Source organism: Oncorhynchus keta, chromosome 8, assembly GCF_023373465.1.
Source record: "Oncorhynchus keta strain PuntledgeMale-10-30-2019 chromosome 8, Oket_V2, whole genome shotgun sequence".
In the NCBI taxonomy this organism is placed as follows: domain Eukaryota; kingdom Metazoa; phylum Chordata; class Actinopteri; order Salmoniformes; family Salmonidae; genus Oncorhynchus; species Oncorhynchus keta.
Genome location: NC_068428.1, coordinates 10,412,163 through 10,484,251, shown reverse-complemented (window position 1 = coordinate 10,484,251; position 72,089 = coordinate 10,412,163).

The window sequence follows — 72,089 nt, the reverse complement described above, 5'->3', positions numbered from 1 at the left end:
ACCTTTTTCTTCGCATTCTTTTTCATATTTTTCCGAAACCTCAACTTCAAAATACTCTCCTGCAACCCGCCTCACCCAATGTGGTGTGGATCTGGGTTTTTTTCTAAAGTATTTCTATTTACCTCCGAACTGGAATAACTTAACTTAAGCTAGCTAGCTAACAGTCAGCTAACCACTGCTAGCGGTCATCAGCTAACCTTTAGCTCGGAAAGCTCTCGCCAGCTCATTCAACGCGTTTCAAACCAGAGCATATCGGACCTATTTTTCTCTCCATATCCCCGGATTCGTACCGCAAACTCTGAACCTTTTCATCTGGATCATCACAGCTAGATAACCACAAACCCGGATTGACTACTCCTGGCTAACGTTTCCATCCTGGAGCTAGCACCAACTAGCCTGGAGATAGCCCATGCAAGACCCATCTCCCGGCTAGGGCTCCTGGGCTACTCCTGAAGCCCACTCCTCGGCTACAATATCCGAACCCTTCTACTGCAGGTACGGGGCATGGAACCCCGCCGATCCTTCACGACTGGAATACTGACATAATCTCCCCGAGGATCCCAACAGGCCCGTCTGGCACAACTTCCCCTGAAGGCCCATTCTGCTAACCGTGCCTGCTAGCTATCTAGAGCATATTGGGCTGTTAGCTGATCCATCAGCCAGTTTCTTGGACCACTATACCCATTTTGTCAAATGGACTTGGACCTCTCTATCGAGGTCACCACATGAGGAGGCAAAAACAGACTTTCTGCCATCGCGACGTCAATCTAAGGCCCTTATGCTAGCTTGCTAGCCCCGGCCTACTAACTGCTAACTAGCGAGCTATGGACCCACACTGGACCCATACGATCACTTGGCTATGCATGCCTCTCCCTAATATCAATATGCCTTGTCCATTACTGTCAAGGTTAGTGATTACGTTCTTATTTCACTGTAGAGCCTCTAGCCCTGCTCAATATGCCTTAACCAACCATGTTGTTCCACCTTCCACTGGTTCAAACGGCTCTAGAGACGACCTCTCTCATTATTACCTAGGTTACCTCCAAATGCCTAGGTTTACCTCCAATGTACTCTCTTCCTACTATGCCTTGAATCTATGCTATCGTGGCCAGAAACCTGCACCCGTTACTCTCTGTTCCGAATATGCTAGACGGCCAGATCTTATAGCCTTTAGCCGTACCCTTATCCTACTTCTCTTCTGTTCCTCTGGTGATGTAGAGGTTAATCCAGGACCTGCAGTGCCTAGCTCCACTCCTACTCCCCAGATGCTCTCATTTGTTGACTTCTGTAACCGTAAAAGCCTTGGTTTCATGCATGTTAACATTAGGAGCCTACTCCCTAAGTTCACTTTAGCACATTCTGCTAACCTGGATGTCTTAGCCGTGTCTGAATTCTGGCCGTGGAAAACCACCAAAAACCCTGAAATTTCCATCCCTAACTATAAGACTTTCCACCAAGATAGAACTGCCAGACGGGGCAGTGTTGCAATCTACTGCAGAGATAGCCTGCAGAGTTCTATCTTACTATCCAGGTCTGTACCAAAACAATTTCAGCTTCTACTAATAAAAATGCACTTTTCCAGAAACAAGTCTCTCACCATTGCCGCTTGCTATAGACCACCCTCTGCCCCCAGCTGTGCCCTCGATACCATATGTGAATTGATTGGCCCCATCTATCTTCAGAACTCATGCTGCTAGGTGACCTAAACTGGGACATGCTTAACCTCTCTAGGGTATGTGGGACGCTAGCGTCCCATCTGGCCAACATCCAGGGAGGTTGCAGAGCGCCAAATTCAATTGCAGAAATGCTCATTAAAACAAAACATATTTTACATAGGTTTAAAGATGAACTTCTTGTTAAACCAACCACAGTGTAATATTTTTTAAATGCTTTTCGGCGAAAGCATAGCTAACCCAGAACATACCTAGCCCAGAACATAGCCCAGTTGACAAATTATTACAAACAGTAACCAGCCAAGCAGAAGCGTGCTCCATTAAAACATTTTTTAACCAGGAACAGACATAGCCCTTAGTTCACTCCAGACCTGTCCGCCCTTGACCAGCACAAAAACATCCTGTGGTGTTCTGCATTAGCATCGAATAGCCCCCTTAATATGCAACTTTTCAGGGAAGTTGGGAACCAAAATACACAGACAGTTAGGAAAGCTAAAACTTTTTGAAACAGAAATTTGCATCCTGTAGTACAAATTCAAAAATGTTCCGGGACACTGTGAAGTCCATGGAGAATAAGAGCATCTCCTCCCAGCCGCCCACTGCACTGAGCCTAGGAAATATTGTCACTACCGATAAATCCACAATAATTGAGAATTTCAACAAGCATTTTTCTACGGCTGGCCATGCTTTCCACCCGGCTATCCCTACCCAGATCAACAGCCCTACGCTCCCCACAGCATCTCGCTCAAACCTCCCCACTTCTCCTTCACACAAATCCAGAGAGCTGATGTTCTGAAAGGGCTGCAAAATCTGGACCCCTACAAATGAGCCGGGCTAGACAATATGGACCCTCTCTTTCTAAAATTATTACCAGCCCCTATTACCCCCTATTACCAGCCTGTTCAACCTCTCTTTCGTATCGTTTGAGATTCCCATAGATTGGAAAGCTGACATGGTCATCCCCCTCTTCAAAGGGGGAGACACTAGACAAAAACTGCTACAGACCTATATCTATCCTACCCTGCCTTTCTATGGTCTTCGAAAGCCAAGTTAACAAACAGATTTTCCCACCATTTCGAATCTCATCGTACCTTCTGCGCTATGCAATCTGATTTCAGAGCTAGTCATGGGTGCACCTCAGCCATGCTCAAGGTCCTAAACGATATCATAACCACCATCGCTAAGAGACGTTACTGTGCAGCCGTATTAATCGACCTGGCTAACACTTTCAACTCTGTCAATCACAACATTCTTATTGGCAGACTCAATAGCTTTCGTTACTCAAATGATTGCCTCACTTGGTTCACCAACTGCTTCTCCGATAGAGTTCAGTGTGTCAAATCTGAGGGCTTGTTGTCCGGACCTCTGGCAGTCTCTATGGGGGTGCCACAGGGTTCAATTCCCGGGCCGACTCATCTCTGTATACATCAATGATGTCGCTCTCTCTGCTGGTAATTCTTTGATCCCCCTCTACGCAGGCAACAACATTCTGTATACCTCTGTCCCTTCTTTGGATACTGTGTTAACTAACCTCCAGATGAGCTTCAATGCCATATAACTCTCCTTCCGTGGCCTCCAACTGCTCTTCAATGCAAGTAAAACTAAACGCATGCTCTTCAACCGACAACACCTGCCTGCCCATCCAGTATCAGTACTCTGGAGGGTTATGACTTAGAATATGTGGACAACTACAAATACATAGGTGTCTGGTTAGACTGTAAACTCTCCTTCCAGACACACTTTAAACATCTCCAATCCAAAATTACATTTAGAATCGTCATCCTATTTCGCAACACAGCATCCTTCACTCATGCTGCCAAACATACCCTCTTAAAACTGACCATCCTAGCACCCACCTGTAGCACGCACTCCAGCAGGTATATCTCACTGGTCACCCCCAAAGCCAATTCTTCCTTTGGCCGCCTCTCCTTCCAGTTCTCTTCTGCCAATGACTGGAACGAACTGCAAAAATCTCTGAAGCTGGAGACTCTTACCTCCCTCACTCGCTTTAAACACCAGCTGTCAGAGCAGCTCACAGATCACTGTGACTTTACATAGCTCATCTGTAAATAGCCCATCCAATCTATCTTCTCAACTAGCCTACCTGGTTAAATAAAGGTTAAATAAATACAAATAAATTATCTTAGCTACCCCCTTCTAATCAGCATCTAATTTCATTGCATTCAAATATGTCATGGCACAGTGATCCTGATAAATGACTTTGAAACAGAAGTCATGAGCCTGTTTCTGAGTCAGATTTATAGAAGAGCAATGTGGTTGTAAAGATGGTGAGAGGTCTGTCCTTAATAATGAAATGCTCTGCTTTTTTGACACCACACTCCACAAAGCAAGCTAGTCATATGGTCAAGTGCTGCAAAGAAGGACATAGGTAAGCTTCAGCTTGTCCAGAACAGAGTGGCATGTTTTGCTCATTGTAATCAGAGGGCTAATATACAGTGGGGAGAACAAGTATTTGATACACTGCCGATTTTGCAGGTTTTCCTACTTACAAAGCATGTAGAGGTCTTTAATTTTTATCATAGTTACACTTCAACTGTGAGAGACACATTGTATGATTTTTAAGTAATGAATTTGCATTTTATTGCATGACATAGGTATTTGATACATCAGAAAAGCAGAACTTAATATTTGGTACAGAAACCTTTGTTTGCTATTACAGAGATCATACATTTCCTGTAGTTCTTGACCAGGTTTGCACACACTGCAGCAGGGATTTTGGCCCACTCCTCCATACAGACCTTCTCCAGATCCCTCCGGTTTCGGGGCTGTTGCTGGGCAATACGGACTTTCAGCTCCCTCCAAAGATTTTCTATTGGGTTCAGGTCTGGAGACTGGCTAGGCCACTCCAGGACCTTGAGATGCTTCTTACGGAGCCACTTAGTTGCCCTGGCTGTGTGTTTCGGGTCGTTGTCATGCTGGAAGACCCATCCACGACCCATCTTCATGCCACTCTGCTCTTACTCAGGGAAGGAGGTTGTTGGCCAAGATCTCGCAATACATGGCCCCATCCATCCTCCCCTCAATACAGTGCAGTTGTCCCCTTTGCAGAAAAGCAACCCCAAAGAATTATGTTTCCACCTTCATGCTTTACGGTTGGGATGGTTATCTTGGGGTTGTACTCATCCTTATTCTTCCTCCAAACACGGCGAGTAGAGTTTAGACCAAAAAACTATATTTTTGTCTCATCAGAACACATGACCTTCTCCCATTCCACCTCTGGATCATCCAGATGATCTTTGGCAAACTTCAGACGGGCCTGGACATGCACTGGCTTGAGCAGGGGGGCCTTGCGTGCGCTGCAGGATTTTAATCCATGACGGCGTAGTGTGTTACTAATGGTTTTCTTTGAGACTGTGGTCCCAGCTCTCTTCAGGTCATTGACCAGGTCCGGCTGTGTAGTTCTGGGCTGATCCCTCACCTTCCCCATGATCATTGATGCCCCACGAGGTGAGATCTTGCATGGAGCCCCAGACCGACGGTGATTGACCGTCATCTTGAACTTCTTATATTTTCTAATAATTGCGCCAGCAGTTGTTGCATTCTCACCAAGCTGCTTGCCTATTTTCCTGTAGCCCATCCCAGCCTTGTGCAGGTCTACAATTTTATCCCTGATGTCCTTACACAGCTCGCTAGTCTTGGCCATTGTGGAGAGGTTGGAGTCTGTTTGATTGAGTGTGTGGACAGGTGTCTTTTATACAGGTAACGAGTTCAAACAGGTGCAGTTAATACAGGTAATGAGTGGAGAACAGGAGGGCTTCTTAAAGAAAAACTTACAGGGCTGTGAGAGCTGGATTTCTTACTGGTTGGTAGGTGATCAAATACTTATGTCATGCAATAAAATGCAAATTAGTTACTTAAAAATCATACAATCAGATTTCATCTCTCACAGTTGAAGTGTACCTATGATAAAAATTATAGACCTCTACATGCTATGTAAGTAGGAAAACCTGGAAAATCGGCAGTGTTTCAAATACTTGTTCTCCCTACTGTACATACTATGCATGCCAGTCTCTCTTGGCTAAGAGTTGAGGAAAGATAGACTGCATTGTTTCTTGTTTGTATGAAACACGAATGTGTTGGAAATTACAAATAGTTTGCATTGTTGCATAAGTTGTTATGTAGAGCACTGAAACACACACACTTACCCCATCAGACTTGCCACCAGGGGTATTTCAAAGAAATGTACAATATTATACAGAGCCATGATTGCATGGAAATCCCATCTCATTTGGTGCAAGTTAACAGCAAACCTGGTTTCAAAAAACAAATAAATCAACACCTCACAGCACAACGTCTCTCCCCTACGACCTACTTTTTGTGTGTACATACTGACGTATGTGTAACTGTTAGATACAAACACACATACATGTTAATGTTTTTAAATGTTTGTTGAAAGTATTTTGTCTGTAATGTATTTTCGTTATGTGTCAGACCCCAGTAAGACATGCTGTGGTCATTGGCGTAGGCCAATGGGGATCCTAATAAAATATAAATAAAACATGAATGTGCATTTATGGACTACACTCAGTTTGTCCAGACCATGTTGCACCGATTACCAAAGTCTTACTTCTCAGTGCAGTCTTGATGCCAGTCAGAACCTGAATTACATTTTTAGCACCTGTCCTCAGCGATTACTGTATATGGTTTGAAAATGTGTATTGTGTTGATGTTTTTGCATCATTACAATGAAACAGAATATATTGTGTAGGTAAACCTGCTGTAATTCCGGTAGCATAACCCCATGTCCATCAATTACTCAAATGCATTTGGTCATATGACTGTGTTTAGAATGATGCAAAAATGTAGATTTGTTGCATTGCCTCCGCTTTGAGCAGCGGCAATACTGTAAAACCAGTCACCATGGTGCAATCTGGTCCTCAGAGCTTGAAGACATGGAGCTAATGGAGAGAGAGTGCATCTCTGTTTCAGTAGTCGTGTACACAGAGAGGGTGAAATAGAGGTTATGGAGGCTCTTTAATATTTTACAGGGGAACCCCTCCCAGGCCATAATTAGACAGATTACCTGTTAGCCATGCTTCTCTGTACTGAAATGTATTAAAACTGGTCTATCCTCGAGGCAAATGGAAAGGCAAGTCAAAAAGAATTACATGCTGTCTGGGCAACGGTGAATCTTCTATTAATGGCCACGGCAAAAATGAAACTTTCTCATGTGGAGTAGCGATAAAAAATTTATCGGTTTGAGTACAAAAGGTTTGGTTAAATATTTAGAGGCCTTGTGGCTGTCAGTGGCATTCAGATGTCCAGATGAGTTCATTCACTCAAATGTTGATTTGTTTGGGGAAGTTCTACTGTAGACACATGAAATCGACCACAAACTGTTGGTGTAAAAATATTTTCTCTTTTATGAAATAAATAAAGAATATCGGTATTAGGGTTCTAGTATCTAAAATAATTGTCATAATTTTGATGCCATTCAATTTGGCTTTAAATGTAATTTATTAATTTACTCAAACCCATCGTCACTGCAAAGTACACCTCTTTCAAAAAGCCAAATTGATTGGCAAGATAACTATTTTTAGATACTATAACAATAATAGCTACACAATATGTTGGCTAGACATGCCAACATATTTACTTTGCTGAAGAGAGCCATGCTTGGGAACTGTGGTGAAATGCTGGTGGACTGTCTGTGTCCAAAGTAATAGAGAATCTGTTTTTCTGTTCTCCACAACTGCTGATTACTGATCTGACTGATGAAAGCAATAGGGTGTGCAGGGGCATCATGCAGCCCAAAAATCTGGGGGATAAACAAGGTATGTGAGGATTGCTGCTGGGTTGTCCGGAGAGGGGCCCCCCACCGATTATTGGAGAATTTAGAATTTTTCAGACAGAAGAAAAAGCTTTTTCCTGTAAATTATTTGTATTTTTCTCAATTTCTTAACATACCTATTGAGCTGTCTGTATACTGCAAGAGTGGTGGAGAGTGGTGGCTCAGTTGACTAACTGCATTGACCCTTCTTTGCACAAACTCTATGAACACACACTGGACTCTGCCCACACTCTAACGCAGTCTTACACTGACACCCCAACACACACATACACTTTTTTGCACTAACTCTATGCCCACACACACTGGACTCTACCCTCACACTGACACTCCAACACACAAACACTTTCACCACATACATTGCTGCTACTGTCTTATCTATCCTGTTGCCTAGTCACTTTACCCCTACCTACACTGAGTGTACAAAACATTATGAACCCCTCGTTCCGTAACATAGACTGACCAGGTAAATGCTATGATCCCTTATTAATGTCACTTGTTAAATCCAAGTAAATTGGCTTGATGAAGGGGAGGAAAACAGGTTAAAATAAGGATTTTTAATCCTGAAGATACATTTTTATTTAACTAGGCAAGTCAATTAAGAAATAATTCTTAATTACAATGACGGCCTACCAGAAGGCAAAAGGCCTTCTGTGGGGACGGGTGCTGGGATATATATTTTTTTAAATGGGCACAGACTACAGCACAAAGGGCGAAAAGGTAGAGACAGAAATACATCACGTGAAGCAGACAACTGTCAGTAAGTGTTCATGATTGAGTCTTTAAATGAAGAGATGGACATAAAACTGTCCACGTTGAGTGTTTTTTGCAGCTCGTTCCAGTCGCTAGCTGCAGCGAACTGAAAAGAGGAGCAACCCAGGGATGTGTATGCTTTGGGGACCTTTAACAGAATGTGACTGGCAGAATGGGTGTTGTATATGAAGGATGAGGGCTGTAATATGTATATCTCAGATAGGGGGAGGGAGGCCTAAGAGTGTTTTATAAATAAGCATCAACCAGTGGGTCTTGCGACGTGTATACAGAGAAGTATAGAGTGTAGTGATGTGTCCTATTAGGAGCATTAGTGGCAAATCTGATGGCCAAAAGGTAAACAACATCTTTCCGCTCGAGAGCACCCTCACCTGCTGATCTATAAATTACGTCTCCATAATCTATCATGGGTAGGATGGTCATCTGAATCAGGGTTAGTTTGGCAGCTGTGGTGAAAGGGGAGCAATTACGATAGAGGGAACCATGTCTAGATTTAACCTTAGCCTGCAGCTTTGATATGTACTGAGAGAAGGACAGCTATACTCCCAAGTACTTGTATGAGTTAACTATCTCAAGATCTAATCCCTCAGAGGTAGTAATCACACCGGTGGGGAGAGGGGCATTCCTTTGTTTTGGAGGTGTTCAGAACAAAGTTAAGGGCATAGAAAGAAGGTTGGGCACTAAAAAAAGCTTTGTTGTAGAGCATTTAACACAACATCCGGGGAGGGGCCAGTTTAGTATAAGACTGTATAATCTGCATATAAATGGGTGAGAGAGCTTCTTACTGCTTGAGCTATGTTGTTGACGTAAATTGAGAAGAGCGTAGGACCCCTCCCAAAAATAGAAGATTCAGGGAATAATGGACAGGGAAATAGGCATTATTACCATATTTCCCTATGTTAAACCAGAGTGTCTTGTTTGAAACACTGTTTGCAGGGAATTACATTTTAGACATCCTTATGAATCTAAGCAAGGCACTTTCAAAGTTACCTTTCCACCCAAACGGAGCAGAAAAATTTAACATTCAACTGCTGGCTACTCATCCTTTGTATAACCCAACAACAGAAGTGCTTTCCCGAAAGCTGCCAGGTTTTAAATAAACATCTTCTCTTTTCAGAAAGAGAAAAGCTCAATTAATAGGGACAGAATAGCAAAGTACATTTTTTTATCTCCTTGAATATTATAGGCTGCAGCTCAGCTTCAGAATGTCACAGAGAGGAATCAATCTATCCCCATATGCATCAGTCACATATTTTGCGGGCATTTTAGAGCTTGTTTTTATCATAAGGCATCACAGATTTTATGTATTTATTTCAAAACATAAAGCTAACAATAGATACCCTTTTTGCGCTTTTCTTTAACTTTACCCGCACTCAATTTGAGCCCTGGTTTTAACCAAACACACCAAGCCCTTCCCAGACACGGAGGTATTTAAATCTGTGCATGCGACAATATTTGGAGTATTTGGCTATACCGAAATCTATGAATAGCATAATTTTGTCTGTCAAACAGGTAGGCTTACCACATATTTTTTGGAATAGGAATAAATAGGCTCCAATCATATGCAATTCTATGATTACGCCCATAGAAAATGTTGATGCACACATGCACATATAGTAGGAAGTCCCTTACGAGGCAGAAGGGAATTTTACTTTAATCCCTGCATTGGAGAGTTAAAATGTTGCTATCACTATGCAGCCAACTGCCTATAGTAGGAAACCAAGTTTCTTATTAATAATATGCTACCTGTTATCACACATGGCATGATCCCATCATTGTTACAATAAAAACAACACTTGTATATAAATATTTAACCTATGTTTTTATATTCCCGTAGAACGATAAAAAAGCATAAGAGAATTTGAGCTTTGGAAAGAAGTGCATTTATAACAGAATGCCGGGCCTCGTTTCGCTGAAGCAGTGTAAAATAACATTTATGTCAATGACCCAGCCTTAACAAATGTATTTTTATTTATTTGATTGTCAGTGTGCACTACGCCCGGCCCGCCACAGGAGTCGCTAGTGCGCGATGGGACAAGGACATCCCTGCCGGCCAAACCCCCAAACCCTCGATGCTGGGCCAATTGTGCGCCACCCCATGGGTCTCCCGGTCACAGCTGGCTGCGACAGAGCCTGGACTCGTACCCAGCATCTCTAGTGGCACAGCTCGCACTGCGATGCAGTGCCTTAGACCACTCGGGAGGCCAGGATGTAGTCTATTTAACCTGTTACTCCTACCCCCTACTTTTTCGAACATTCTGTTAAAAATCGCGCAACATTTCAGCGCCCTGCTGCTCATGCCAGGAATATAGTATATGCATATGATTAGTATGTGTGGATAGAAAACACTCAGACATTTATAAAACTGGTTAAATCACGGCTGTGACTATAACAGAACGTGCGTTTCATCGAAAAGCGCAGGAAAATCTGATCACTGAAAATGGAAATATATATCCATCCGCCACTTCAACCCATTGATAAAGGCGAACCACATTAAATGGGGCTGAGGTTACAATACAATGTCAACAGTCTTGTCATCTGCCTAGGCTTTGTTTCTTGGTCAAACGAAGAAGAGACAAGCCATTTGTTCAGGTCTACGACCGGATATTTTGGTTGAGATTTACCCGGACATTATTTCCAGACGTACCCCATATAGAATATACATCGCCTCGTGATCAATTTGATTGCTTATTAACGTGTACTAATACCTAAAGTTGCATTACAAAAGTATATAGAAGTGTTTTGTGAAAGTTTATCATCAACTTTTTTAATTAAAAAAATGAAGTTACGTTATAAGACGCTATTTTTTTTCGTTTATCACACAGTCTTCATAGATCGATATCTAGGCTATATATGGACCGATTTAATCGAAAAAAATACCCAATAGTGATTATGGGACATCTAGGAGTGCCAACAAAGAAGATGGTCAAAGGTAATAAATGTTTTATATTTTATTTGTGCGGTTTGTGTAGCGACGACTATGCTAATTATTTTGTTTACGTCCCCTGCGGGTCTTTTGGGGTGTTACATGCTATCAGATAATAGCTTCTCATGCTTTCGCCGAAAAGCATTTAAAAAATCTGACTTGTTGCCTGGATTCACAACGAGTGTAGCTTTAATTCAATACCCTGCATGTGTATTTTAATGAACGTTTGAGTTTTAACTAGTACTATTAGCATTTAGCGTAGCGCATTTGCATTTCCAGATGTCTAGATGGGACGCCTGCGTGTCAGGTAGGAGCAAGAGGTAAAATAAATAAAAATACTATGTAAACAGGTGATAGATAATTGAATAATCTCTCATAATTGAGTGGTTTGATCAAAGATACCCAGCATTTCCACAAACTTCAGAAAGTTCCCCTTATTTGGCTCGTTCAGCCTGTTGGTTGTCCCACTTAACGCAATGTTCTGGATGGCCATTACGCATATCAGGGCGATGAGCCGCTGCAGCACCTGCTGCCAGTGGAGAGTCTCTCGGTCAATAGATTGATAGATTCCTTGGACACCCGCCTGATCTCCAGCTCCTTCCAACTTTTTGAAACTATCTCGGTGGTCATGCAACTTCTCATGCGAGCTGAGGAGGTGGCACAGATTCTTCCAGTCCCTGGTTCCATCCGCGACCAGGGCAGATTTGCACTCCTGTGAATAACGTTTGCAGCAAAAACAGAAGGCTGCATCGTTTTGATAGGAATAGACAAGCAATGGTCTCTCCACTCTCCCTGTTCGCCATTCTCCTATTTTATGGGCCACCGAAAACTTTTGTTGCCCCTCATTTCTTAGGAAATGTCCCTTTTTATCCTGTGGCCCAGCCTGCACTAACATATCCCGTAATGATTCATTCATATATGTTGGCCGCTCACCGCTTTGTCTTTTGTCTGGGAGTCGGATATAGCAGCATTATCACCACTGTCATCGGTTTGCCCTCTTCGCTGCTAGAATCAGCGAACGGGGGCTCGTTGTTCCCTGTAAATAAATGGCCTGTTCTCGGAGGCTTCTCATTCACCGGCTAATGGACATTGCTGCATGCTGGTACATTTCAGCAGCAAATATCTTTGGTTTAGAGATTGTGCCTCTTTTCTCATTCGTTTTTTTTATATTCGCTTCCAGAAAGATGCCTGTTTCTGTCGGCGCAATGCATGAAGAAACCAGCTGGCTGCACCGACTCCAATAGAGTGTCCCGAGTGAGCCATGTTTCCATGAAGCAAAGAACTTTACAGTCTCTTATGTCTCTCTGGAATACTACCCTTGCTCGGATATCATCAACCTTGTTGTCAAGAGACTTGACCTTGGGGAGTAGTATGCTCGGGAGTGGTGCGCGATGTGTCCGTCTCCAGAGCCTGACCAGAAGACCCCTTCATCTGCCCCTTTTACGGCGTCATTGTTTTGGTTCGCCGGCTGGGATCCGATCCATATTCCTGGGTGGTAGGCTCAACAGAGGATCCGCTTCGGGAAAGTCATATTCCTGGTCGCAATGATGGTGAGTTGACGTTGCTCTTATATCCAGTAGTTCCTCCTGACTGTATGTAATGAAACCTAAGATTACCTGGGGTACCAATGTAATAAATAACACGTAAAAAAAAAAAAAATACTGCATAGTTTCCTAGGAACGTGAAGCCATCTCTGTCGGTGCCGAAAGTACATTATCTACCAAGAGAATTCTCTTCGAGTAAAATCACAGCTGCATATATTCCCCCCAAAGCAGACACGTCGATGGCCCTGAACAAACTTTATTTGACTATAGGTAAACTGGAAACCACATATCCTGAGGCTACATTCATTGTAGCTGGGGATTTTAACAAGGCTAATCTGAAAACAAGACTCCCTAAATTCTATCAGCATATCAATTGTGCTACCAGGGCTGGTAAAACGCTGGATCATTGTTACTCTAACTTCGGCGACACATATAAGGCCCTCCCCCGCCCTCCTTTCGGAAAAGCTGACAACGACTCCATTTTGTTGCTCCCTGCCTATAGACAGAGACTAAAACAGGAAGCTCCCGCGCTCAGATCTGTTCAACGTTGGTCCGAACAATCTGATTCAACACTTCAAAATTGCTTCGATCACGTGGATTGGGATATGTTCTTCATTCCGTCAAACAACAACATTGACGAATACGCTGACTCGGTGAGCGAGTTTATTATCAAGTGCATCGGCGAAGTCTTACCCACAGAAACTATTAAAACATTCCCAACCCAGAAGCCGTGGATTGATGGCGACATTCGCGAGAAACTGAAAGCGTGAATCACTGCTTTTAACCAGGGCAAGGTGACCTGAAACATGACCGAATACAAACAGTGTAGCTATTTCCTTCCGCAAGTCAATCAAACAAGCTATAAGTGTCAGTATAGAGACAAAGTTGAGTCGCATTTCAACGGCTCAGACACAAGAAGTATGTGGCAGGGCCTACAGTCAATCACGGATTACAAAAAGAAAACCAGCCCCGTTGCGGACCAGGATGTCTTGCTCCCAGACAGACTGAACAACTTCTTTGCTCGCTTTGAGGACAATACAGTGCCACTGACACTCCCCACTACCAAAACCTGCGGACTCTCCTTCACTGCAGCTGAATAAACGTGTTAACCCTCACAAGGCTGCAGGCCCAGACGGCATCCCCAGCCGCGTCCTCAGAGCATGCACAGACCAGCTGGCTGGTGTGTTTACGGACACATTCAATCAATCCTTATACCAGTCTGCTGTTCCCACATTCTCCAGAAGGTGAGGTCAGTACAGGTGCATCAAAGCAGGGACTGAGAGATTGAAAAACAGCTTCTGTCTCAAGGCCATCAGACTGTTAATAACATATACCTTCAATAAAGTTCCAACCGGACTAGTCCTTCTTGTCTTCATGAGCCATGGAACGCAAGTGACTACAATGAGGAATAAGCATCATCAGAAAATGGCTGACTGACAGACACCTGACTGATTCTGCTATCATTCTCTTCCACAACACCATAGAAGAGTCATTATAATTTCTATTGATGGTTGACATCTAGTGGAACCCCTAGGCAGTGCAACATCATTAATTTCTCAAGGGGATTTCATTGGGGACTCTGCTGAGTACATAAAAAGCTCAGATTTCTCAATTCCTGTTTTGATTTCTCCTCAGGATTTTGCTAGCCATATGAGTTCTGTTTTACTCACAGACATCATTCAAACAGTTTTAGAAACTTTAGAGTGTTGTCTTTTCAAAACTACTAATAATATACATATATTAGCAACTGAGACTGAGGAGTAGTTTACTTTGGGCAACTTATTCATCCAAGCTACTCAATACTGCCCCCGAGCCATAAGAAGTTATTAAACAATGTCACTTTTATATATGTTTACATACCCTACATTACTCATCTCATATGTATATCTGTACTCAATACCATCTACTGCATCTTGTCTATGCCATTCTGTACCATCACTCATTCATATAGTTTTATGTACATATTCTTCATCCCATCCCACTTGTGTGTATAAGGTCGCTGTTGTGAAATTTTAAGTTATATCACTTGTTTTTTATTACTGCATTATCGGAACTAGAAGCACAAGCTTTTTGATACACTCACATTAACATCTGCTATTTGCTTATTTGTGTATGTGACAAATCAAATTTGATTTGATAATTTTTGTCTTTTAGACATTGTAGCAAATGATTTCAAATCTCTAAATTACTTTTAGCTCAAATTATATCCACTAGTAGTAGCTAGCTAACGTTAACAGGCTAGGTTACGCTATTGTCCTCGTCACACAAACATAAAAAAACAGTACAATCATTTAATTGGCAGATTCATTTTTATTAATGTTTCACAATTGGATAATCCCATAAAAACACACACATCACCGTAGTTACCAAGGATAGTGGGAGTGAACTTCGGGAGAAGTGGGAATTGGCTGGGGGCGGGAACCGCAGCAACGCCTTGACCTGGTGGCTGGAGTGCCGCCAGCGGTGTAGTAGCCGATCAAGGGCGCCGGAGGGTGGTAGCCAATTGTCAAAATGCCTCCACAAATTCAAGCTCCGCCATAGGCGGCTGCCTAGTCTTGCCTAAAGGGAGGGCGGGCCCTGCTTGGGGAACTCCCTTGGTGACAGGCAGTGGTTGAGGCAGCAGATGTTCTGACTTTATACACTACACTCATTGAGGGAGGTAATTAGCAAACTAGGCCAAAGACCCCTCAGAGACAACAATACTCTTTATCCGGCTCACAAGACTGGAATGGTCTACCGTATCAAAAGCTTTGGCCAAGTTATTAAGGTAAAAAAATAAAAAAATAAAAATTAGGACCTAACCTGAGCGGAAACCAGATTGCATACCAGAGAGAATAATATAGACATCAAGAGAGCCAGTCAGTTGATTATGGCGGGGGGTATTCATGTTTTGTACATCCAGTGTATATGCATGTAGTGACCTCAATTGCTTTGCACCACTGCACATATACTCGATACTAGTACTCCCTGTAAATCGCCATGCTATTTTTACTCATTATTGTTATGTTATTCAATGTGTATTCATTTTCATTTTTTACTATTTCTAAATATACTATTGAAGTCGGAAGTTTACATACTGTGACGGTTTTCTTCTGGGGAAAGAGAGGCGGACCAAAACGCAGCGTGGTTACTTGTAAACATATTTAATAAAGATGAACAATGAAAAATCTACAGTATCCCCCCCAAAGCAGCGGACTCCCGGCCGCCACCTAAATCCAAAAGGGAGGGTCTGGGTGGGTGTCTGTCCACAGTGACGGCTCTGGCGCTGGACGTGGACCCCATTCCAACATAGGCTCTGTCCAACTCCTTCGCGTCCCTTGATTGGCGACCCTCGCCGCCGACCCAGGCCTACTAACCCCAACAAAGGGCCCACCTGGACTGAGGGGTGCCTCACGACTGAGGGGAAGCTCAGGACTGAGGGGAAGCTCAGGACTGAGGGGAAGCTCAGGCAGGTTGATGGATCTGGCAGATCGTGGCTGACTGGTGGTTCCGACAGATCCTGGCTGACTGGCGGTTCCGACAGATCCTGGCTGACTGGCGGATCCTGGCTGAATGGCGGATCCTGGCTGAATGGCGGATCCTGGCTGAATGGCGGATCCTGGCTGACTGACGGCTCTGGCAGATCCTGGCTGACTGACGGCTCTGGCAGATCCTGGCTGAATGGCGGATCCTGGCTGACTGCGCTGGGCAGACGGGTTGCTCAGGCGGCGCTGGGCAGACAGGTGGCTCAGGCGGCGCTGGGCAGACGGGTGGCTCAGGCGGCGCTGGGCAGACGGGTGCCTCAGGTGGCGCTGGGCAGACGGGTGGCTCAGGCGGCGCTGGGCAGACGGGTGTCCCAGGCGGCGCTGGGCAGACGGGTGGCTCAGGCGGCGCTGGGCAGACGGGTGTCCCAGGCGGCGCTGGGCAGACGGGTGGCTCAGGCGGCGCTGGGCAGACACGTGCCGCAGGCGGCGCTGGGCAGACGGGAAGCTCCGGCAACGCTGGAGAGGAAGGCTCCGGCGCCGCTGGACTGAGGGGCGGAAACTCCGGTAGCGCCGGACAGGTGGGAGCACCTGTGTTGATGGGACGGAGAGACAGCCTGGTGCGGGGTGCCGGCACTGGTGGTACCGGGCTGGGGACACGCACCTCAGGGCGAATGCCTTGCATACTATGCCAAACCAACAGCCTTCTCTCTATTCAGTCCAATACATCCTCAACACTCTCAGTCTCAGCACTCAGCTTTGTCGACAGCTCCAATTCCATCCATGGCTCCTTACGGTAAACAGGGGGATTTGGCTCAGGTCTGACTCCTGACTCTGCCACACTTTCCCTGTGCACCCCCCCCCCAATAAATTTTTGGGGCTGCCTCTCGGGCTTCCACCCACTCTGCCGTGCTAGCTCCTCCTGCTGTTGCTTTTGCTGCTGCTGCTGTTGCTTCTGCTGCACCTGTTGCTTCTCCTGCTGCTGCTGTTGCTGCTGCCTCTGTTTACCACGCCGCTTGGTCCTTGGTTGGTGGGTGATTCTGTAACTGTTTTCTTCTGGGGAAAGAGAGGCGGACCAAAACGCAGCGTGGTTACTTGTAAACATCTTTAATAAAGATGAACAATCTACAAAACAAGAAATGTGAAAAAAAACAAAACGGCCCTATTTGGTGCAACAAATACAGATACAGGAACAATCACCCACAAGATACCTAAAGAATATGGCTGCCTAAATATGGTTCCCAATCAGAGACAACGATAAACACCTGCCTCTGATTGAGAACCACTCTAGGCAACCATAGACTTACCTAGAGTACTACTCTAACCACAATCCCATTACTACAAACAACCCCAGACAAAACAAACCACATAAATCCCCATGTCACACCCTGGCCTCACCAAAATACTAACGAAAACACAGAATAATAAGGCCAGGGCGTGACACATACACCTTATCCCATAAACATCCCAGTTGGGTCTTTTTCCCGATTAAATCCGTCATTGTATAGCCAAAATGTCATTTTCTGAAGACCGGTCTGATGCAGGAATATTCTGTTTTCCAAGACGCAACGTCACTTTTTAAAATGACAAAAGGTGCCTATATACTTTTACAAAACACTTCAAATTACTTTTCTAACCCAACTTTAGGTATTAATAAACGTTAATTAGCTATACAATTCATGACGGGGCGATTTGTATTCGATAGGAGCGAGTCTGGAAATCACCGGCCATCTTGGTAATTTTAATAACTTCCTGTTGACAAACTGAAACCGGAAAGGCTAAAACGTAATAGAACAAAGGATTTATTCTGCTCAAAACGCCAGCACTGGCGACATCGTGTGGAAGCTGTAGGCGTTTACATTACGGCTGGATATATTTTCGTTCGTCTTTAACAATACATTGACTGGCGTAGTAATATATTTTTTGTGTTTTTGGAGAACAGTCTTTCGAGGGATTTTTACTGCTAAACACGTTGTGTTATAGCCACAGACACGATTTAACCAGTTTTGGAAACCTGTGAGTGTTTTCTATCCACAGATTAAATCCATATGCATGTACTATATTCCTGGCATGAATAGCAGGGCGCTGAAATGTTGCGCAATTTTTAACAAAAAGCTAAGAAAATTCACAACATCGTTAACAGGTTGTGCGAATGAGCGACAGTACAATCTCTGATGTGCTACAACATCTGCATGTCACATAAACAAAGAAAACTGTTTAGTGCGCAGGCATTTGTCTCTTTGCGTAACGTGTAGGGCCTGCTCTCTCTGTGAGAATATTCTAGGAAGGTCGCCTTCCTGTTGTGCTCTTGTCACTATTTTATACCCAAACCATGCCATGCCATCCCTCCCAGACTCCTGTCTCACCGAGGCAGTTGGGATCACTGTCTCAGTTGGCTCTGTTCTGGTTTATCTGCAGCGAGGCTCAGGTATCGGAGGCAGAGGCTCGAAGTTAACATCAGAATCAGATGAAGAGTCTTCATCAGCAGCTTCGATTTCAAGCTCAATATCCGACCTCCATCTGACTCGAACTCATCTAAATTCTGCAGTGTTTGCAATGCTGTCAGTGCATCCATTCGTTTGGTTCTGCTTGCTATTGTAACGTTTTATGTTGTACTCAGAGTCTGAATTGACTCTCAGAGGGATGATCATATACTATTTACAGCCTTTCATAATAAAATAATGAGATCGCCCACAATTCTTCATCATTTAACTATTGTTCTAAATTCAATCATCCTCTTCACCCTCATTATTCAGATCAATCAAATTCAATCACCTTCTTCACCCTCCTCCTTATTCAGTTCATTAAAATCACCTGCACCATTATCAGTTTCTATCTGGTTTCTATCGCCCATTCATCCATTGACCACAGAATAGCATATTTTAATTTTAAGTTCTTTATGTTACTTAGTAGGCAGAGCAGTGCTGCTGCACCGAGTGGTCATGTGCTGAATGCATGGACAGCACGGATATTCTTGGGGAAAAATGAACGTGGAAATAGTGCTACACCTCTTGAATTATGAGTTATTTGACAACAGATAGTGTAATAGCAGAATATGCTCAACAGATTGTCCATGTAATATTGTCAATAGGCTAACTCTTATTATGACTGAAATCATGTTCGGTATAGTTTAGGTGTATTGGCCAGCTGTGCAGGCTGACTGTCATTGTTTGTTTTTCGCTCATCAAATTGGATAGAGTCAAGGATATGTTTAGCATTATTCTAAAGGCCTACTGCAACACATAGCATGTTTTTGTTTCCCTTACAATAAATTAGATTAGTAATAGAGTTACAGTAAATAAAAGTCCTCTAACAGCTTCTTTTTACAAAGTAAGAGAACGGTATCAACCCCCAAGACGCGTGGTCAAAGGATTTGCTGCTGATAAATAGGCATACAACAAAATCATCATTGCACTATTGTCTTTCTAAATTAAATCAACCTCCTTATTATTCAGTTAGGCCTCATTTAACTTCAATTGTGAAGTAAGGTGCACAATTATCGCCAATTCCATCCATTTGTCATTCATTAAGTGGGCTGGCATCGTTTGCTTCGCTGGATAGTCAGGGATATGTTTAGCATTATTCTAAAAGACTACTGCAACATGTAACATGTTTTTGTTTCCCTTACAATACATTCCATTAGTAATAGAGTTATAGTAATTAAAACATCCCATTACAGCTTATTTTTCTTACAACCTCTTCACCCTCCTTGTCATTCAGTTAGGCCTAATTTAAATTCAATTTTGAGGTAAGGTGCACAATTATCACCCATTCAACTATTTGTCATTCAATGTCCTACAGCACATTGTCTTGGCAGGTTAAGTTAGGAATAGGTGTGAAAAAACGGGTAAAAAGGCACTAAATACTTTTCTGTTTGTGATGTAAAAAATCTGACAAATGAGATACATACAAACATTAAGGGAAAGTCAGTGAAGGGGCGGACATAGCTTTTTTTTACGTACAAAATCAAATGTCAGTGGCCATTGGACTAAGGTAGTTCTAGTGTTGAAGAGATGGGCGGGGCAAAGGTTTATGAGGGTGGGAATTATGCTGAATGGGTTTGAAGAGCTCTTCAGTAAGCATACCAAAACATTCAAGGGCGATTTTTCTTATAAAGTGGGATTATAAATGTATCAAATTTCAAAGCAGAATTACTTTCCCATTGCTCCTCAACTGCAGTGTATGATATACCATTCTGTAGCTCTGAGTCTGTACTTTTATCCAATGTAAGAAGCACAATTTCAAATTTTGCCATGTAACACTGAAAAGAGGTGCCAAAATAATTAACCAAACAGCTCTGGGTAGTCCTGGAGCAACAAAACCACCCGACAAGGAGTGCCAGTTTGGATTTGGCTTCACACCAATCTAATCACATCAAAAGCTAAATGTAATTGTCTAAAATACAAGTCTGTTTCTGGTCTGCTTGTGTTGTCCTGCAGTATCTAGCTAGCTAAATCGTACCTTTCCTAAGCCATAACTTGTGATTTTGACTTAAGTCTCCATACAGGCCAATGATTATAACGGCTATTCTGATCTAACCATAAATTAATATATTGTGATACTAGCCTGATACGATTTAGGTTCACTATGTTGTCTAGATGTAGCCTAGTAGGCTCATGTTAACTAGCTAGCTAATTTAGCTTGTTAATTGTTACCCATATGAGTAATCCAAGATGGCATAGCAGTGCAGACGTGGTTTGTCGTCCTCTTGTACTTTTGTCTTTTTTGTCTTTTTTTGTATATATTTCAATCTCTTTTACATTTTTTAATTAAATATACCTTCCGTTAACCCGCCTCACCCAATGTGACACGGATTTTTGTTTGACCTTATAGCCAGTGCCTCCATCAGATTCGAGCCAGCTAATTAGCTACTAGCTATTTAGCCATTGTTAGCCACTGCTAGCAGCCTTTCCTTCTGCACAGACACCAGCTGTATTATTTTAGCCTGGATAATACTTGCCAGCATCGGACTGTTTTCTCCACTACAACGCTGGATCCCTGCCGTAAACCCTGGACCATTACTCCTGATCATCATAGCTAGCTAGCTGCCACCGAGTGGGTTAGGAGGGGTGCGTCACTTGAGTGGGTTGAGTCACTGATGTGATCTTCTGGTCTGGGTTGGCGCCCCCTTGGGTTGTGCCGTGGGGGAGAACTTTGTGGGCTATACTCGACCTTGTCTCAGGATGGTAAGTTGGTGGTTGAAGATATCCCTCTAGTGGTGTGGGGGGCTGTGCTTTGGCAAAGTGGGTGGAGTTATATCCTTCCTGTTTGGCCTTGTTCGGGGGTATCATCCGATGGGGCCACAGTGTCTCCTGACCCCTCCTGTCTCAGCCTCCAGTATTTATGCTGCAGTCATTTGTGTCGGGGGGCTAGGGTCAGTTTGTTATATCTGGAGTACTTCTCCTGTCTTATCCGGTGTCCTGTGTGAATTTAACCTCTTGAACCTCTGGGGGCACAATTTCATTTTTGGATGAAAAACGTTCCCGTTTTAAACAAGATATTTTGTCACGAAAAGATGCTCGACTATGCATATAATTGACAGCTTTGGAAAGAAAATAATCTGACGTTTCCAAAACTGCAAAGATATTGTCTGTGAGTGCCACAGAACTAATGCTACAGGCGAAACCAAGATGAAATTTCATACAGGAAGTGAGCCAGATTTTGAATGTGCTGTGTTCCAATGTCTCCTTATATGGCTGTGAACGCGCAAGGAATGAGCCTACACTTTCTGTTGTTTCCCCAAGGTGTCTGCAGCATTGTGACGTATTTGTAGGCATATCATTGGAAAATTGACCATAAGAGACTACATTTACCAGGTGTCCGCTCGGTGTCCTCCGTCGAAACTATTGCGTAATCTCCAGGTGCGTGCATTTTTCCATTTTGTTCAAAGGAGAAACCAAACTTCCACGAATGATATATCATCGAATAGATATGTGAAAAACACCTTGAGGAATGATTCTAAACAACATTTGCCATGTTTCTGTTGATATTATGGAGTTAATTTGGAAAAAAGTTTGCCGTTGTAATGACTAAATTTTCGTTTTTTTTTTCTTAGCCAAACGTGATGAACAAAACGGAGCGATTTCTCCAACACAAGTAATATTTTGGGAAAAACTGAACATTTGCTCTCTAACTGAGAGTCTCCTCAATGAAAACATCCGAAGTTCTTCAAAGGTAAATTATTTTATTTGAATGTTTTTCTTGTTTTTGTGAAAATGTTGCCTGCTGAATGCTAGGCTTAATGCTATGCTAGCTATCAATGCACAAATGCTTGTGTAGCTATGGTTGAAAAGCATTTTTTGAAAATCTGAGATGACAGTGTTGTTATTGTGGTCCTGCCCTCTCCTCATTTCATGTGGGTTGGGGTGGGGTGGCAGACACACGCATCTCACATTTCATGACATTACATGTTTATATATTGCTTCTAAAATAAAATAAAAAATCACAAATAATATTTAATATTATTAATTTCAAACAAGGGCATTAGCATGATAAGAACTTACCAGTCCAAAATGATGTCGTCTCCTGTTCAAAAAATATTCCTCCACAATCGCTAAGTGAATCGTCCTACAACAGTCTCTGTCTCACCTTCCCAATCAATTTATTATTAAATTGTGTGCCGCCATAATGATTGATATATAAACAGCTGAATCTGCGCGTTCACCAAACAATGCTGTGCGTAACATGTGTTTCTCTTTCTGGTATGAAACTTCAATAGCGAATGACTCACTTTACGCTGGAGCTTACTACATGGGTTGGTCTTACAACACATAAACATGGCGTATTGCCGTTTAGCTCAGCTCATTGGCTATCTACCCAGCTAGATTTCAAGACGATCAGTGGTCATTGGGTTACAAGACAGTCAATCAACGAAACAGCGGGCAAATCATTGGTGCACAATAAAGTCATGACTTGTTGTCTTCAAATCGGTTTCTTTCAGTCAATACGTCTCGCGAAATGGCCCATCACGTTTGATTGTGTTACAAACAAACCAGTTGATTGCAGTGAAACCAAACATGACTGGAAAAGTCACGTTCTGTATGGGTTCTTTTTGCATTGTCCCCCCACCCCCTTCCACGCTGCTGCTACTCTCTGTTATTATCTATGCATAGTCACTTTAAAAGATGAACGTCTTATTAATCCAGCCGATGTGTCAGATTTCAAAAAGCTGTTACTGCGAAAGCAAACATGCTATTTTCTGAGGATGGCGGCACACAGAAGTATTACTAGCATTTTCCAACCAAGCATTAGCGTCATGAAAGTCAGAAATAAATATATAATAAATTGCTTACCATTGAAGATCTTCCTCTGGTGGCAATGCCAAGTGTCCTAACTACACAGTGAATGTTTGTTTTGTTTGATAAAATCCGTTTTTATAGCCTAACACGAAACATTTGTAAACTGCTTGCATCATGATTTCCGTCTCATTCAACTTTGCGTTCTTGGTAATTGCACACACTAAACAAACGTTTATCCAGTCCAGGTTGGTTTCATTGCAATCCTCTTGTTGTTACTAACACAACAATACTTTTCCCGGGACATATTGACCGAAACAAACCTATTTGAAGACAACAATCAATGACATCATTGCGCACCAATGGTAGGACCGGTCTATCCTTGATTGACTGTATTTTGGCCCAATGACCACTGATCATCTTGAAATCTAGCTTGGAAGATAGACAATGAGCTGAGGTAAACAGCAATATGTAATGGTTATACATTTGAAGACCAGCCTTTGTCGTAAACTCTGGCGTAAAATAGGTTCATTCGCCATTGCAAATCCTACTTGACGGAGCCACGGGTGTTACGCATAACAGTACATTTTCAACAAGTTTATATATTTAAAATATGGCGAATAAATCAGGAAAAGCTAGGAATACCTAGGATAGGATAAAGTAATCCTTCTCACCCACCCCCCCCCTTAAAATATTTAGATGCACTATTGTAAAGTGGCTGTTCCACTGGATGTCATAAGGTGAATGCACCAATTTGTAAGTCGCTCTGGATAAGAGCGTCTGCTAAATGACTTAAATGTAAATGTAAATGTAAAAAAGCTCAAATAAAGTCTAGGTATACAGATTTAACCCAAATTATAGAGGAAATAGATAGATACGTCGTCAGGCGTGTGAAGGACGGTGCCGGGGCATTGACCACAAAAAAATGTCCCCATTCCAGCTGCTGTGAAGGACAACAACAAGAGCATGGGTGGTGTGGACTTGTCAGATGCGCTAACAGGATACTTCAATGTTCTCAACAAGACCATGAAATGATAAAAGACGTTTTTCTACCATTTTATTGACATTGCTGTGGTGAATGCCTTCATCCTTCAGAAGGCAATGGCTAAGAGCAGTGGACAGCCCCCCATCTCACAGCTAGCCTTCAGGGAGCTGCTCATCCAGGAGCTTGCTAGCTACAGCAAGTCCACTGTAGCATCTTCTGTCCCCTCTACCTCTGTCCCTTCTGCTCCAACCAGTGGTGTTCACCTGCCCAGATTCATCTCTGCAGGCATAAATGTGCCTCAGGGCAAAAAGGGCACAGTAGGGAGATGTCGTTATGCCCTTTGTCACAGGAAATTCCCCATCACCTGCACACCTGTTCAGTAAGCCTCTGCTTTACAGGGAGAAAAAGACTGCTGTGGGCCATGGCACCAGCAGCACAATATTGTGTAGAAGACTGAGGGCCTTCACAATATTGTAAATAGAAAATATGAAAATAGTTACCCTTGTTAATTGTTTTATTATTATTATTATTATTTATATATATTTTTACATATATATATATTTTTTTGTGTGTTAGAATAGCATTTGTGTATTTTGTATATAGGTATTTCCTTCAAAATGTATCACTGTACCAATTCAGCTACTTGGGTACATTTGGGTACATTTGTGTGGGACACCTGGGTGACTTCATGCTCAATGTCATGTAGCTCACTCATCTTTGAAGTTATCTGTCCAAATCTTTGCTCAGCAATTGTTGCCATCTTATGTTCTTCATTAAAATCATCCACAGCATCCTATCTGTATGTTTGTCTGTTCTTGGTCATTTGAAAGATGATGCAGCAACAATAAAAAACAGAAAACGTATGTTTATTTCCTTGCATTTTCTTCTACCAGATCTATTGTGTTATATTGTTGTGTTATATAAGGAGCCCTACAACACTGACTCAGTTACATCAGCTCTGTCAGGAGGAATGGGACAAAATTCACCCGATTTATTGTGGGAAGCTTGTGGAATGCTACCCTAAACATTTGACCCAAGTTAAACAATTTATAGGCAATGCTACCAAATACTAACTGAGTGTATGTAAACTTCTGACCCAATTGGAAATGTGATGAAAGAAATAAAAGCTGAAATAAATAATTCTCTCTACTATTATTCTGACATGTCACATTCTTAAAATAAAGTGGTGGGATTTTTACTAGTATTAAATGTCAGGAATTGTGTAAAACAGAGTTTAAATGTGTGTAAGCTTCCGACCTCAACTGTTTCTGTGCATCAATCACCATTTTCAGATATTCAATAAAATCATATTTTTGTTTGTTTGTGTACCAAATCTGGAGTTTTACATCTTCAATGTACATGCATCCCACTTAACCCTTCCTTAGCCCTTAATGCTTCCGAAAAATGTGGAATGTGGAAAAAAACAGCATATCTCAAATGACAACTTCTATTTATGGAAGAACAGTATGTCACATTATCTACCATCATTGCACTTGTTCAGTTTATTCCCATGATGTTGAGTTTAAATAACACCATCATTGTCCACCTTATGTGAACAATCTTACATGGAATGCATTAAAGCAATGTTATTGAATCTTTAATGTACACTACATAACACAATGTATATGGACACCTGCTCGTCGAACATCTCATTCCAAAATCCCCTTTCCTGTATTACAGCTCCACTGTTCTGGGAACGCTTTCCACTAGATGTTGGAACATTGCTGAGGGGACTTGTTTCTATTCAGCCACAAGAGCATTAGTGAAGTCGGGCACGGAAGTTTGGCGTTTAGGCCTGGCTCACAGTTGGCGTTCCAATTAATCCCAAAGGTGTTCGATGGGATTGAGGTCAGGGCTCTGTGCAGGTCAATCAAGTTCTTCCTCACCAATCTTGACAAACCATTTCTGTGTATGGACCTCACTTTGTGCATGGGGGCATTGTCATGCTGAAACAGGAAAGAACCTTCCCCAAACTGTTGACTCAAATTTGGAAGCACAGGATCATCTAAAATGACTGCTGGAATGTCCCCCAGAGCTGATGAATGTTAATTTCTCTTTTGGCAGTACGTCCAACCGGCTCCACAACCGTAGACCACGTGTAACCACGCCAGCTCAGGACCTCCACATCCGGCTTTTTTACCTGCGGGATTGTCTGAGACCAGTCACACGGACAGTTTATGTTTATTCCCACATTCAATGGCTAACGGCACGCTGGAGAAGTATGGATTAATCCTGGTTTCAACTGTACTGGGCAGATGGTGTTGTGTGAGCGAGCGGTTTGCTGATGTCAACGTTGTGAACAGAGTGCCCCATGGTGGCGGTGGGGTTATGGTATGGGCAGACCTAAGCTATGGACAACAAACACAATTACATTTTGTCAATGATTTGAATGCACGGAGATACTGTGATGAGATGCTGAGGCCCATTGTTGTGCTACTCATCCACCGCCCTCACCTCATGTTTCAGCATGATGATGCATGGCCCCATGTCGCAAGGATATGTACACAATTCCAGGAAGCTGATCATTTCCCAGATCTTCAATGGCCTGCATATGGACGCATAGAGCATATTATGGATGCTCTGAATTTAAGTGTACGACAGCAAGTTCCAGTTCCCGCCAATATTCAGCCACTTCACACAGCCATTAAAGAGGAGTGGGACAATATTCCACAGGCCACAATCAACAGCCTGATCAACTCTATTTGAAGGTGATGTTTCACGCTGCATGAGGCAAACTGTGGTCACACCAGATACTGACTGGTTTTCTGATCCACGCCCCTACCTTTATTTGTGGCAAACATATGCATATCTGTATCCCAATCATGTGAAATCCATAGACTAAGGACAAATTAATTTATTTCAATAGACTGATTTCCTTATTTGAACTGTAACTCAGTAAAATCTTGCATTTATTTTTTTGTTCAGTGAGAGACATTTTTGTGCTATCTTTTATTTCAGCTCATGAAACATAGGACCAACACTTTACATGTTGTGTTCATATTTTTGTTCAGTATACTTTGATTGAATGCACTTCATTGTAAATTAGCTCCTGCTAATGACTGAATTGTTTTAACTTGTTGGGGACTAGGGTTCCAATTTTGGAACACCCCCCCCACGTTCAGCTGGAAGGTGGCGCATGGAACGCAAAAATATTCCTAAAAATATTTAACCTCCATACATTAACAAGTCCAATGGCTCAAATGAAAGATAAACACCTTGTTTATCTACCCAGCAAGTCAGATTTCTAAAATGTTTTATGGCGAAAACATAGCATATATTTATGTCAAACCACCACCGAAGACACGGCTAATTTGCATAGCCAAGTTGAAAAAAATATGCAATCAACAAACGCAGGATTAAAAGAAAAATAATGCACTAACCTTTTGAAATCTTCATCAGATGACAGTAATATAACATGTTACACAGTACATTTATGTTTTTTTCAATAATATGCTATATATATCCATAAATCTCTGTTTACAATGATGCATCGGTCAAAAAATGCTACTCAAATGTCCTGAGAAATGACGATAGCTCCGGCAGATAACGTCAGCTAACAAGGAATGCACATCATAAACTTTGACTAAATATGCATGTTCTACATATATATAGTTAGATACACTTCTTCTGAATGCAATCGCTGTGTTACATTTATTTTTAACGTTACAGGTTTCGTTCACTAGGCTATACTATGAGTCGACGCTCAAAAAGTAGCATTATGGCTCTATCTTGGAGTCCACATAAACCCAAATTTACCACATAAATATTCCCTTACCTTTGCTGTTCTTCCATCAGAAGACCTGGAAGGAATTATACTTACCAAAAACAGCGTTTAGTTTTGCAGTCTGTGTCTTTCGGTTCTCAAAAACGACACATTTCGGTTGAAATGTAGCCAAAAGTCAAGTGGATGCGCACCAAAACGTCGGACTTACATATTATATGTCGATTAAACTTGTCAAACTAACTTCATTATCAAGCTTTAACATGTTATAAAGGTGTACAGCAATCGTGAGGACAGAAACACAGGCACCGTTTAATCGATCTTGGAAAAAAGACAGGACCTGACCAGAGCACGCATAAAAGTGACCTGTTTTTTCGCGTGACCGAAAGGTTTCGGCCCGCCAAAACTCTTGTGAGCGCGCGATTCTCACAATGAGAAGCCCCATTGAAAGCTGAGATCGCGCTGAAGACAGAGAGACTGTTCCCAGAACTGTAACTGCTTGGGAAGGGTGGGGGCGATGACGTCAAAGTTGGGCCAACTTTTATGATGACGAGAGATTTTGGGAGAATGACTGCCCTGAGAGTTCTGCTTTACATACAGACATAATTTAAACAGTTTTAGAAGCTTTAGAGTGTTTTCTATTCAATAATATTTTTTACTTGCATATATTAGCAACTTTTGACAACAAAAAAAATATGTTTACTATGGGCACGCAATTACTCCAGCGGGGGCAGTAGACAGCCCTATCCCCATAAGCTAGACTCATTGATTGCAGAAGTGGGAACACCTGTGTGTATATGGGTATATATTTTATATGATTTGTTTCGGCTATTAGGTTGCCGGTCCTTTTATAAAAGAATGACAGCCAGCGTGAGCCTCTCCCTGCCACCTCTTGCATCCTAGGATGAGCAGCCAGATGAGCCACAGCTCTTGTACCTGACTTTCTGTAGTCCTCACCCTGACCATTTAGCCACTGATTCAGCAAGCCAGAATTGTCTAACCACATACCGAAGTACTCAGCATTGGTGAGTCTGTGCAAACTGTGTGTGGTGGAAATGTGGAGGTACTAGCTGTGAGATAAGTACCAAAGAGAGAGGGAGAGAGAGAGAACAATAAATATAAAATGAGAGAAAGAGACAGGCAGAGAGAGAGTGTTAGTGTGTGTGAGAGTGGTCAGTAACTCCACCACTAACGCTACAGTAATCAGGTCTCTCACAGATGGTTCTTCTCTCACAGCTGGTTCAATGATTTATCAAGACGAGTCCCCACGCCTGTCTCAAAGCTGCCTGAAGCGGTGCTGAAATAGTTGAACACAGACGGGTAGGCTATTGCTTCAAATGTAGTAAGCAAGAATTTCTTGCCTTCAATTGCATTTGTCTACTTTATTACAATATTTTCATCAATCAACAATATTTATTCCCACAGTAATTCTTTATGGATCCATTCAGTTGTGGTTAAGAAAACGATGCATGTGGTGGGCTTTGCTTTGTTGTTTTGGAAAGTTTGGTTAATATCTAGCTACCTTTTGAGTTTGGACTTTAGAGGTTGGCATCAGTTACTGGGACTGCTACTATCTGTCCACTGATCCTTCTGATTAACTAGCGACTCCCCATCAGAGAGCGTAATCATCAACTGACACTAATTAGCATAACGCAACGGACATAAATATTCCTAGAAAATATTCCTATTCATGAAAATCAAGTCAAATATATTGACACACAGCTTAGCCTTTTGTTAATCACCCTGTCATCTCAGATTTTCAAAATATGCTTTACAGCCAAAGCTAGACAAGCATTTGTGTAAGTTTATCGATAGCCTAGCATAGCATTTTGTCCAGCTAGCAGCAGGTAACTTGGTCACGGAAATCAGAAAAGCAATCAAATTAAATCGTTTACCTTTGATGAGCTTCGGATGTTTTCACTCACGAGACTCCCAGTTACACAACAAATGTTCCTTTTGTTCCATAAAGATTATTTTTATACCCAAAATACCTCTGTTTGTTTGTCACGTTATGTTCAGAAATCCACAGGAAAGAGCGGTCACGACAATGCAAACGGAAATTCCAAATAGTCTCCATAATGTCCACAGAAACATGTCAAATGTTTTTTATAATCATTCCTCAGGTAGTTTTAAAAATATATATTCGATAATATATCAACCGAGTGTGTAGGTTTTTCAATAACAGCGGGAGGAACAATGGCCGGTTTACTCTGTTGCGCAAAAACTCACTCTGAGAGCCCCCACCTATCCACTTACACAATGTGATCTTTCACGCTCAATTTTCAAAATAAATGACTGGAACTATGTCTAAAGACTGTTGACACCTTAGGGAAGCCATAGCAAAGGTATATCTGGTTGATATCCCTTAAAATGGAGGACAGGCATGCATAGGAACAGAAGGGTTTCAAAATAAGAGGCACTTCCTGATTGGAATTTCCTCAGGGTTTCGCCTGCATTATCAGTTCTGTTATACTCACAGACAATATTTTGATAGTTCTGGAGTGTTTTCTATCCAAATCTGTCAATTAAATGCATATTCTAGCATCTGGTCCTCAGAAATAGGTCGTTTACTTTGGGAATTTTTCCAAACATAAAAATGTGCCCCCCAGCTTCAAGAGTGTAAGATAATCGTGTCTCTGGGAGACTTGGAAATCTCCTCAAACCCGAACATTTACTACACACAAAACCTAATAATAATGATAATTCCATTGTACTCCCTCAAATCATTCATTTTAAATTTCCTTCAAATAGTCTCCCAAAATGCTTGATATGAAGTACCCTGCCATTAGACACACACAACTGTGACAACTGTGCACTGTCCCTTTAAAATAAAATGAACTCAACCTGCAATCCACTTTTCAGACCTGTCATGGGTCCACGTAATGGAAACAGATTATAATGTTAGTATACCTTAACTTCCTGTTCAATTGCACTGGTGTTACCTAAACAATCAAACCAAAAATCAATAACCGGGAACTATTACAAAACTTTTACGATTAAAATGTTCAGAACTCCCTCTTTTATAGCCAAATATAGCCCAGTGAGCGCCACCAAGCAGTGATGCCCACCTAGCAATTTTATTGCTAGTTATAGCATCTTTTCAGACTTCCCTGACAAATTTAGCTACTTTTAAAAACGTATTTGGAACTTTTAGCAACTTTTGAAAAGTGACTCAAAGCTATAATGCACACATTTTCCCTCTAAATGACACAAACAATTTTCTCTGTCACACCCTCAGTCACAACCTCATTGCCTAGCTGCACATGTGCCTTGTGAGTGACGTCAGCAGCAGGCACTCAACCCGTGCCCAGGTAGCAGCAATTTCAGCGAATTGCAAATAATTTTTGGCTGACTGGAACTCCAAGTTCCATAGCCTCCCTTTTCTGGATTTAAAGGGATATGAACCTATTGCTTCCTCAAGGTGTCAACAGTCTCCAGACATAGTTTCAGGGTTTTATTTTGAAAAATGACCCAGAACGATAACATCGCGTCAAGTGGTCACATGCTTTTCAACCATAGCTACACAAGCATTTGTGTAAGAGTATTGATAGCTAGCATAGCATTAAGCCTAGCATTCAGCAGGCTACATTTTCACAAAAACAAGAAAAGTATTCAAATAAAATAATTTACCTTTGAAGAACTTCAGATGTTTTCAATGAGGAGACTCTCAGGTAGATAGCAAATGTTCAGTTTTCCCAAAAATATTATTTGTGTAGGAGAAATCGCTCCGTTTTGTTCATCACGTTTGGCTAAGAAAAAAAGCTGTATCCGGGAGCGTAATTATAGCCTCAAGCTCATTACCATAACGCAACGTTAACTATTCATGAAATGTAGTGGAAGGAGTCATACTTCAACAATACATCGTTTTGTTTCATAATGTTCAATTCTGTGTCCATGTAGTCGCATCTGCTAACACTTTCAGCTCAAATGCCCAAAAAATGACTTCTGGTCCAGAATAATTGCGCATCAAAACTTCCAAATTACATATTACAGGTCGACGAAACTGGTCAAACTAAATCCAAAATCATTCTTCAGGATGTTATAAACGTACAAAACGAATGGCATTCCAACCGGGACATCCATGTACGTCTGAGGCTGATTGGAACAAAGGAAGCACTCTTTCCCAAGCGCGCCTTTCACGCACATGATAATCTTTGCGACACTTACAACTACTCATCCCATTAGGTCAAAGTTCACAGCATATGCACCATTCAACGTCCTACTGAATGAGGACATCTAGTGGAAGACATAGGAAGTGTTTCCAGATCCATAACTTGTTGGGAAGGGAGGGGGCGATGACGTCAAAGTTGCCCCAACTTTCAGGATTCCAAAACTAGTTTGGAAGATTGCCTGCCCTGTGAGTTCTGTTATACTCACAGACATAATTCAAACGGTTTTAGAAGCTTCAGAGTGTTTTCTATCAAACAATTTAGGACAGATTTTTATGCAGTTCACCATGGGCACGCAATTCATCCAAAGGGGAAATACCGCCCCCTATCCTTAACAAAAAATATTTATATAAAAATGAGGTTTCACTTTTTATATGTGTAGGTTTAGTTTTTTTATTTAACAAATACTGTATCTTATTGCTTAGCCAGGCTCTGTATTCATTCAATACATTTAATTACCCCTGTGTGGTGGAAGATAGTGATTTGATTCCCTAACCTGTTTGTCACGTCCTGACCTTAGTTCCTTTTTTATGTCTCTGTTTTAGTTTGGTCAGGGCGTGAGTTGGGGTGGGCATTCTATGTTGTGTATTCTCGGTTTTGTATTTCTGTGTTTGGCCTGGTATGGTTCCCAATCAGAGGCAGCTGTCGATCGTTGTCTCTGATTGAGAACCATACTTAGGCAGCCTGTTTTCCCACTATGGGTTGTGGGTAGTTGTCGTCTGTGTCTGTGTTTTACCATACAGAACTGTTTCGTTTTTCAATTGATTTCTCTTGTTCTTTTCTATTCAGTGTTCGGTTATATTTCATTAAAATATGGACACTTACCACGCTGCGCATTGGTCCGATCTTTCCTACTCCTCCTCAGAAGAGGAGGAAAACCGTTACACTGTTACTTACATTAGTATTATAATTTTTACACACACCATCCATCACTACATGATACTGCTGGTTTGCTAGGGTTGGGTTCAGAATTGATACTTGTTCATTACATTTGCATGTCCAAAGGCTCAGATTTGTTAATAATCAAACAGTATTTTTTTGTTATAAATAATCCATCATGTGCTGGAAATGCCCTGCCCACGTTCATTGAATTTAGGGTAGGTCAGTTGGATGGAAATAAAGAATATGTTTCAAATGCAAGGACATGAGAAAAATCCTGATGCAATCGATCACCTTATCAGGGCAGATAATGTCTAATGAAAAGTGTGTCAATGTGCGTACTGTAGAGCTCAGTGGGTTTCACGCCCCCACACTGTATACAAAGGATCCGATGAGAGGCTCTAAATCAAATCAAATGTATTTATATAGCCCTTCTTACATCAGCTGATATCTCAAAGTGCTGTACAGAAACCCAGCCTAAAACCCCAAACAGCAAGCAATGCAGGTTTAGAAGCACGGTGGCTAGGAAAACATTCCTAGAAAGGCAAAATCTAGGAAGACACCTAGAGAGGAACCAGGCTATGAGGGATGGTCAATCCTCTTCTGGCTGTGCCGGGTGGAGATTATAACAGAACATGGCCAAGATGTTGAAATGTTCATAAATGACCAGCACGGTCAAATAATAATATTCACAGTAGTTGTCGAGGGTGCAGAAAGTCAGCACCTCAGGAGTAAATGTCAGTTGGCTTTTCATAGCCGATCATTAGGAGTATCTCTACCGCTTCTGCTGTATCTAGAGAGTTGAAAACACAGGTCTGGGACAGGTAGCACTTTAAAATATAACCTTATGGGACTTTATGATAGGGCTTGAGGATGCCCAAATACCTTTCTCACATCTGCACTAAACTCCTGTCTCATCATTCAGGATTGGGATTTGAAAAGATGCTTAGAGAGATGTCAGCTATAGAGGGAATGTGATGCTTGTAACTAACGGACGATCTAGAGTCAACCCTCTGCTCTGCTCTGTCATAATCAGCGGCCTGTTTCGAGTCAAGGAACACACACACACACACACACACACACCTTCTCTCCTTCACTGCAGCCGAGGTGAGTAAGACATTTAAACGTGTTAACCCTCGCAAGGCTGCAGGCCCAGACAGCATCCCCAGCCGCGCCCTCAGAGCATGCACAGACCAGCTGGCCGGTGTGTTTACGGACATATTCAATCAATCCCTATACCAGTCTGCTGTTCCCACATGCTTCAAGAGGGCCACCATTGTTCCTGTTCCCAAGAAAGCTAAGGTAACTGAGCTAAACGACTACCGCCCGTAGCACTCACTTCCGTCATCATGAAGTGCTTTGAGAGACTAGTCAAGGACCATATCACCTCCACCCTACCTGACACCCTAGACCCACTCCAATTTGCTTACCGCCCAAATAGGTCCACAGACGATGCAATCTCAACCACACTGCACACTGCCCTAACCCACCTGGACAAGAGGAATACCTATGTGAGAATGCTGTTCATCGACTACAGCTCGGCATTCAACACCATAGTACCCTCCAAGCTCGTCATCAAGCTCGAGACCCTGGGTCTCGACCCCGCCCTGTGCAACTGGGTACTGGACTTCCTGACGGGCCGCCCCCAGGTGGTGAGGGTAGGCAACAACATCTCCTCCCCGCTGATCCTCAACACGGGGGGCCCCACAAGGGTGCGTTCTGAGCCCTCTCCTGTACTCCCTGTTCACCCACGACTGCGTGGCCACGCACGCCTCCAACTCAATCATCAAGTTTGCGGACGACACAACAGTGGTAGGCTTGATTACCAACAACGACGAGACGGCCTACAGGGAGGAGGTGAGGGCCCTCGGAGTGTGGTGTCAGGAAAATAACCTCACACTCAACGTCAACAAAACTAAGGAGATGATTGTGGACTTCAGGAAACAGCAGAGGGAACACCCCTATCCACATCGATGGAACAGTAGTGGAGAGGGTAGCTAGTTTTAAGTTCCTCGGCATACACATCACAGACAAACTGAATTGGTCCACTCACACTGACAACGTCGTGAAGAAGGCGCAGCAGCGCCTATTCAACCTCAGGAGGCTGAAGAAATTCGGCTTGTCACCAAAAGCACTCACAAACTTCTACAGATGCACAATCGAGAGCATCCTGGCGGGCTGTATCACCGCCTGGTACGGCAACTGCTCCGCCCTCAACCGTAAGGCTCTCCAGAGGGTAGTGAGGACTGCACAACGCATCACCGGGGCAAACTACCTGCCCTCCAGGACACCTACACCACCCGTTGTTACAGGAAGGCCATAAAGATCATCAAGGACATCAACCACCCGAACCACTGCCTGTTCACCCCGCTATCATCCAGAAGGCGAGGTCAGTACAGGTGCATCAAAGCTGGGACCGAGAGACTGAAAAACAGCTTCTATCTCAAGGCCATCAGACTGTTAAACAGCCACCACTAACAGTGAGTGGCTGCTGCCAACACACTGTCATTGACACTGACCCAACTCCAGCCATTTTAATAATGGGAATTATGTAAATATATCACTAGCCACTTTAAACAATGCTACCTTATATAATGTTACTTACCCTACATTATTCATCTCATATGCATATGTATATACTGTACTCTACATCATCGACTGCATCCTTATGTAACACATGTATCACTAGCCACTTTAACTATGCCACTTTGTTTACTTTGTCTACACACTCATCTCATATGTATATACTGTACTCGATACCATCTACTGTATGCTGCTCTGTACCATCACCCATTCATATATCCTTATGTACATGTTCCTTATCCCCTTACACTGTGTATAAGACAGTAGTTTTGGAATTGTTAGTTAGATTACTTGTTGGTTATCACTGCATTGTCGGAACTAGAAGCACAAGCATTTCGCTACACTCGCATTTAACATCTGCTAACCATGTGTATGTGACAAATAAAATTTGATTTGATTTGATTTGATTTTGATTTGACACACACACACACACACACACACACACACACACACACACACACACACACACACACACACACACACACACACACACACACACACACAGAGAAAGCTCTTGTATTACGTAGACCCCATTAGAGGAATCATCTGGTTGATACCACTGGTTGATACTTACTCTGTATTAGTCTTGCAGAGTGGCTTAATCATTGGACACTGTGTGTGTACCAAGAGCGGTGTAACCCTGCACCGGACTGTTAAGGAATGCTTTCAAGTGCAAATCAAGTGAATAGATTAGGTAACACTTGTCGAATGCAATCGCATCTTGGGGTACAGCTTTCAGAAACAGTCATGTCGTGCCGTGGCATAAAAATATATCATCAAATAAGTATCACAATATTGCAATCTGCCATTAACCAGTGCTCTAATAAGGGGAACCTCAAATAATAAGACCAACAGTTTCGAATCATCAATCATGGTGTTAATTAGCATGTCAAGCGTCATATCTTATGCTGTGGTACTTTACTTTGGCTGAAGTTAACTCGGCTTCAGTATCTCCTCAGCGATCGAGTGAAGGGCAGATAAGCTACTGTAATAAACCAAGTATTATGTAAAAAAAATATCTACATAATGAACATATATTTTACAAGCTCAGTTCAGAGAAGACACACACATACATAGCAATGGAAAATTGTGCTAGCTAGATGCAAGCGCATTCCCTTATGTGTCGGGTGGAAGGGAAAAGGTATTTTGTGAAGAGACCTTAACGCCAAGATGATAGAGAGTACTCCTTTGCTGATTTTCCCTTAAGTGTCTCAAAGTCAGGAGTCTAAAGAGGGAAAAGCTCACAGTGACACCTTTACTGGCAATTGGGAGAAAATTTCCACTCGTATGATGTTCTGTGGGTTTAAAACATTATAATTATGCTCTGGAATGCTCTGTCCTTTGCAAACATTCATTTTTTGTCATCCTGGTGAGATTATTGCTTGTGGGTTTTCTGTATGACAATATTTGTGAAGAGTTTAAATTTTCCTCCAGGAATCCCTAACTTTGTTCAATAACCAAGGCACTGCTTTGTGGCTGCAGTGTTAGGACAGCTGGTAATATAGCTGCCAGTTGATTAAAACTAAGGTATAAAACATCTTAAGTTGTTTTCCAGGACTTTCGGAAGGGTACTACTATTTAGAAATAGTAGTACGTGCTGTGGCACGTCTTTTGTCTAAGGCAATCACATGTACTGTGTCCCCCCGTCTCTGTGTACAATGCGTGAGTGACTGTGTGTACAAAATTGTACAGATTTGCTTTAGCTGAAAAGGTTAATGAGCAGTGAATTTGATACAATTGCAGTGTCATGAAAACGTTTGGTCCTCAGGCACAGCTCTTGTTTTTACTAAGTATATGAACCTGTGATCTATTGCAACAATAGGTCTTTTTCACTTGGAATGTGGATTTATATTGAAGTTGAGGGACTCCCCCTTCAAAGTTCTCTTTCAATCTCTGTTGCAGGGATCAAACACAGATCATTGTGTTTGTCACTTTATACATTTGCTGGTAGCACTTTGATTTCCAGTTAAGTGATAAGCCGGTGTTTTCGAGGATATATTGGCAGGGGTGATTGACATACAGTTTTTCCAGAAAAACATACTATTTCATCCATCCACAATATATAGTCCCGACACAAATCTAGGGTTGCTAGAGAGACGACCCAGTCGTTCAGTCTTTTTGTTCTATATCAATGGATGTGACACAGCCGTTCGATCTAAATGCTCCATTGCCATACTGATTGGCAACGTTCTTATACCTTGCTTGTTAGCTAGCCAATTATGGCTAATTTACAGTCAAGTCAAAAAGTGCAGACAGAATAACAGCAAAGTTGCTAATGAGCTAATGATGTGTAATTTTGCCTGGCAGAGTAAATGTGTTCTCTTATCAAGACATTGTTCAGACAAAAGAAAGACAATCCAGTACATTCATATGAGCTGATTTTAATAAATGAAACCATACATACTCCTTGTTATCCACCACAGCTAAGATATAGTTGAAGTCGGAAGTTTGCATACATCTTAGCTAAATACATTTAAACTCAGTTTTTCACAATTCCTGACATTTAATCCTATTAAAAATGCCATACTCTAGGTCAGTTGGGATCACCACTTTATTTTAAGAATGTGAAATGTAAGAATAATAGTTGAAATAATTATTTATTTCAGCTTTTATTTCTTTCGTCACATTCCCAGTGGGTCAGAAGTTTACATACACTCAATTAGTATTTTGTAGAATTACCTTTAAATTGTTTTACTTGGGTAAAACGTTTTTGGTGGCCTTCCACAAGCTTGCCACACTAAGTTGGGTGAATTTTGGCCCATTCCTCCTGACAGAGCTGGTGTAATTAAGTCAGGTTTGTAGGACTCCTTGCTCGCACACACTTTTTCAGTTCTGCCCACACATTTTCCAAAGGATTGAGGTAAGGGCTTTGTGATGGCCACTCCAATTCCTTGACTTTGTTGTCCTTAAGCCATTTTGCACCAACTTTGGAAGTCTGCTTAGGGTCATTGTCCATTGGGAAGACCCATTTGCGACCAAGCTTTGATTTTATTTTGTTAGGATCTCTTTTAGTCCCCATTTGGACTATTCTTCCAAGAGTCCTGAACATTAAAATACAATTTATAATACAAACACACTTTCACAATAAGATAACATGTTTTTTTTCAATATTTTTTTTCTCTTCTCTCAAGCTTTAACTTGCTGACTGATATCTTGTGTTGTTGCTTCAATATATTCACATAATTTTCATCCTTCATGGTGCATCTGTTTTGTGGAGTAAACTAGTCACTCCTGCAGCAAAGCACCCCGACAACATGATGCTGCCACCGCCGTGCTTCACGGTTGGGATGGTATTCTTTTGCTTGCAAGCCTCCCCCCTTTTCCTCCAAAAACAACGATGGTCATTATAGCCAAACAGTATGATTTTGGTTCCATCAGACCAGAGGACATTTCTCCAAAAAAGTATGAGCTTTGTCCCCATGTGCAGTTGCAAACCGTAGTCTGGCTTTTTTATTGCAGTTTTGAAGCAGTGGCTTCGTCCTTGCTGTGCGGCCTTTCAGGTTATGTCAATATAGGACTCATTTTACTGTGGAGATAGATACTTTTGTACCTGTTTCCTCCAACATCTTCACAGGGTCCTTTGCTGTTGTTCTGGGATTGATTTGCAATTTTCGCAACCAAAGTACGTTCATCTCTAGGAGACAGAATGCGTATCTTTCCTGAGCGGTATGACGGCTGCATGGTCCCATGGTGTTTATACTTGTGTACTATTTTTTGTACAGATGAACCTGGTACCTTCAGGCATTTGGAAATTGCTCCCAAGGATGAACCAGACTTGTAGGGGTCTACAATTTTTTTCTGAGGTCTTGGCGGATTTATTTTGATTTTCCCATGATGGCAAGGAAAGAGGCACTGTGTTTGAAGGTAGGCCTTGAAATACATCCACAAGTATACCTCCAATTGACTCAAATTATGTCAATTACCCTTTCAGAAGCTTCTAAAGCCATGACATAATTTTCCGGAATTTTCCAAGCTGTTTAAAACCTCTTGAGGCCTTGGGTTCCCCTACAGTCTGCATTTGCTATCACTTTCAGCTCACATGCCCAAAAACTGACTGCTGGTCCAAGATACCTCGCACGAAAACTTCCAAAAGATATATTCCAGGTCGAATAAACTGGTCAAACTAAGTAGAGAATCAATCTTCAGGATGTTATTATTATATATATCCAATAACGTTCCAACCGGATCATACGTTTTCACCTGGAGCCGAATGGAACAGCGGTAGCACCCACAGAGAAATGCGCCACAGGAAAATGGCATTCTGTCGGGACACTGACTATTTTCCCTTCCATTAGGTCAAAGTTCACAGCAAATGCTCCATTACACTTTCTACTGAATGAGGACATCTAGTGGAAGGCGTAGGAATTGCTTCCAGATCCATATCTTGTTGGGAAAGGAGGGGGCGATGACGTCAAAGTTGCCCCAACTTTCAGAATTTTACTTCTTGTTTGGAAGATTGCCTGCCCTATGAGTTCTGTTATACTCACAGACATAATTCAAACAGTTTTAGAAACTGAGTGTTTTCCATCCAATAGTAATAATAATATGCATATATTAGCAATCTAGGGCTGAGTTTGATGCAGTTCACTATGGGCACGCAATTCATCCAAAGTGAACTGGCCTTGGTCAGGGAGGTGACCAAGAACCCGATGGTCACTCTGACATAGCTCCAGAGTTCCTCTGTGGAGATGGGAGAACCTTCCAGAAGGACAACAATCTCTGCAGGCCTTTATGGTAGGAAGCCACTCCTCAGTAAAAGGCATATGACAGCATTCCTGGTGTTTGCCAAAAGGCACCTAAAGGACTCTCAGACTATGAGAGACAAGATTCTCTGGTCTGATGAAACCAAGATTGAACCTGGCACCATCCCTACGGTGAAGCATAGTGGTGACAGCATCATGCTTTAGGGAAGCTTTTCAGTGACAGGGACTATTATACTAGTCAGGATTGAGGGAGAGATGAGGGATCCTTGATGAAAACCTGCTCCAGATCGCTCAGGACCTCAGACTGTTGTGAAGGTTTACCTTCCAACAGGACAACAACCCTAATCACACAGCCAATACAATGTAGGAGTGGATTCGGGGCACGTCTCTGAATGTCCTCGAGTGGCCCAGCCAGAGCCCGGACTTGAACCCAATCGAACATCTCTGGAGAGACCTGAAACTAGCTGTGCATCGACGCTCCATATCCAACCTGACAGAGCTTGAGAGGATCTGCAGAGAAGAATGAGAGAAACTCACCATATACAGGTGTACCAAGTTTGTAGCGTCATACCCAAGAAGACTCGAGGCTGTAATTGCTGCCAAAGGTGCTTCAACAAAGTACTGAGTAAAGAATCTGAATACTTATGTAAATGTCATATTTATTTATTTTCCATAATAGATTTGCAAAAATGTCTAAACCTCTTTTGGCTTTTTCATTATGGGGTATTGTGTATAGATAGATTGATGGAAGAAAACAATTTTTATACATTTTAGAATAAGACTAACGTAACAAAATGTGGAAAAACAATAACCAATAACAATAAGATATTAAGATTTTCCAATCATCTCTGACTGTCACGATCGTCTGTAGAGACGGACCAAGGCGCAGCGGATATTGAGTACCACATATTTATTACAAAAGTGAAACTCAAGCCAAAACAATAACTCAAATAAACAAACTACGGAACGTGACTACGTGGTGCACATGCACAAACACAAAATAATATCCCACAAATACAGGTGGGAAAAACAGCTACTTAAATATCATCCCCAATTAAAGGCAACGATTACCAGCTGCCTCTAATTGGGAACCAAACCAAAACACCAACATAGAAATGTTAAACTAGAACACCCCCTCGTCACACCCTGACCTACTACACCAAAGAGAAACAAGGGCTCTCTGCGGACAGTATCCGCCCCAAAGGTGCGGACTCCAGCCGCAAAACCTGAAACCAAACGGTAGGATTAGGGGGGATGACTAGTGTCGGTGGCGGCTCCGGTGCGAGTCGTAGCCCCCCCCAGACCCAAGATCCGACCATGGCGCCGGGCTGAACAACGTGCCTGGACTGGGCATCGGCGTAGAGAAGGGCTCCGGCCCTGGTTAGATGCCGTGCCTGGACTGGGCATCGGCTCAGAGCAAGGCTCCGGGCCATGGAGCTGGGTTGAATGCCTCGCCCGGACTAGGCACCGGCGCTGAGGAAGGCTCCTGCCATGGAGCTGGACTGGACACCGTGCTTGGACTGGACACCGGCACAGAGGAAGGCTCCGACCTTGGACCCAGTCTGGACTCTGTGCCTGGACTAGGCACCGTTGCAGAAGAAGGCTCCTGCCCTGGAGCTGGACTGGACGCCGTGCCTGGAGTAGCACCAGCACAGAAGAAGGCTCCTGCCCTGGAGCTGTCCTGGACGCCGTGCCTGGACTGGCCACCGGCGCAGAGGAAGGCTCCTGCCCTGGAGCAGGACGCCTTGCCTGGAAGCTCCGGACCGTTGACCGATGCTGGAGGTTCCGGACCGTTGACCGTTGCTGGAGGTTCCGGACCGTGGACCGTCGCTGGAGGATCCGGACAGTTGACCGTCGCTGGAGGTTCCGGACCGTGGACCATCTCACAAGGTTCCGGACTGTGGACCGTCTCAGGAGGTGAAAATGTATCTTCATATTTAAATACTTGTTAGGGGATCAAATTAATGTTAGCTGTGGGGACAGTGATGTTAGCTGTGGGGACAGTGATTGTTGAGCATGGTCAGGAATTATTTATCAGCATCTTATTCACTCACTGAACAATCTTTCAATCGTTTTCAAACAGAAAAGGGAAGATCTTGAACTTTAATTGATGATAATGATTAACAGTGGTTAGGGTTGCGGTAGTGAGTCTTCAGTTTTATTGAAACTCCTCTGGACATATGGAGGAATACAAATAGAAAGACACTAAGTCTGTAAGGACGTTATTGCTTTTGTTATAAACAGCACCGCTGTGTCGCTGTATATCATATCTGCTTTCACCTTTTCTCCCTATGGAATTAAATGATATTACTCTACCAAGTACTGTGTTATACAGTACCAGTCAAAAGTTTGGATACACCTACTCATTCCAAGGTTTTTCTTTATTTTTTTACTATTTTCTACATTGTGGAATAATAGTGAAGAAGACATCAACACTGTGAAATAACACATATGGAATCATGACGTACACCAAAAAGTGTTACACAAATCAAAATATACGTATTTCATAATTGAGATTCTTCAAAGTAGCCACCATTTGCCTTGATGACAGCTTAGCACACTCTTGGCATTCTCTCAACCAGCTTCATGGGGTAGACACCTGGAATAGATTTCAATTAACAGATATGCCTTGATAAAAGTTAATTTGTGGATTTTTTTTCCTTCTTAATGCATTTGAGCCAATCAGTTGTGTTGTGACAAGGTAGGGGTGGTGTACAAAATATAGCCATGTTTGGTAAAAGACCAAGTCCATATAATGGCATGAACAGCTCAAATAAGCAAAGGGAAACGACAGTCCATCATTGCTTTAAGACATGAAGGTCAGTCAATGCAGGACCAACCCTGCTTAGCTTCAGAAGCAAGCCAGCAGTGCGATGCAGGGTGGTATGCTGTTGGCTTCATGGTCGAATTGTGGCAAAGAAACCACTACTAAAGAACAACAAAAAGAAGAAGAGACTACCTTGGGTCAAGAAACACGAGCAGTGGACATTAGACCAGTGGAAATCTGTCCTTTGGTTAGATGAGTCCGAATTTGAGATTTTTGGTTCCAACCGCCATGTCTTTGTGAGACGCAGAGTAGGTGTACAGATGATCTCTGGATGTGTGGTTCCCACAGTGAAGCATGGAGGAGGACTTATGATGGTGTGGGGATGTTTAGCTGGTGACAGTGTCTGTGATTTTACCTAGAATCAAAGCACACTTAACCAGCATGGCTACCACAGCATTCTGCAGCGATACGCCATCCCATCTGGTTTGCGCTTAGTGGGACTGCCATTTGTTTTTCAACAGGACAATGACGCAACACACCTCCAGGCTGTGTAAGAGATATTTGACCAAGAAGGAGAGTGATGGAGTGTTCTATCAGAGTACCTGGCCTCCACAATCACCCGACTTCAACCCAATTAAGATGGTTTGGGATGAGTTGGACTACAGAGTGAAGTAAAAGCAGCCAACAAGTGCTCAGCATATATGGTAACTCCTTCAAGACTGTTAGAAAACCATCCCAGGTGATGCTGGTTGAGAGAATGCCAAGAGTGTGCAAAACTGTCCTCAAGGCAAAGGGTGGCTACCTTGAAGAATCTAAAACCAAAAATATATTTAGATTTGTTTAAAAAAAATGTGGTTACTACATGATTCCATATGTGTTATTTTATAGTGTTGATGTCGTCACCATTATTCCACAATGTAGAAATAGTACAAATAAAGAAACCCTTGAATGAGTAGGTGTGTCCAAACTTTTGACAGGTACTGTCTGTCTGAATTGTGTAGTTTGTTAAGAAAACATCTATGTTTATAAATGGTGCTTAAAGCTTTTTGAAATGGGGATAGAGTTGGAGCAATGATGGATTGAACAGTGCTTTGGTTTTCCAGTTTTAACCAAAAACATTTTGTTTTAAATCTGTTTAGCTGCCCAGTTTGCCTGACTTACGATACCATCATCTTTTAGCCAGGCCTTCTAATAAAAAAGGGTTGATCAGTCAATGTCTCCTTAAAATATCATCAGTCCTAAAAATCATGCCTTGTTCTGTTTGTTACCCATAATGCTGTTTGTCAGAGTTGCAACGCCCTCTCACAGTTGTCACAAAGGCTCTGTGCCGCATCTCCCCCAGACTGCATTACTGTCAGTGACTGCTCCACTCTCCTTATTATGTGTAATCTTTGCTTTGTCACCCATGCCCTGACACACACCTCGCTGCATGCTACTTCCACAATCCCAGCAGTCTTTCCCCAAATCTCAGCTGCTGTCCACTCTCACCTAAAGGGGTTGATGTGACACTGAAAAGGCCAGGCTTGCTATGCCTGACAATGTGTATATTTGTACTAGTGAGATGCAAATGTTTCCCACTGTTATTATTTTGTCAGCTAATGGTGACCCCCACTTGTTCTCTGTTGAGAAGGAAGGCCTTCACAGTCCTCAAGAAACAAGCCTTCTGCAAACCCATCACCACAGGGTGTTTTCAAGGGTTTTTGTTATCCATGTGCCATTGTAAACCATTTTCTGGTTTATTCTTCCCCCACTGCATGCTCTTGCTAGCAACCCACGGGGGGCTACATGATGCTCTGATAATCTCAACGCTGTTGAAAAACTTGCATCTTTGTGTTTGATCCAACTTCTGTTTTAAGACACCTAAGAATAATCGCATCATATTACAGCCATCTCTTCTACTGCTCAACGATTAGTGCTTTCTGAGGTCGGTTCGGTTTCAATTAGTTTAATAAAAAACAATACCGGTTTTGGATTTAGATTTAAATAATGACATGAACATTATTTAAGAGCATTTTAACATAAATTCCAAAGCCAAAACATTGATTACTTGATTATTTTTCATTCCTAAAAGTCATCATCTCATCTATGCTCAGGCTGTCACAGCCAGACAACTATCTAAAGTGCACTCGCACATCTGAACTATCTTTTTTGCAGCTGCATGGTAACAGTTGAATAAAATGAGAAGTTTTTCGAAGCACATAAGGCATACTTTCAAAACTGCTTTTATAAACTGCTACAACTATCATTTGGGTGCAGCTACCTCACGAATTGTCTCTATACCTCTCGTTGTTGTGTTGTGTACATTTATCTCTCATGTGGTCTAGGCTAGGCTATCTGTCTCAGTCCGAGCCGAGAAGAAGAGTCACAATGGATTATGGTCGTTTGCAGTTCATTTTCATGTTTCTGCAATGTACTAGTTGAATATATGCCTAATGTAAACTCCCTTAAGCCTAGCATCCCACATACTGTAGTTCTTGACTTAATAGCACTCATTAATTATTTGATTTCTCTCTAGAGAAACAGCACGTTGAGTTCACAAAAAAATGAATGAAATGTAAGTAATTGAGCTGACGTCGATCAATTAGTTGTTTAATAACAACAACAACCAAAATGTAATGTAGGTTAATTGCTCAGCGCTAATAATTTCCAGTTCAATTTTAGACCAATACATTGAAAACAAAAAAAATGCAGCATGACCTTAAAATGTACAACAAATGTCTCCAAAAATCCCAAACTTTATGTAAACTCTAATAACTCATTTTTCTACTCAGTTTTCTATTACTTGCAGCATATTTACAAACATGTTTCCCTATGCGTTTGGTGCTACACAAAGGTTTGCCCACTATGTACCATCCCTCGTTGTTACTTGCATCATGGTGCTATGAATATATTCTAACGATAATCCGTTGTTAGAAGGAAAAGTTGTCAAGTAAACTATTGGTAACATTTTACATTTATGAGCCATATGAGGCATGCACATTTACAAATGTTTAGCAAATCCTTAATACTTGAAAAAATGTTTTTTATTATGTTTTTATTTATTATTTATTACCCCAAAAAATGAACACCATCTCCCTAAAAACAGTTTCATTATTTTCAGTTGGAGTCCTCCATTTGTCGACTTCGGCCACAGTTGAATGATATTGAGATGGTCATACCAAGCTCTGTTATGAATGAGACAGTTCCCAAACGGCGTCTGTCCTTGAAAGCTTCATTGTAAGAAATAATTACTCCTGCACACACAATATTACCTCTGCACATTGTTTATTGTGTCGGTCAGAGACTTTTCATATTGAAAGCTAAATAACTGGTTCTGTAAAGTATATTGTAATGTCTTTGCACAGCAGAGAGATCTTGAATTGCTATACACATATTTATGCTCGCTGATCTGAAATTGTGTGTGCTGTATACGCACAAGCAATCCTTTATTGTCATCACGTTTAACATTCACATAGTATAAAGTCAGAAATATTAATTTAATCTATTCAAGTTCTCATACATGCCACTTAGCAACAGTGAAAGGCCTTGTCTACAGATGTAGGATCTTAAATGGATCACTCTTTTGTTGCTGAGAATTTTCCTGCACCGCAGGACATGTCGCTTCATGATTTACATAAATTCACTGAAAACATACAATAACAACTCATGGTTAAGTTAACAGTATTGCGCTTTTCATGTAGCCTAATTTAGGCCAGGTAATAGCCTAACCTCCGATCAAGCAACATTAAGGATTACACTTTCAACTCCTGTTGCTGCAGGATTATTTTATTTTGACAATACTCAAATTAAAATCCCACATCTGTATATTTTATGCAAAGGTTGAGAGTGCATCAAACAAGTATGCTGTCTTTGACACCTTGTTGCCTTCAAGGACATGCCATATATAAAGCATGCATACCTGGGGGATTCTCTTTTTAAAAATAACATTCTTTACAGTAGATGCCATAAACCCATCCCTCCTCCCCTATTACTTTTAATTAATTGCAAAGTCTATGATACCTGCATACTAACATGGCTGGAACTCTAAATAGGTAGCTTGCAGCACAGCAACCATATGGCGTTGTCTGACATGAAGAAATTAGGCCACCGATGCTGTCTGCTCCTTGTCACCATCCTGGCCATCTGCTTTGTTTCGCGGAGCAGGTAAAAAATGTAAGTATGTCTTCGTAACAATGGCCGTAGTGGTAAACTCAAAGCTTTACATGCCGTCACACAAGTTTCTGTGAGAATGTTGTAGATTTTGTCTTTCTAAATCTAAGTTATGGTGATGCAGATGGTTAACTTCGACACTGACAACAGTTCTATAGGTCATGTCTTTGACCTTGCCATGCTGAGAAGGAGTGCCAAAGACCAAAGCACAGGGTGTATCATTAAAATCCACTCCAGCAGGCATTTGACTCTTTATACAAAAAGTTTCCCCTCAAAAAAAATATTTTCATGGATTTGCATGCATAGCTATTGTAAGGGAAGTGGAGGACCATATCAACACATTTATTTATATCAACTGATATGACATGAAAATAACTTTGGAGAGGTTTGAGAAGAATGTGATCTCTGCATGATCCTTTAGAATCCAGAGTGTACTTGTACAATACATGATTTACAGTACAGTGCCGTGGTAGGAATAGATAAGTGGATTGCATTTAAAAAAGATTGTCATGAAAGCAAATTGAATTAACAAACATTGAACTGCATGTACACAGCATTAAGCAGACATTGTAGATAGAGAGATGTATAGAGCAGTTGGTTTGGATTTCAAAATGTATTGTACAGTCATGACCCTGTGAAAATGGTGTCCTGTAGCCTTTTACACTCACATCTCTTATACAGTATGAAAATAGTACATTTGGTCATGTTTAAGCGCTTAAATTGGGACACAGTGGCTGTAAAGTTAACACACTATACATTACGTCAGAGCTCTGGGTTTACACTTCACAGCAATGTATGGGATTCAAATGACTTTCAATTCCTTTCAATTACTTCCTTGGTTAAATTTGGCTCTGTCCATATAGTCCAATTCCCCCGAGTGTAAAAGGTTAATTATTTACTGTTACAAAATCACCAAGTTCCAATTTACACACTTTTTCCTAACATGACTACACACTAAGTATCAAAAACACGTATGTTATGTAGTATCATGAGTCAGGCTTTCCAAATGCCTCCGGTCCTTGCAGAAGTTGTTAGTATACGACTGAGCAATTAGGTTGAGTCGATTTGAAAAGAAGGTCTTCCAATTGATTTCATCTGTTTGAACCTTGAATCTGCATGATTTAGGCCTCGTTCTGGTTTGGAGGGGAGGTTTAACTCACGAGGCCCCATGGAGTCTTGGAAAGATTGAATAGCGTGTGTTATGCGTGGGGTGATTGTGTTGGTGCTTAGCCTCGAAGATCATGAGACTACTGGACATGTAATTGTTTGACAGTTAAGGGTTTGCCTATGCAAAGTATAAATGAGATGGATTGGACATATATTGTGAATAACAATAAGGTCAACCAAGTGATGCTCCCAAATTGTGATTATTAATGTGATTATTAATGTGATAATTAACGTGAATGTGAAGTCGATAGTCTGTAAGCAAAAATAATTATATTGTAAATTTGGGTAAATGCATAGAGAAATGTGATTGAATGTTATATGAAGTCTCATGCCTTGGAGGCAAAACCTGCCCAATACTAGAAACTAACATAAGTTAATCAAGGAAATGTTTCACGTTATGCAAATGAGACTTTACAGATATTAGTGAAGTGCACTAGTGATACAAACTAGCATTTTATTTAACTAGGCAAGTCAGTTAAGAAAAAATTCTTATTTACAATTACCGCCTACCCTGGCCAAACCTGGACGACTCTGGGCCAATTGTGCACTGCTCTATGGGACTCCCAATCATGGCCAGATGTGACTCAGCCTGGATTTGAACCAGGGATTATAGTGACACCTCTCGCACTAAAATACAGTGCCTTAGATCGCTGTGCCACTCGGGAGCCCAATTTAGAATCCAGATTGGACAATGCATTGGACATTGCCACACTGTAGAGTAGGTGTAAAATAAAGATATTAACAGGAAAGAGTGTCCTCAAAAGCTGGCAGACAGTTACTTAGGTCACATTACAAGTGGTTTGGCTGGGCTAAGAATAGATGCATTTGAAGCAGACATCAATGTCAAGAGAACACACTCCAGGGACGGACAACAGACTCTTTTAAAGGCACTTAATTTTTGGTGCCCGAATTAATATTTCATTATTGTGCTGTAGATTCAGCGAAGCTATATGGTTTCACTGATCTACACTGATCTACTGCAGAGCAACTGTCGTCTCCAGTTGGCAATGACACAGCGGCTACACCCAGCTGCATCCCCAACACAGAGAGAGGTGTGAGGTGATAACAGCACCGGCTTTACTACCAGGGAAATTAATGATCTGCTGGACATATATTTAATAGCTGCGCCATCTGTAAGAAATTACTTTATGTATCTGTCTATGAAGCCGTAACTCACTGGGAAAATTAATCAGTAAGCAAATTCCTATTGTTTCAATAAACAGCTATACCACCAAGGTTTGAAAACTTTATGATCCAACTATTTGTATGCAATTTTTAAACATACTTTTATTTGTGCTTAATAGTTTCATCTATTCATGCGTTACTCAGTACTTCCCTATTACTTGACACTTAATTACAACAGCTATTGAATAATACTTTCATAATATCATAGATGAATGGACATTTACAGATTGCCCGTTTTATCATTGATGTTTTCGAAAATACATTTTGAAATACAGTAAATAGATGAGACTCTTCTAAGATAAGTCCAACTTTTACCTAAAGGAGAAATGGTTGGAAAATATATCCACATATATGTAGTGAAGTTCCGTCTCATTAATTACCGTTGTCTTTGTATTAGTGTCCATTACAACACAGCTAAAAGTCCTTACTCGATATAGAATATAAATATAGAATATAAATCAACCTGGTTGTATGTTTGTTGTAGCCTTTTCTGTGGAACACCATTCCGGCTGGATTCAAACTGTATGAGCAGTTAGGGGTGTTTAGAGGATAGGCAATAGATAGATACACATATTTAATGCACAGATATTGAGCCAAGAGGCTGAAGCACCCCCTGTTGCATGATTTTAGTATTTCCTCTCTGCACTTTCCAGGTTCCATCCCTTGTTCCACGGTGACACATTAGTCCGTAGTTTGTGAAGATCACGGCCTAAAAGTGTGGGCTTCCAACAGGCTCGTGCGCCAATGTAGCAATAAAAGGGGGTTATGCAGAAATGGCCATTCACAATTGTCAGTATTGTCAATACAGTAGCTATAGATGTAGATGGAATACAGTAGATGGAGTTGTGGGAATCGTCGGTTTGGCATTGGACATTTGCGCATCGATCACTCTGAGCTGCGTGGGTGAAACATGATAGGATTATGGTGATTACAAGTTATGGGGTGGTACGAGTGATGGAAAATAAACTATTTCAACTAAATGAATTGCTGTGTGTATCCATTGTATGAAGAATATGATAGACAGTAGTTTCCCCTTCTGAAGCCATTATAGTAGCAATACTATGGTATTAATATGAACAATTATATTATCTCTTATCAACTATTCAGCTGTAACTGAGGCTTTATTAACTTTAAATAAGGAATTCAACTATTTAGATGAATGTGCATATTTGAATAATAGCAAGTATAAATGTTCAATATTTTTTTCCAGTTGAGAGGTTATCATTTTGAGTTAAATATCTATATGTTTTATGCCACTGCCACCATACACCATCTGAAAGTTGAAAAAATTGTGAATGATACAATTCTGAATCCCCACTGTATTAGACTTCTTTTATATCACTTGCACTGAATGCTCACACTGTACAGCCAACATTTTCACACCCGAGTGCCCAGTTATGTCCATGGTACCCTGTTTGTCAAATGCCTTGTGTATTTGAGTTACTAGGCAGATTGCCGTCACGTCTGACTACAGTCTATATGTGGTTCATGCAGTAGAGAGAGAGCAACCAGGAGATTCCCAAAACTATGTGCTCTGACCTTTTGTGGTGCAATCAAATGGGGCTGCCTTGGTCTTTGTCTCTGAATAATGAATTGCTCCCCACAGTAGGAGTGTTTGCTAAACAGTGGGGTCCTCTGCAGTTCACTTCTTCTGCACCACTGCCACTGCACCCTTGGGGAGAGACAAGTGTATGCTTCAGTCAGAGTTAAGATGTGCCTCCTGTTTTCTGAGGAGAGACAGTCTCTCAACATTTGGAGATCTGCTCTCTTACAGAGCAAAGAGAGTATGATAAATATATAGCCAGCTATACTGTGTAACGGGATGCATTTTCTTTTATGCTATTTACACATAGTTTATATAATTTCTTTCCATCATTAATTCCGTCGAAAACAAAGTCCCAATTATATATTATGTCTATAGTCGAGTATACACTTTTTTGTGTGTTTGTTGAAATGATAAATTGCTGTTATTGCTGTACATGGGTAATATGATAATAACACACAGCATGAACCAGCAAAGGTTAAATTTAGTTTGGAGTCCTTCAGTAACTTCCTCCCTCCCCCTCGCAGCATCATCTCCACCCCCGGTATACAGTCTTTCATAGAGGAATAATATATTGCAGAGAGACGCTCCTGAGCTGTCCTCCGCTGGCAGCATGTGACAACCACTTTGATCTCACTGTGAGGGGCTGAAGCTCCAGGAGAAATAATCAATGAGGTGGGGAAAGAGGGGGAAAAAAATAAAACATTGGCCCGGCCAATTAGATCGAGTTATTTATTATTCAGAGCAGTGCAGGGCTCCCTCGAGTCTATGTTTAAAGTGTGGATGAAAATTAAAATGTGTCATAATATTTATAAAGTTATTTTTATAACATTACTGGCCATTCCTATGAGGAAAATTCATGTGAACTTCATGCAGTATTAAGTTAGAGTATTGCATGCTTTCATGTCCTTTTCGTCCCCCCAAAATTCACTTAATCATTTGCTATACTATGGGGTACTGAAAAGACTGTAGCGTAATTATTAGTCATTTTAATTCAAGGGGGCAGTATTGGACTATTTTTGCAATTGGCAAAAAAATCTCTATCCATCATATCAGAGGGACCTGTTTGTGATAGGTCTCAACTAATCACAGTTCAGGTTATTGAAAGCTAAACTGTATGATGGAATTCCAATATTAACGGCAGACATTCTTATTTTCATCTGCAAATATTGAACATGATCAAACGGTTTCCTAATAGGAGGTAACTCATATCTGCTGAGGTTGTTGTATAACTACGGTGCAATCATTATGTAATTCTAGTGCTTTGAGGTATAATTGACCGATTGGACATTTCGCCAAACATCACTGTTTTTGCTCACAGATCTAATTAATGGTATTGGGTAGTCAACAAACAATAACCTAAATAATATATTACAATATATTTTTTTTATTATTTAACTTAATTTTGGACAATGTGTGTGTGTGTGTTACACATTTACACTTGTTGAGAAGAAATAAAAACATGTCCAAAACATTATGATATATCCTACACACAATGCACTGACTATAATACTTTACAGTATGATTATGTTTATGATTGAGGATGATCAAAATGCAACATTACAAATGCAACATTGTCATGCAACATTGTCATGCAGCATTGTCATGCAAACAATGTCATTTTGCGCTCAAAGTTTTGATCACAGTTTGTGCTTCATCAATAGTTTTTTATACATGAAGACATCCACATCCACACACGTTAAAAGCAGCTCAACAAGATATAGGTCAAAGAGAAAGGATGATTCGCACATCGAGTATGAATGAAATGTATGTGCATGTATTGCAAACAGTTATTTATCATTTGCCACAAAGCTGGAAGCTGAGTATCTGTCAGACTCATCACTCATCACCAATTATACTTTAGATTGACCTACATTAAAAAAAAACCTGAAGAGTTCATCCATAAAATCAATGTCACCAAACAAAAATATTGAGCATTCGATTAATCACTCTAAGCGGTGTATGAAATGTCCTTATCTTATGTAAAAAAAAATGTGTTGTAAAAAAAATGTATGTAAAAAAAACAGCTTTAAAGAGAACATGACCTTATAGAACAACATGGTCCACAGAAGAAAATGTACCCCTATGTTTTCTTGTTTTATAAAATAGTGTAATGAAGACATAATCCACATACAAAAATATGATCAATGCTGAAGGGAGGTGGTGTTAGTGCATGGGGGATCAGAGGCTGTGCGCTGGCCTCAGATTTTGTTTGAGTCCCGTGTCCTGATCTCATCTGTTTGGCATGAAGGGGGAGCTGTGGCTCCTTCTGTCCGTCCAAGGTTACTGCTCAGGGTTCACCCACGGCTTGACTTGCACATTTTCTCACACTTTTCTGGCTCTGCTGTGCCACATTGATTTAAGTGTATCTGTTTAAGGGAAAATAATCAATGCAAATTAGCAGCAATTCGCCTCACATGTAAGACATGTTTGGTTCACCAAGCGGACGTTGCTATAAAGGCCACTCTTACTTATTTGTCACGTTTACTTTTTTTCACTACCTCTGTCCACCTTCATCCTCTCGTGCCTGCCTCCAGATCCACTCATTTGCAAACTGCTGAGGTTTATGACTTTGAACAGCATGTTCATTACCCACCAAATCTAATTTATGGAATGCAATGTAACCTATTTATAAAGGTAGGTGCAGTGTAATTTATAAAGTACTCTCTGGGAAATCAGTTATTTTAAATTATTATTGCACGATACAACAATTGTATGTAGCACAGTATTTGTTTTAAAGCAGGATTGAAGCAGGATTTTCATGCAATGCAATATTTGTGGAATTTCATTAATGAAAATATAAAAATATACAGACAATAAAAAAACATGTTGAGAATCATTCTAGTTTAACAGCTCTTTGTTTAGAAATAAAATAAAGACATCTCAAATCTCAATATTAAATGCAGGATTGCTAGCTAGTGCTTTACACACAAACATAAAAGCATATAACCAGGTTGAGCAGGAAAGCAGGAAGTCTCACCTGAAGTTTAACCTTAACATTTAGTTTTCAGCCAGTTTAATCACAGTCAAATGGTTTGGGTCCAATTAAGGTCGGTGTGTATGTAAATTCAGTACATGTGTGAGAGAAAAAAAGCAGAGCTATTTGGAAATTCCTGTGTGATGAAAGGAAAATAATATCCCCAAAAAATGATTAATGTGGTGTTCAGGTACACAGAAGATTGAGTGATCCTGTCATCACACCATATGGTACTAATTTATTCCAGCAAGCGAAAAGCAAACTCACCCGAGAAGTTCTCACGACTGTGTCTGCACCACTACCATGTATACACATGAATTGTAATAAAAGTAAAACAAAGATACGACCAAAATGGGGAGGCAATACGTTTAACTGAATCATAATTAGGAACAGGCATGGATTTGAATGAGAGTAGATCATACATTTCCGCACAGTATATTCAAATGTCATAATTATATTTCACATTTAAGGGGAAACAGAGTACATGTTTGTTCATCATGCATCATTTCTGTTCTATGAATTACAATGGTAAAGAAAAATAGGGGGAGTTGCATTTTCTCCCAGGTCCCTAAACATCTTTGATCTGCAAAAGAAGCAGTGATGACAGAACTTTCCCAATGTCAACTAGATTGAAGCATTCATTATATCTATTTATGACTTTATTTTGGTGTGCAAATGGTTTATTAAGCCTTCTTGAGCAACACATAATGACAGAAGAGAAGCTGCATGTACCTAATTATAGACAAGTTGAATAACAAATAGCCTACCAAAATGTCAAAAATGATATATATCTAAAACATATCTAAATTAGGCCCAAAAAATCCTGTACCCCCTGTCAAAAAATCTGACTACAGTAGCCTACAGTGTCATTTCTATATTTGTGTGTTACGGTCGAGTCTGGGCCTTTATCACATATAGTCCGGCGGGTTATTAGTTATTGTGGGCGGGTGCGGGAGAACATCACTATCGACTGTACCGAGTCCAGGTTAGCTGAGCCAGGCTTGTCAAATTAGGTTGAAGTATATAATTTGACATGCTTTGGGTTCATCCTCTACTTCTTAAATAAGGTCTTTGCCCAGAAAAAATAGATTTTGAAAAGCTGAGGACTCTATATTACTCACTCACTTTAAATTGATAACATGAGAAAGACTTGGAGGTCGCAACGTGTATATACAGTAGGGGATAGATGACCACAGGCTGTATAGGCATTTAACTTCCATGGTAAAGAATGTGCAAATCCTGTTATTGTAGAATCTCTATTGCTATCCATGCTGGATAAACAGCAGGCCTTAGTGTAGTAATATGGCTCTATATTTGCTTTTTAGATGTTCTTTTTGGGAAATATTTGGTAAGATTATATCATCCATTTAGAGATAACTTGCTATTCCATCAAGATTGGTTTGGCATGTGCTCTTTAAAGATGCAGGTATTGTGGTGAATGCATTGCTTGGCATTTAGAAAGTTTCTCCGGGCTTCTCTGAATGATCAATTTCCTTTATCTCCACCTAATGATCCTAAAATGTTATTTTTAAGTTTACAGCCCCCAATCTCTAACAGCTATCATCGGGTAAATGGGTGTTTGTTTAAATGCAGATAGGCAATACACAGAGAGGGAAACAGATTAAGCTAGACTCCCACTACTTTCATTCTCCTCAATGTACAGTAGTTTCTTCCCCTCATACCTTCAGGGCACAGTGACAAGGGTAGATAAACCTCTTTATGGGCAAAACTCAATTGGCTCCCATTATCTTCTAAGGTGTGGATCATGGTTTAAATGGAAGTATTTATCCATTGCTTAATCTCCTACCAATCTGTCTCTCCTCTTAGAGCTTTCCATAAAGCGGCATTCCAATTTTAGGTGTGATGATTATGGCCAGGTTTGAAATAGTACATTTCAAAGAGACAAAGTTAGTTTTGTGGGAATTCTACATCCTTTTAGCTTTTGCTCTGAATTAAGGGTGCCCTCTTTATCATCATTTAGATAATGGGGATGGTAAAATGTTGTAAATATAATTATTGTGTGAACTTGTATCATGTTGTAATGTTGTAGCCTAACTTCATCAAGTTCACTGATAAGACTATCGTTCAAATAGAGTTTAAGTTAACAGTGTGAAAATGTCTTGCGAAATGCCATGCTTGCCATGGAAATAATCCTGTTTCGGCTTGATACTTACTGATGCTGTGCCACATATTTACTTGTATTTACATTGTAGTACAATAGAACCTACAAAGCTTAGAGTTCCGGACCGACCAGCCTACCAAACGGGCTGTATCTGATAGCGGAAATGTATCAAACACACACAATAATATTTACTTTCTAGGTTGTCGAGAAATGTAAATGTTGATTTCAATTCCAAAAAGCATATAAGACATTTACAGAATCAAGCTAAATGATAAGACAACATGTAAATATGCTATTATTAATATTACTAGAAAGGTTTGATGCATTTTTTAAAGTGAACTCAAAAAGTTTTGACATTTCAGTATTTCCGAACTACCTCCAATTCTGATGTGTTTGTATCGCTGATGTCCTGCTGTATACACAATACACTACAATTAAATTCAAGCCTATGAGTAATCAAAGTGTCAAGTATATGAGTAATCAAATGTGAGAGTAAATCAATGCCAATATAGAAGTGGTAGGCCTAAATCTAGTTTGCTTACAGTGACCAAGAGCCAAATCCATCATGATTCAGATATAATCAAGGAAGTAAGACCCAGCTAATATTTGGCACTCCTCTTTTGTGGTATTTGGCCCTTTAACAGACCTTCTAGTGATGCCAAAGGCAACATATAATTTTAACATAATTTGCATGTAGAATCTGTATTTTGGAAGATAGATTCCTTCTGTCCACAGACACATTTATAATGCAAAATGTTCAGTGAAATAATTTGAAGAATTTTATGACCAGTGGCAGTGGCATACCTTGTAACTGTGTCTACTCAAATGAATAATAATGTTTTCTCATTAACATGTATTATTTTTTGGATCTTTGTAGTAGGTGTTGGCATGAATGTAGCTGTATTCTGTTTTAGTGATCATAGGTGGTAATACTCAATGTCAAAATTATAATTTTTGTGCATGGGTTTTCCATGTAGATAGGAATCTATAATCGTGAAGGACACAAAGGACATCAATTTTTCAACATTCAACAATCACTACACATTTCCTTGTGCAGATGACATGCTTGGTAAGTGAAGTATTGGTCTGTGTCATATACGTAGCGTACATGCATTCATGCATTCCTACTGCGTTCTTCCATGTTCTGAAAAGTACAGACGAGAAAACATTATTTGGTGATTTTGGTTCTATTGTCGAGCTTGTAAATACTCATTCCAGGGTTTTTCCTACATTGTAGAATAATAGTGAAGACATCACAACTATGAAATAACACATATGGAATCATGTAGTAACCAAAAAAGTGTTAAAAAAATAAAAATATATTTTATATTCTTCAAAGTAGCCACCCTTTGCCTTTGACACCTTTGCAAACTTGTGTCTGGAGGGGCAAGTATTTGTGGCAGTGCTGTGTGTAAGATGACTTTGCAAACAATTAGGAATTTCTGACACATTCATGTTTTTTTATAAAAACAATAAGCGATGCAGCCAGTCTTTACTCAACTTTACTCAAGAGAGACTGGCATACATAGTCTTGATATTAGCCCTTTGATTAAAATGAAGAGCAAAATGTGCCGCTCTGTTCTGAGCCAGCTGCAGCTTAACTAGGTCCTTTGGGGCACTTGACCATATGACAGGACTATAATCAAATGAGGTAAAACTAGAACCTACAGGACTTGTTTTGTGGAGTGGTCTCAAAAAAGCAGAAGATATCTTTATCATGAACAGATCTCTCCCCATCTTTAAAACCATGTATTCCATATGTGTTGAATATTACAGTTTACAATCTAAGTTAACACCAAGTAATTTAGTCTCTTTAACTTGTTAAACAGTCATTACCTGAGGTCTAGAACTTAGGAAATTGTTTGTACTAAATACAAGCCCCTTCATTTTCAGAGATGTTCAGGACCAGTTTATTACTGGCCACCCATTCCAAAACTGACTGCAACTCTTTGTTAAGAGTTTCAGTGACTTCCCTAGTTGTGGTTGCTGATGTGTATATTTTTGAATCATCAGCATACATGAACATACAGGGTCTGTTTAATGCCAGTGGCAGGTCCTTCAGTCCACCAGACTTTACATGTTTAACATTAGAAAAGCTTCCATAAAACATTCAAACTCTGTGTTCAATTAGATGCTGTAGATAGCTCTGAATCCAGTGGTTGAAAAGCCATAATACATAAATGTTTCAAATAAAAGGTTATGGTAATAATATCAAAGGCTGCACTGAAATCTAACAGTACAATTTCTTTCAACCAAGGATCTGTAAATGGTATCAGTGCAGTGCATGTTGAGTGCTCTTCTCTATGCTGTTCATTTGTTTTCAGAGAAATATCATTGTATTTCGTCAAACACAATTTTTTCCAATGGTTTGCTAAGAGCTGACAGCAAGCTGATAGGTCGGCTGCTTAAGGCCGCTTAACCATTCTTGGGTAGCGGAAATACTTTGGTTTCCCTCCAGGCCTGAGGACAAACACTTCCCTCTAGGCTCAGATTAAAGATCTGAGCAGATAGGATAGGAGAGGCTATAGTCAGGCTATAGCCTCTCCTATCCTATGACAAATAGGACAAGCTATAGTCATCTACCATCCTCAGTAACTTCCTATCTAAGTTGTCAATGACAGGTTTGCCATTATTAATCGATCCTAATAATTTTTCCACCTGTCCATCACAAATTTACAAAAAACAAATTTACAATGCTTTTCTTACATTTTTAGTTGTTTTTATGCATGTAAACAATGGCTCACTGTTCGTTGTCATTTCCTGCCATTTCCTACATCTCATTCGATGTAATTTTAATTTGTCTTTCTGCCCATAATTTAATTTAAAGCACTCACCCACCCAAAAAGTGTTCTTTGTGTCTTTGATCTTGACTTTATTCACATCATTTCTCAATTTGAAGTAAGTCAGTCAGTCAAATTCATCAAGTGCAGCATCGAGATGCTCCTTATTAATCACATCAACAAATATTTTTATCATCATCCACATAAGAGTCAGAGCAAAATATTTTGTATGATCTCTTATATAGGCCCATCTTTTGGAACCATGACTTTCTTGGATATAGCCAATATATTGTGATCATTGCATTCAATGGGTATGGATACAGCTTAAGAACAAAGTTTTACAGTATTAGTAAAAATGTGATCAATGCAAGTGGATGTGTAGTGTTTTTAAATACCCTGGTAGGTTGGTATATAACCCGAACCAGATTAGAGGCACTGGCTACAGTGTAAAGCTGACATCTTGATGAAAACCAATCAATATCCAGGTCCCGAAGAAGGTATACGTCTCTGTTTACATAATATACACTATCAAGCATTTCACACACATGATCAAGATTACTGACTGTTAGCAACAACCTAAAATAATAGGCTTTAGATGAGGCAGGTGAACCTACAACCACAACACTTCAATAATACTTACCCCCTGTATATAGACTTGTTATTGTTATTTTATTGTGTTACTTTTTATAATTTTTTACTTTAGTTTATTTAATACAATTCTTGTATTCGGTGCATGTGACAATTTCTTAATTGAACCTTTATTTAACTAGGGAAGTCAGTTAAGAACACATTCTTATTTACAATGATGGCCTACCAAAAGGCAAAAGACCTCTTGCCGGTACTGGGGCTGGGATTAAAAATAAAATAAATGAATAAATAAGAGTGTCCATGATTGAGTCTTTGAATGAAGAGATGGAGATAAAACTGTCCAGTTTGAATGTTTGTTGCAGCTAATTCCAGTCGCTAGCTGCAGCGAACTAAAAAGACAAGTGACCCAGGCATGTGTGTGCTTGGGGACCTTTAACAGAATGTGACTGGCAGAATGGGTGTTGTATGTGGAGGATGAGGGCTGCAGTAGATATCTCAGATAGGGAGGAGTGAGGCCTAAGAGGGTTTAATAAATAAGCATCAACCAGTATGTCTTGCGACGGGTATACAGAGAAGACCAGTTTACAGAGGAGGTAGGCCAGGTAGGCCAGTTGAAGCAATTTAACAGGGCCATAAAGTCTCTGGCAAAAGCACATCCATCAGAGTCCACATGAATGTTAAAGTCCCCTTGCAATAGTGTGGCAGGACAAAAGGAGCAGACAGATGTTAGGAGCTCAGCTAACTCGGAAAGGAAGACTGTAGAGGTTTTAGGTGACCGGTAGCTGAGGACTATAAGCAGTGGTTGAAGGTCAGATATTGTACAGGCTTTGCATTCAAAGGAGTACCTGTAGTACAGGTGTGACTTTCATCTCTAACAAACTGAACACTGGAAGAAAACAATAAACGATGTGAACAAAACAAAACAGTACCATGTGGCGACAAACACTCACATGGAAGACAAACACCCACAACTCAAAAGTGAAACCCAATCTACCTAAGTATGTTTCTCAATCAGGGACAACAACTGACAGCTGCCTCTGATTGAGAACCATACTAGGCCGAAATCAAAAACCAACATAGAAAAACAAACAGACTGCCCACCCCAACTCACGCCCTGACCATACTAAAACAAAGACAAAAACAAAGGAACTAAGGTCAGAACATTACATTTACATTTAAGTCATTTAGCAGACGCTCTTATCCAGAGCGACTTACAAATTGGTGCATTCACCTTATGACATCCAGTGGAACAGCCACTTTACAATAGTGCATCTAAATCTTATGACACATTGTCATTCAAACCTACCTTGTTTTGTGTATTTTGACTTTATTTTTTACTTTTGTCTTTGACTGTCATTCTACCCACCGCCCAGAACCTCCCCTCCCACTTGTCTCCAGTTCCACATCCCAACTCTCAGTTTCCCTCAACCCATCCCACTTATCTCTGCTGGCCACCCTCTTTGAATTTCTACACACCATATATCTTTCAACTATGCTGTGATGTTTAAAAATCCACAGATTGTATTCGAGTTGAAGTTGAAGTTAATTACTTTTACTAAGAGTAGTTGTATATTAGTATCTGACTTACCCGGTCTCTCGAAATCTCCCAACAATGCTATTTCCAGGGTTCATTTTATATTAATGTTATGCTTTTTCAGCCATTCCTGAATCTGAGACCAGAAACAGGCTCCCTGAGGGCAATACCAGAATGAATGGTCTATTGATTCTGTATCCTTGCAACCCCAAAAATAATTATGCAGAGCTGCAATGATTGTATGCCCCAAATTGTCAAACAAAAATTGGTGGCAAGAATTCTGTAGAATAATTTTAGCTGAAAAGTACAACACCTTCTATTTTGCGTTGATTTATTTATCAACTCATTCACACATTGCCATGGAATCAGTACGTAAAAAATATCTTCCCGGCTATTTTACAATCTGTATGGAACAGCTGTCACCATCCTAGTCTTCAAATGACACTGGTATACTGTCTTATTATGGCACAGCTGTCAACATCCTGGTCCTCAAATTAAACTGGTATACTTTCTTATTATTGGCATGCTTTTTCTTATCTGGTTTAGCATCCCAGATATAACTCAATATTTTTTTCTCATATCATTTGAAAAATGAATCATCAGGAGTAAGCAAAACCATAAGTGCGTAAACTGAGATATGACTAAGGAGTTAATCAGATACATTTGTCCATAAATAGACAGGTATTTACCTCTCCATGGTTGCAGGATCTTGTCTATCTCTACTAGTTTTCTATTGAAATTCATTGTGGAGAGCTCATTTATATATTTTGTGATTAATATCAAGTATGTCTACTTCACCGTCAGCCCATTTTATAGGTAAACTCCAAGGTAATGTAAACGTTTTTTTTAAAGATCCAATACGTAATATGGTACACTTGTCATAATTAGGTTTTAGTCCAGATGCCACAAAAGTTGTCTAGATCTTCAATGATATATTGGAGGGATCTAGCTTGTGGACTAAATATAAAACTTGAGTCATCAGCATACAGGAAAACCTTTGTTTTTAAGCCTTGGATTTCTTATCCTCTAATGTTGTTATTTGATCTAAATGTAATAGCTAGCATTTCAATAGCCATAACGAATCGATATGGTGATAGCGGACACCCTTGTATAACTCTTCTTGACAGTTCAACACTCTCTGAGAAGTAGCCTGCTATTTACTATTTTACACCTGGGGTTGCTGTACATTACTTTTACCCATTGATTAAGAGACTCAAAGACATTTTAAAAAATACAGGAATTTATATATAAAATCCAGTCTTACTTTATCAAAGGCCTTTTCAAAACCCACTATGAATACCAGGCTTGGCTTCTTAGATGTTTCATGTTGTTCTATTATTTCTAGTAGTTGTTGTATATTATCTCCAATGCATCGTCCATGTAAAAAACAAGTTATTTAAGTCCTTTGTAGTCCTCCAGGAGATAATAGGTGAATCACTTCATGGCAGGTGTTTAAAGCAGCGATTCAATTCAGCTGGCTCCAGACTTTGTTGATGGCAAAAATGTCTTATCCAGTTTAGACGATGAAGTTCAAAATAACTAGATCAAAGCGATCCGTAATTGATTAGCTACTCAAAAACTAAATGTTATTCAAGAAAAATGCACAATAAAAAACACTATGAATTACTAATAAAATAGCAGAGTAATCATCCTATTGTGCCATAAGGGCACCATGACAACAATTTATAATCCAATATATACCCAATATATTTGTCCAGTATATTCTATATATTACATTATTATATTATATTGTTATTTTAAATTATATTACACTGTGTGAATCAGTATAATGTATGTATTGTGTTGGAATGCTCACTTCTGTTCAGAAATCTGAAACCACATTGAAAATGGCTCCGGACAAGCTGAAAGAAAAATTCCTCTAACTGCAAATTTTGGAGCAGAGTTGTTGACCAGATCAAACCATGTATTTTTAGGTACCATGTCAGCTCTCTTTTAGACCTCATATTTATGCCATATTTGGCTAAGTAGTTTTCACCAGTAAGCTCTAGAATTATCGGTTGTAGTAACGATCGTGGAACTTTCAAATGTATGGGCAGTTTTGGGCCTACCAATTTTTTGAGTTGATAGCATATAAAACATGTATCTGGACATTTATTTTCAAGGTGTTTGTTGAAGCCCGCAACCCTTCCACCACGGGTTATTAAAACAATATTAGGATATGGAAAACCTGTAAATGGAAAACCTGTAAGAGGTTACTTGAGACGTCTTAACGCTCATCTATACATCTGAATTCCATATTTAAAATTCAGTATACTATAGTTTACTATAGAATTATGTAGTAGTGTAGTATTCTATATTAAACTGTAGTATTTTTTCATGTGGAAATATTTGAGTTGGGGCAAGCTTTGGAGTACTGTATGTCTTCCCAAGCAAAGTGAAAAATGCCTGTGTTTGCATGGGGTATGAGCATCTAGATATGGTAAAATATGGATAGTCTGGTGTATTGTAGACAGTGTTTGTGTTCAAGACCAAGCCTGGAACTGGACTCAGTCCTCATGAGAGCATGCCTAGCCACCAGAAGGGTTCAGGCGATCTCATCTTGCCTCAACCACTTTCGGCAGAGGCGGGTGGTATCCGCCCTGACCTGCCAACGCCTGTTGGGCTTGCTGACGGTGACAGACATTGCCTGGTTGGGCATTACTGTAAACGACAAGAATAGTCATCCGACACCCACCCGGAGGGTGGACTTCATTGGCATGGAACTGGACTCAGTCCTCATGAGAGCACGCCTAGCCACCAGAAGGGTTCAGGCGATCTCATCTGCAGTCTTTCCTTCCACCTCTGAAAGGAAGACATGTTCTGGTGAGAACGGACAACACCACAGTGGTGGCTTACATCATACATCAGGGTGTACTGAGGTCCCAATGCCTCAATCTTATAGCACGGGTGCTCCTTCTCTGGGCTCAGGGACGCCTAGCGTCTCTACGAGCAGTTCACATTTCCGGGGACTGTGCCGGGACCCCCTTCCACATTGACAGACCCTGCATCTCGGGTCCACGCTGGGACTTTGCCGCTGGCTGGCCAGGTCCCTCTAGCACCGACTAATCTGGTACGGGTGATCAAATCAAATCAAATGTATTTATATAGCCCTTCGTACATCAGCTGATATCTCAAAGTGCTGTACAGAAACCCAGCCTAAAACCCCAAACAGCAAGCAATGCAGGTGTAGAAGCACGGTGGCTAGGAAAAACTCCCTAGAAAGGCCAAAACCAAGGAAGAAACCTTGAGAGGAACAAGGCTATGTAGGGTGGCCAGTCCTCTTCTGGCTGTGCCGGGTGGAGATTATAACAGAACATGGCCAAGATGTTCAAATGTTCATAAATGACCAGCATGGTCGAATAATAATAAGGCAGAACAGTTGAAACTGGAGCAGCAGCACGGTCAGGTGGACTGGGACAGCAAGGAGTCATCATGTCAGGTAGTCCTGGGGCATGGTCCTAGGGCTCAGGTCCTCCGAGAGAGAGAAAGAAAGAGAGAATTAGAGAGAGCATATGTGGGGTGGCCAGTCCTTTTCTGGCTGTGCCGGGTGGAGATTATAACAGAACATGGCCAAGATGTTCAAATGTTCATAAATGACCAGCATGGTCGAATAATAATAAGGCAGAACAGTTGAAACTGTAGCAGCAGCACGGCCAGGTGGACTGGGGACAGCAAGGAGTCATCGTGTCAGGTAGTCCTGGGGCATGGTCCTAGGGCTCAGGTCCTCTGAGAGAGAGAAAGAAAGAGAGAAGGATATAATTAGAGAACGCACACTTAGATTCACACAGGACACCGAATAGGACAGGAGAAGTACTCCAGATATAACAAACTGACCCTAGCCCCCCGACACATAAACTACTGCAGCATAAATACTGGAGGCTGAGACAGGAGGGGTCAGAAGACACTGTGGCCCCATCCGAGGACACCCCCGGACAGGGCCAAACAGGAAGGATATAACCCCACCCACTTTGCCAAAGCACGGCCCCCACGCCACTAGAGGGATATCTTCAACCACCAACTTACCATCCTGAGACAAGGCTGAGTATAGCCCACAAAGATCTCCGCCATGGCACAACCCAAGGGGGGGCGCCAACCCAGACAGGATGACCACATTAGTGAATCAACCCACTCAGGTGACGCACCCCTTCCAGGGACGGCATGAGACAGCCCCAGTAAGCCAGTGACTCAGCCCCTGTAATAGGGTTAGAGGCAGAGAATCCCAGTGGAAAGAGGGCAACCGGCCAGGCAGAGACAGCAAGGGCGGTTCGTTGCTCCAGAGCCTTTCCGTTCACCTTCACACTCCTGGGCCAGACTACACTCAATCATATGACCCACTGAAGAGATGAGTCTTCAGTAAAGACTTAAAGGTTGAGACCGAGTTTGCGTTTCTGACATGGGTAGGCAGACCGTTCCATAAAAATGGAGCTCTATAGGAGAAAGCCCTGCCTCCAGCTGTTTGCAGGACCAAATCAGAGAGGTAGGTAGGAGCAAGCCCATGTAGTGCTTTGTAGGTTAGCAGTAAAACCTTGAAATCAGCCCTTGCTTTGACAGGAAGCCAGTGTAGAGAGGCGAGCACTGGAGTAATATGATCAATTTTTTTGGTTCTAGTCAGGATTCTAGCAGCGTATTTAGCACCAACTGAAGTTTATTTAGTGCTTTATTTGGGTAGCCGGAAAGTAGAGCATTGCACTAGTCTAACCTAGAAGTGACAAAAGCATGGATTAATTTTTCTGCATCATTTTTGGACAGAAAGTTTCTGATTTTTGCAATGTTATGTAGATGGAAAAAAGCTGTCCTTGAAATGGTCTTGATATGTTCTTCAAAAGAGAGATCAGGGTCCAGAGTAACGCCAAGGTCCTTCACAGTTTTATTTGAGACGACTGTACAACCATTAAGATTAATTGTCAGATTCAACAAAATATCTCTTTGTTTCTTGGGACCTAGAACAAGCTGTTTTGTCCGAGTTTAAAAGTAGAAAGTTTGCAGCCATCCACTTCCTTATGTCTGAAACACATGCTTCTAGCAAGGGCAATTTTGGGGCTTCACCATGTTTCATTGAAATGTACAGCTGTGTGTCATCCGCATAACAGTGAAAGTTAACATTATGTTTTCGAATAACATCCCCAAGAGGTAAAATATATAGTGAAAACAATAGTGGTCCTAAAATGGAACCTTGAGGAACACCGAAATTTACAGTTGATTTGTCAGAGGACAAACCATTCACAGAGACAAACTGATATCTTTCCGACAGATAAGATCTAAACCAGGCCAGAACTTGTCTGTGTAGACCAATTTGGGTTTCCAATCTCTCCAAAAGAATGTGGTGATCGATGGTATCAAAAGCAGCACTAAGGTCTAGGAGCACGAGGACAGATGCAGAGCCTCGGTCCGATGCCATTAAAATGTCATTTACCACCTTCACAAGTGCCGTCTCAGTGCTATGATGGGGTCTAAAACCAGACTGAAGCATTTTGTATACATTGTTTGTCTTCAGGAAGGCAGTAAGTTGCTGCGCAACAGCCTTTTCGAAATGTTTTGAGAGGAATGGAAGATTCGATATAGGCCGATAGTTTTTTATATTTTCTGGGTCAAGGTTTGGCTTTTTCAAGAGAGGCTTTATTACTGCCACTTTTAGTGAGTTTGGTACACATCCGGTGGATAGAGAGCCGTTTATTATGTTCAACATAGGAGGGCCAAGCACAGGAAGCAGCTCTTTCAGTAGTTGGAATAGGGTCCAGTATGCAGCTTGGTTTAGAGGCCATGATTATTTTCATCATTGTGTCAAGAGATATAGTACTAAAACACTTGAGCGTCTCTCTTGATCCTAGGTCCTGGGAGAGTTGTGCAGACTCAGGACAACTGAGCTTTGAAGGAATAGGCAGATTTAAAGAGGAGTCCGTAATTTACTTTCTAATAATCATAATCTTTTCCTCAAAGAAGTTCATGAATTTATCACTGCTAAAGTGAAAGTCATCCTCTCTTGGGGAATGCTGCTTTTTAGTTAGCTTTGCGACAGTATCAAAAAGGAATTTCGGATTGTTCTTATTTTCCTCAATTAAGTTAGAAAAATAGGATGATCGAGCAGCAGTAAGGGCTCTTCGGTACTGCACGGTACTGTCTTTCCAAGCTAGTCGGAAGACTTCCAGTTTGGTGTGGCGCCATTTCCGTTCCAATCTGGAAGCTTGCTTCAGAGCTCGGGTATTTTCTGTGTACCAGGGAGCTTGTTTCTTATGAGAAACGTTTTTAGTTTTTAGGGGTGCAACTGCATCTAGGGTATTGCGCAAGGTTAAGTTGAGTTCCTCAGTTAGGCGGCAGGGTAGCCTGGTGGTTAGAGCATTTGACTAGTAAACGAAAGGTTGCAAGTTCAAATCCCCTAGCTGACAAGGTACAAAATCTGTCATTCTGCCCTTGAACAGGCAGTTAACCCACTGTTCCTAGGCTGTCATTGAAAATAAGAAATTGTTCTTAACTGACTTGCCTAGTAAAATAAAGGTAAAATATATTTTTTGTCCTCTGGCGTCCTTGGGTAGATAGAGGGAATCTGGAAGGACATCAAGGAATCTTTGTGTTGTCTGTGAATTTATAGCACGACTTTTGATGTTCCTTGGTTGGGGTCTGAGCAGATTATTTGTTGCAATTGCAAACGTAATAAAATAGTGGTCCGATAGTCCAGGATTATGAGGAAAAACATTAAGATCCACAACATTTATTCCATGGGACAAAACTAGGTCCAGCGTATGACTGTGACAGTGAGTGGGTCCAGAGACATGTTGGACAAAACCCACTGAGTCGATGATGGCTCCGAAAGCCTTTTGGAGTGGGTCTGTGGACTTTTCCATGTGAATATTAAAGATACCAAAGATTAGAATATTATCTGCTATGACTACAAGGTCCGATAGGAATTCAGGGAACTCAGTGAGGAACGCTTTATATGGCCCAGGAGGCCTGTAAACAGTAGCTATAAAAAGTGATTGAGTAGGCTGCATAGATTTCATGACTTGAAGCTCAAAAGACGAAAACGTTTTTTTTTTTTTTTTTTTTGTAAATTGAAATTTGCTATCGTAAATGTTAGCAACACCTCCGCCTTTGCGGGATGCACGGGGATATGGTCACTAGTGTAGCCAGGAGGTGAGGCCTCATTTAACACAGTAAATTCATCAGGCTTAAGCCATGTTTCAGTCAGGCCAATCACATCAAGATTATGATCAGTGATTAGTTCATTGACTATAATTGCCTTTGAAGTAAGGGATCTAACATTAAGTAGCCCTATTTTGAGATGTGAGGTATCATGATCTCTTTCAATAATGACAGGAATGGTGGTGGTCTTTATCCTAGTTAGATTGCTAAGGCGAATACCGCCATGTTTAGTTTTGCCCAACCTAGGTCGAGGCACAGACACGGTCTCAATGGTGATAGCTGAGCTGACTACACTGTCTGTGCTAGTGGCAGACTCCACCATGCTGGCAGGCTGGCTAACAGCCTGCTGCCTGGCCTGCACCCTATTTCATTGTAGAGCTAGAGGAGTTAGAGCCCTGTCTAAGTTGGTAGATAAGATGAGAGCACCCCTCCAGCTAGGATGGAGTCCGTCACTCCTCAGCAGGTCAGGCTTGGTCCTGTTTGTATGTGAGTCCCAGAAAGAGGGCCAATTATCTACAAATTCTATCTTTTGGGAGGGGCAGAAAACAGTTTTCAACCAGCGATTGAGTTGTGAGACTCTGCTGTAGAGCTCATCACTCCCCCTAACTGGGAGGGGGCCAGAGACAATTACTCGATGCCGACACATCTTTCTAGCTGATTTACACGCAGAAGCTATGTTGCGCTTGGTGATCTCTGACTGTTTCATCCTAACATCGTTGGTGCCGACGTGGATAACAATATCTCTATACTCTCTACACTCGCCAGTTTTAGCTTTAGCCAGCACCATCTTCAGATTAGCCTTAACGTCGGTAGCCCTGCCCCCTGGTAAACAGTGTATGATCGCTGGATGATTCGTTTTAAGTCTAATACTGCGGGTAATGGAGTCGCCAATGACTTTTTCAGTTTTCAATTTGTCAGAGCTAATGGTGGGAAGCTTCGGCGTCTCAGACCCCGTAACACCTCAAGGTGTTTTTCACATATCTTTTCATGATATATCATTCCTGGAAGTCTCCTCTCTGTCTCAATCACATGGATGAATGCGAGCAGCTTGGAGATTACGCAACAATTTCAACAATCAACAACAATTATGGCCAATCTTCCAATGATATGCCTACAAATACGTCACAATGCTGCAGACAACTTGGAGAAACGATAGAAAGGCCAGACAATGAAAAACAGAGCGTCAAAATCCTGCTCATTTCCTGTTTGAAGTTTCATCTTGGTTTCGCCTGTAACATCAGTTCTGGGGCACTCACAGAAATCTTTGCAGTTTTGGAAACGTCAGAGTGTTTTCTTTCCAAAGCTGTCAATTACATGCATAGTCGAGCATCTTTTTGTGACAAAAAATTGCTCTTAAAACGGGCACGTTTTTTTATCCAATAATGAAATAGCTCCCCCATAGCTTCAACAGGTTAATGGGGAAAACCGGTTGAAAGTTTCTGTCGGCTGAATGAGCGACACCGGTTGAGCGTTCCTACAGCATTTCCTTCCAGAAACCGTGAGAAAGTTGTCCGGCTGCGGGGACTGTGCCAGGGGATTTATACTACTATCTGTACTTACTGGTGGCACAGACGCTGTTTCATCCTTTCCTACACTGAAATTACCCTTGCCTAACGATTGCGTCTGAAGCTGGGCTTGTAGCACAGCTATCCTCGCCTTAAGGCGAGTACAGCGACTGCAATTAGAAGGCATCATGTTAATGTTACTACTTAGCTTTGGCTGTTGGAGGTCCTGACGAATCGTGTCCAGATAAAGCGTCCGGAGTGAAAAAGTTGAGGAAAATATATATAGATATATATATAAACGGTAATTAAAACGTATAAACCGTAAAGTTGTCAGGTAGCAAAATAGGTTGGCAACAAAACGCACAGCAACTCGAAAACAAGTCTGCAAGTTGTTTTCGAGATCCAATATAGTGAAACATAACAAAGCTTACATATGTTACCACGGTTATGTGAGCTATATGGACCTCTCCAATCCTCTACGGTGCCTCAAAATGTATGTAGAGAACATGTGTCGCAGCCATGGGGTCTATATATAGGGGCGGACCCCAGCCCTGACACAGGTGTACACGGGAGTAAATCTGTAAATCCTCACTTCGGCTGTATCCCTCTGCCGCAGAGTGATACCAATATATTGGAGTGATCCACATAGCTCACATAACCATGGTTGCATGGTTTTCCTTTGGTTTTCTCATGGTCTAGCAAGCTAGCTTTTGTTGTAGGTTAGTTTGAGCCGGCTGCAGCAGATGTTATCAAAGAGGATGTTGTTGCTAATTTGTTGGCTTCTCTCTTTTTGAGAATAACTTTCAACATGAAGTTAAGTTTTTTTTCTGGTGGGTGGAATTGTTTTTTATAACCGCATGTTTGCTGTTGTTATATCTTTGAAAATAACTTGTGTGTGAAACAGTTTTTTTAAAAATTGGAACTGACAGCATTTTAACAACATGACATTTTCTAAAAATCTGTTCATATACACCCCCAGGGAGAATATTACACGTTTTGTTTTACATTTTCTGACAGCGATCACTTAGATATGGTCATTTTCACGTTTTCATAATTTCTTAGAAGGTTTGGGATTCTGTATACTAAGGAATTTGGGAAAATTCTAAAGGAATATGGACTGGGAAAGCAGACGGAAGTTTGGACAATAAATAAACATGGCAGTAAATAAAACATCGGTCTTATCCAGGACCGAGTTCCACACAGACCGGTGAGCTATAGCCAATGAGAGCGACAGTAGCCCTTTATAAAAACATGATCAACAACTTATGCTAGCCAGAGCAAGATGAGCTAAAATCTAAAGTAGGAACATTAGATAAACCCTATCTAACTTTTTCAGCTCATTGGCCATCAAAATTGCACTGATAAACAATGGGGATTTGTAGCTTCCTTGTTATCCGCAGCTTCCCTAACAATGTATGCTTGTCCAAACCAAACACCCAAGCTAAATGGCTAAAGTTGGCTAGCTTGCTAGCTAGCTACTTCCAGACATAAATGAGAGAACACCTCACTCTGACCATTTTACTTGCCATAGCAGAGCTGGTTAGGCTGTTTACATGGTATCTAGAACTTTCTTGACTAACTATTACTTTTTTAGCCTACGTTTACTGACATATATTCAGCAGGTGTTGCACGTTAGTAAATTCACCAGTTGTTCTGCGCTCTGGCACACAAAGACAAGAGTGCTCAAAAATCGGGGTAGATAGCCAGAGTAAATTTGCAAACGCAAGAGATATGCTAACTGGATGACAGTGGTTCAAGTTCTTGCTAGCTAACCAAATGACACCTGAATCTCTGTGTATAGCTACAGAAAAAATATATGAGGGGTAAGTGTCAGCCACTCACCCACTCCTCCAAGGGAATGAATGACATGACATTCTCCTAGCAGCTAGCTAGCTATCTAGCTAACGTTAGGCTCAGTGTTTTTAGTGTGCTACATAAATAGATATTCTAGCCGGTTAGCCTACTTCAGCAGTACTTTATCATTTTAATCATTTTAGTCAATAAGATTCTTGCTACGTAAGCTTAACTTTCTGAACATTCGAGACGTGTAGTCCACTTGTCATTCCAATCTCCTTGCATTAGCGTAGCCTCTTCTGTAGCCTGTCAACTATGTGTCTGTCTATCCCTGTTCTCTCCTCTCTGCACAGACCATACAAACGCTCCACACCGCGTGGCC